General features: G+C 36.6%; 2 protein-coding genes and 1 non-coding gene across 4 annotated transcripts; 1 reads left to right on the plus strand and 2 right to left on the minus strand.

Moving 5' to 3' along the window:
* The first annotated feature begins 14,277 nt into the window (after positions 1-14,277).
* LOC101216684 (WD repeat-containing protein 11) lies at positions 14,278-31,510 on the plus strand. The gene is given in 21 exon segments (XM_011658055.2): positions 14,278-15,534; positions 16,183-16,693; positions 18,482-18,569; positions 18,751-18,932; positions 19,170-19,306; positions 19,636-19,663; positions 19,665-19,703; positions 20,411-20,543; positions 20,984-21,092; positions 22,772-22,847; positions 22,941-23,123; positions 23,931-24,091; positions 24,813-24,912; positions 25,303-25,486; positions 25,615-25,901; positions 26,109-26,230; positions 29,529-29,673; positions 29,749-29,841; positions 30,137-30,210; positions 30,471-30,524; positions 30,610-31,510. Coding segments are annotated over 21 exon segments (4,011 nt in total). The 5' UTR covers positions 14,278-14,533; the 3' UTR covers positions 30,914-31,510.
* A 7,669-nt stretch (positions 31,511-39,179) lies between these two features.
* On the minus strand, positions 39,180-39,253 carry TRNAN-GUU. Its single transcript has one exon. It is a non-coding gene; the product is annotated as a tRNA-Asn (tRNA).
* Positions 39,254-39,877: 624 nt separating this feature from the next.
* On the minus strand, positions 39,878-50,661 carry LOC116401630 (beta-1,4-mannosyl-glycoprotein 4-beta-N-acetylglucosaminyltransferase-like). 2 transcript variants are annotated; one of them, XM_031880125.1, is made up of 5 exons: positions 50,448-50,661; positions 43,400-43,507; positions 42,621-42,717; positions 41,950-42,110; positions 39,878-41,513 (listed from the first exon to the last, which is right to left on the minus strand). In XM_031880125.1, exon 5 carries the CDS (start codon positions 41,421-41,423, stop codon positions 40,302-40,304), a length of 1,122 nt encoding a protein of 373 aa, XP_031735985.1. In that variant the 5' UTR covers positions 41,424-41,513; positions 41,950-42,110; positions 42,621-42,717; positions 43,400-43,507; positions 50,448-50,661; the 3' UTR covers positions 39,878-40,301. The 2 variants fall into 2 exon arrangements, with proteins under 2 accessions (XP_031735985.1, XP_031735984.1); XM_031880124.1 differs by lacking the exon at positions 41,950-42,110 and having other exon boundaries at positions 50,448-50,649.
* Between the last annotated feature and the right edge of the window lie 21,428 nt (positions 50,662-72,089).

Genomic DNA, 72,089 nt, shown 5'->3' on the forward strand with positions numbered 1-72,089 from the left:
GGTGTGAAGAGTGTTTGTTGAAGGACACCATGCCTCACAGAAAGCCCAATCAATGTCACTGTTGCGATCATATGTATACAGGGAAGCCATCACAGCATTAAATAGGGAAGCTCGCTTGAGTACTACCGTATTTCTAGCAACAGCGAGCTCTAACCACTCCCAATAATGAGAAAGTAAAATTCTCCATGGACCTTAAGCACATTTCCCCAACGAATTTTTGGGTCGTTTATAATTCGACGACCCAACGTTGATTCTGGATTCTCATTTGAAGGCTTGTTGTGAATTGAAGACCTTAGAAACCAAAATTTTAAAGATGAATTTGGATTTACAAACCGTTCCTTAGACCATTTAGGCAAAAAGATAAAATTGTCCTTGGGTATTTGGGAGTCCATAATATTCTCAAATGTCCCTTCTGTCACGGGAAGATTGACCACATCCTCTAAAGATTGATCTACGTCCTTTAGGATAATTAAACACCTTTTGGTCGAGTTAGAATACTCAGTGAAGTGCACCATGATGAAAAGTAGAGTTCCTGCAAAATAAGAAGAAGAAGAAGAAGAAGAAGAAAAAGAAGAAAAAACAAAAAACAAAAGGAAAGAAAAAAAACAAACAAAAAAAAAGAAAGAAGAAAAAAAAAACCGGGAAAGAAGAAGCAAATGAAGATTGAAGCCCGACGATGACAGAGTTGATCTCTCCTACTAGGGCGATAGATCTAACGGCAAAAGCCCGATCGTTCCTAGAAGAAGCTCGACAAAGTCATTCTTGCAAATGAAGATTGAAGCCCGACGATGACAGAGTCCGATCTCTCCTACTAAGGCGGCTGATCTGACGACAAAAGTCCCTAGAAGAAGCTCGACAAAGTCATTCCTGCAAACGAAGATTGAAGCCCGACGATGATAGAGTCCGATCTCTCCTACTAGGGCGGTAGATCTGACAGCAAAAGCCCGATCGTCCCTAGAAGAAGCTCGACAAAGTCATTCCTGCAAATGAAGATTGAAGTCTGACGATGACAGAGTCCGATCTCTCCTACTAGGGCGGTAGATCTGACGGCAAAAGCCCAGTCGTCCCTAGAAGAAGCTCGACAAAGTCATTCCTGCAAAAAAAAAAAAACAAAACAAAACAAAAAAAAACACACACACACAAAAAAAACACACAAAAAAAAAAGGAGAAGAAAAGCTTTCTATACCTTTCTACTGATTGGATGAGAAATAAGTGAGGAAGGTATGAGTCTATTTATAAGGCCAACAAATCCAATTCCTAAAAGGATTATGAATGATATTTAATCATTTTTTAAAACAAATATATACATAAAGAAAAGATAATCCAATTATCTTATTTTATTTTAAATTATTTCATTTTTTTGGATAAATCTCAAGTTTAACTTTTACTGAGATATTTAAAATATTTAAAAATTTCAACATTTAAAAAAATATATAGATAAATATTCTCAATTTTAAAAATTAAATTTTGGATTCAAAATTCAAGTTAAATTAACTTGCATATATGACCTCCTTTTTATCATGAATTTAAATCAGAGCCATAAATCCAACTTTACGTAAGATTGAGGACCAAATTTTTTATCTCAAATTAAAATTGGTCATTCCAAATTCTTATGCATCCCAAGATAAATTAAGGTACGGTAGAAACCTTATCCTTATTTCAAAATTAAAATTTTGGTTATATTCCAAATTTTACTTAAAAAAAATATCATATTAAAAAAAATTTATCCTCAAATAAAATTAAGTTGCAGATAAAACTTTGAATTTTTTAAGGTTTGGCCATATTTCAACCCTTATTTTAAATTTAAATCAAACTCATGTACTAAATTCATAGTTTGATTAATTTGATATGTTGAATTGAACAAAAAAAAAAAAACTAGTACTTTGACTTCAAATTTATCTTTTTCGAGATTCATTCACCCGTATAAGTGCATAAATCTCGAAAAGGGGCATTTGTTGAATAAGAAATTTTGAAACCAATCACAAATTGCTACATCATTTATTAATTTAATGAGGAAAAGTACAAATAATTAAATTTGGGACTAATTAAAATTGACATGTGCCCCAAATTAAAGAATTGAAAAAGAAACATAAATTTGGTCATTCTAATAATGCCACATGTTTTCATCTTAATCGTTGGATTAAGTTAATCATTTTAGTTCAATTAAATATTATTTACTTGGACTAAGTTCAACTAAGCTAAAAAATAAGCTTAATTGAGCCCAAAGACTAAATATAACCTAAATCCATATGGTTATGCCCATAGGTCTGGTCCATGGATCAACCAGGTTTAAGCCCATAAAGCCCACCAATTAACTCTATAAATAGAAGAATTATTCTCATTTGTAGGGGTTGGAAAATTTTGACTCTAGAAGATCTAGAGAGAATTCTTCCAAGAGCTAGAAGACTGTCTAACTCCTGAAATCGATCATCCTCGAAGATTGAAGCTTCTTTGAAGATACAAGCTTTCTTCCAAGGCTCCAACTTGAAGAACATCATGTGCTTCGTTTTCTCCAAATCAAGCGCAAGCACTCAGTCGAGAGAGAATTAGATGATCAAATTCTAGAGATTGAACCGCATTGCATCAAATAAAAAAAAATACAACATCAACACCAAGTTCAAATCCACAAATCAAATTTCTCCGGATATCTCGTGCGAACAGTTTCTAACCTAAACTATAAAAGTGTTTGAATTTTTTTTCTAAAAAATAGTGTTAAAAATTTTAATTTTTCAATAATTTTTCTTATTTCGGTAGTAGAATTTGATAAAATTGTAGAAAGAATGTTAATTAGAATAATTTTTTAGAGGAAAGTTTTTACTTTTCAAGGTTACTTTAAATATTATCTTTTGGATAATTGTTTTAAATGGTGAAATAGTTGAAAAACTACGTTTTCAATTATAGCAAAATATCATTGATTATCATGAATAGACAATACAAACATTGCTAGACAACTATTATCCTATCATTAATAAACATTGATAGTTTGTTATAATCTATTGTTGATAAATACTAATAAACTACTATCTGAGTTAAATTTTAATTTCATGTTTATACAATAAAACCCTATTAGTGATTAAAACAATACAATAAATACCAAGATATTTGAAATAGATCATATTTTCACAATAAATTTTGGTTAGATCAATAACATGCTTTAATCGATGAATGGTCTTATAAGAAATTGTGTTTATCTCTTATAACCTTCCTTGAAGGTAATTGAGTTTCTTGATAAGGAAGAAAAGAACTATTTAAACGAGGAGAACCAATCTCGGGGTTCTTCTTATAGACATTGTGCTTAATTATGATATTATCTTTTTATTTAATGGACTTAACAAAATAATACCCCAAAAGATAAAACAACCCGCATTGGGCATGAGCTACATTAATATTACTATTATATCTAAATAAATCTAACATTTTTCCACTTGACCCATTCACATTATTTACCATAGATAACATAATTTCAAAAATTTAGGAGAAGATTATTAATACCCACTATTTATTTTCCATAAAGGTTATTTTAAAATTCATTTTAAACTTTGATTTGAAACCACAAAAATTCTAAAATTTTGATTTTAAATGTCAACGTCCCACAAAAACCGTGATAATAGTGTGATTTTTATCTTGAAGAATTATTTTATTGTAACAATATTTTGTTTATGGGATTTTTTTAATTACACTAATATTCGATATTATTCAAAATATTCTTCTCTTTCGAACCTTCTAAAATTTCATAGCCGACAACAATGAGGATTGATTACAAAGTCGACAACAATAGAGATTTTAAATTGTTCCAAAATACAGTCCAAAACATTCTGTGCATGGCGATATTCGAAGAAAAAATTGCGAAAAAAATCTGATTAAAACTAAAGAAGAACAAATAGAGCAATTAATCGACTATAATGGTGATATTCAAAGAAGAAGAACAAATAGTACAAACTAAAGCGCCCAAAGTCTAAATGTGCTTATGAAGTAGTGCAAGGTAAAGTGCCAAAGAAGAGGAAGAGGCTTGGACTAATCGTGTTTTGCCTAGAATGTGATTATGGAAAAATTTTGTAAGAAGGTGAACAAATGCTTTCAAATCGTTTTTAAACTATCTTTAGGGTTTCAAATGAAGAAGGAAGTAAGTGGCCGAATTCTAAGGGAAAAAATGATTACCTCCAGTGATTTTAAATTTTGCAGGTATGAGGTAGAACTTTCCAATAATGTCAACTTTTCTAATTTTGTGTTTTTGGGAGGAATTTTTATGTAGCATATGTTATTTCAATAACAGTGTAATTGAGGTTTATGTTTTTCGATAAAGAATTTGTATTTTTCAGTTTGGATAGAGGCATTTTAGGAATTGTTTCATTTATTTATTTTTCTATTTTTTACAATTTTCTATTCTAACAATTTAAAACTATTTTTGCTATTTTTCCAAAATAGAACCTATAATTTTCTATTCTTCTTGACATCTCATATGAGAATTGGTTGACCCATGGAATGAATTAGAAGGGATATTAAGGTTGCCAGATCTTCTTCCTCGTCCACGGCTGTCAGTATGCGAAGAAGGATGAAAAGTGTGCATGGCTGTCGTGACGGTGGGGATAGCTTCAATGGCGAACGATTTGGCGATGGTGGATTCTTCTGAGATGAGTAGGGTGTGAAGTTGAGATATGGTACCACTTCGAGTCCTGATTGATGTACGAAAAGCATTGAAGGATGCAAGAAGACCATTTAAGGTATGAATTAATATTTCTTCATCTTCTAGAGAGGCAGAGGCGATGGAGAGCTTATCAACGATGGCTTTTATTCAAAAAGTGTATTGCTCGATGGTTTTAGAAGGATTTTCTTTATGGTGTAAAGAGCATATCTGAGATTTAGAATATTGGATAAAGTATTATAAGATTATCGCTTTTCTAGGGAGAACCATAATGCTTTGGATGAGAGTGAGCCGACGACATGAGCAAGGGCATAAGATGATAAGGTTGCGTTTATAAGGATGATAAAGACTTGTTCACAGAAGAGCCAATGAAGATGATCATGATTAGTCTCAGAAGTGGTTCCAGTAATTGGTGAAGATAAAAATTTTGTAGGATAAGAGAGAGAATATGTCAATGTGGCCAAAAGAGGGAATGAGGTTTGATGATTGAAGAAACTTGGTATTTTCATAGAAGTTGATGGAGTCTAGACGAAAGGGCACAAGGTTGCAAATATTGGATAGCAAAAAGAGAGTGAAAGTAGGAACAAATTGATTTTGTGGTGATGAATGTGTGGGGATAAGATTAGGAGGGGTTTTAACGGACATGAGATGACATTAAGGGCTGGAGGTGACCATTGAAGAAGTATGTAGGAAAAAAAATTATTTTGAGGTATGCTCTAATACCATGAAAGAACTATAATTAATTGTATTGAACTTGCTTGTTTCTTTTCATTGATAAACATAAATATTTATACATAATACAATGAGATACTTATGGTAAAGTATAATAAAAGATAATTTACAATTAAGAGCTTAGTTACATGAGAAGATATGAGAACTTGATTTGTTTCCTAATAAATATGTCATTAGGGAACATATTCTTAAAGAACGTCATTTGAATCAAAGTATAAAAATCAAAATAAATATTCTAAATATACAATCATCAAAATAATTCAAACTAAAAATACAATAACTAAAAGAATATTTAAATTTTAGATGACTGTGAACAGCAATACCAACTTATTCTTCAAAAGGGAAAAAAAAAAAAACAAATATATGCAATATTAGACCATGATTTTTCGTATTTCAAAACGTAAAAGAAAGAACAATTAATTTCTATGTTTTAATTGTAGATAACTATTTGTTTTGCTTTTTTATTTTGTTTGTTTGTTCAATAAATGAAGTATGAGATTTGTACTTGGCTTCTTAACTGAGAGTGTGTACAATCTACCCTTAGGTTCTAATTTGTCACACCATAAAAGCTTATTCCATAATCATAAAGTTACGGATTTTCATCTTTGATTCTGTTTGATTTTTTCAGGTGTCTTTGTTCTTTTTTTTTTTTTTTTTTTCAATGTTTTGGTACAAATATTTTAGAAAGAAAGTCCATATCTTTGTTCGACTTGAAACAAATATGAAGAGGGAAGAATACCATTTGGTCTAAAATAAATGCCACATGCTAGTCGAACCATTTAATTTTTTGTCGGATATAATGACAATTTTTAAACAATTTATGAGGTGGAAGATTCAACTAGACTTTAATTATTTTAGTACAATAATCGTTGGTAAAAAATTTGAATCACATATTTCGTGATTATTAGTACACTAGAATGTCAACTGAACTAATAAAAAAATTGGTAATCCGACCAACTCAGGTTACCCAACCTAAATCATAAGGGTTGGTTTGGATTAAAAAATTGGAGAAAAAGAAATACTTGAGTAGGATGTTGGGTTCAAATCTAAACGATCGTGACTATGCTAAACGATTGTATTGACTAGGTAAGCGATCATTTAGGTCATGTCAAAGTAAAAATTTGAAAAAAAAACAATATAATTATAAAAAAGTCCAATATGCACAATCCAAATTTTTTGGATTGGATTGGATTTAACTTTGAATCGCTTCTATTTTTACCAAGCGGATTATTTTGGGTTGATCCATATTTATCCTTCAATCTGACACTATAGTCAATATTTTATGTTGATCTTAACATACAGTTTTCAGGTTTGCTTTTACTATGAAAATGAGTAAATATATTTTAGAAGAATTGTTAAGAAATGGGATATGTAATAAAGTATGTTATACATATTTTGTGAACAAGGCTCTACATTGACGAATAGAAATGTATCTGTTGACACATCTTGTTTAATACAGAAGGGAATGATCTTTGACTCTAAGGAAGATCTTCTGTTGGCTGTTAAGAGGTATTGTGTGACACAACACTATGAAATTGTTGTAGTCGAATCAAACCAACATTTGTGATATTCGATGCAAACAGTGGAGTAATGGCTGCAACTGGAGGTTACGTGCTACGAAGCGTAAGAGCCACGAATTGTTTGAAATAACTAAGCTCCAAGGAGAGCACTCGTGTCTGTACTCAAATTTAACACAAGATCACTCACAGCTAGATTCAAATTTCATGAGTGTTCAAATTCAAAACATGGTGAAAGCTGATCCTACTATTACTGTGCCTGTGCTTGTGGAAATCATAAAACAACAATACGGTTACAGTGTTAAGTATGGACGAGTTTGGCAAGCGAAGAAAAAAGCTTTGATAGCAGTTTTTGGTGATTGGGAAAAATCATATAATGAGCTTCCATACTGGTTGAGTGTCGTTGTACATTATAATCCGGGAACTCGAGTTGATTGATTTTTTCTTCCATCCGATGTACCAGGTACAACCATTTTTGGAAGGGTTTTCTAGTCATTTGGTCCTGCAATAGAAGGGTTCAAACATTGTAGACCATTAATTCAGATCGACGGAACCCATTTGTATGGAAAGTATAAGGGAAAAATGTTAACTGCCTTATCGATTGATGCAAATGGTCATATATTTCCTCTTGCATTTGCTATAGTGGAAGGGGAAAACATGTCTAGTTGGTAATGGTTTCTTCATGCACTTCGCGAATACGTTACTGATCGATGTGGTATTTGCTTGATCTCTGACAGACATAGGGGCATTCTTCTGCCATTAACAATGAAGAGGTAGGTTGAAGTGAACCTCGAGCTCTCCATCGATATTGTCTTCGTCATGTTGCTAGCAACTTCAATCAGAAATATAAATCAAAGCAACTGAATAATTTGGTGTTTAGGGTAGGTAATCAACACCAAAGGTGCAATTTTATAAAAATAATGAAAGAACTACAACGATTGTGTTGGAATTTTTTGTCCTAAAACTCGTAGTTTGTAATCATATTTTGTTTCAATAAAGTTGTTATTGAGAAATTAAATACTCTTAAATCCAATAAATCAAGTTCCAAGGCTATTTTTGAATAAACTTGAACTTTATGTGTAAACATAAACGTGGATCAAGTTCGAGTATATATAGCCTAAATAGTCTATAGTATATGAAATAAAGGTTGGGCGCCTTATTTAGAGAAACTATGGATGCGGCCCACTTTGTAGTACAAACGAGGTGATCCTAAATCGTTCATGTAGAGACATGAAAGTGGGGGCATCCTATGTAAAGTGTTTACATAAGACTGAACCATGAATTAGTCTTTTTTACGTTATAACAGCGTTTACTGTTTAAAACTGACTATCTCGATTATTGATGACCTAGGTAACTTAATCTTAATCATGAGTTAACTATGAACTCGTGTTCACACGAGATTATCCTTAGATCTGCATAGGTGAGGGCAGCTCATCAGCGTTGGCCCAATAAGCCTCCCATTTCAGGGGTAAGATCGGGTGGATAGCTGGGAACATAGGGTACAAGATGGAATCCACTCCTACCCGCTTTAGGGTTAGTAGATAGGTTGTTCTCTTAAGCACTGAATCCAACCCTCTCATTGGCCCGAGAGGGATTAAGTTTATAGGTTGAACCTTAAACCAATTGTTCAATAGTGGATTAGTGGAACTTAAGGAGCAAGATGTAATCTTGAGGGTAAAACGGTATTTTGACCCAACCAAGGTTACGAGCAACCTGTGAAGGATTAACTTACTGATTATGGTTTTATCAAATGGACACAAATATATCTATAGTGAGGGGAGTGCAACTACGAGACTTTAGTGGAATGACCTGTTAGTTAACGAATGTTGATTAACTCGGTCTAAAAGAGTTTAGCTAGTTAATCTTGAATCGTTTGAGCTCATGATCTATAGGTCAATTAGGTTCCCCTGCTAGCTCATATGGATTAAACTTAGAACAGTGTGATGAAATAAGTCGAATTGTTCGAATTGGGAGAAGAAAGAGAAACCGACAAATATAGTGATATAGTCGTCGGTCTTCTAATTAGAAACAGAGCTTTATGTTATACATACTATAAGTATGAATGCGGATTCATACTAAGAAGCTCGGAATTGATGGAATTGGTCAAAAATAGTAAAAAGTCAAAATGTTGACTTTTGACTTTGAAAAGTCAAACTTTGACCGGCCTTATATTCAAATGTGATTTGAATTTTGGAAAAATGAATGCAGATTCATGCTCGGGAGGTTGGGATTAGTCAAGACGGACAAAATGGTAACAAGTCAAAATATTGACTTTTGACTAAGAAAAGTCAAAGTTTGACTTTTGACTAGAAATATCTAATGACCATTTTACCCTTGGACTAAGTTAGTGGGAAAATCCAACATTTTGTTGGATAATCCCACTAACTCTTAGTGGGATATGTGGCTATATGAGATATAGACACCTAGCCCATAAGTTCCACTAATTGTTAGTGAAACATTAGGTGTTGAGATTTGGCAAATTAATTACATGCTTTTTTGCATGTAATTAGGTTATAAATAGGGGAGTTTTCAAATGGTTGAAGATATTTGCCTTTTTTTTATCCTCCAACATCTCAATAAAAAAAAAAATTTCTACCTTCCAATCCCATTTTATCTCCATTTCTTTCTACACCAAATTGGGTCCCACAACCCGGTTCTTTGTCCAAGAGGATAGTAGTTGAGTACTAGTGGTGGTCTCAGTTTGAATTGACAAGAATGTATCAAAGTTTTTTGAAAGCTTTAAAGGTACTATTTTCTAAAACCCTAACTTGATTAGTTTAGGGTTACATGTTAATTGTGGCAATTAGGGTAGAAATTCGATTCCTTTTTCCGCTGTGCATGTCTTAGTTCTATCAGATTGAACCCAGAGTGTCTTGAGTTTTTTGAAGATATTGACGTGGAAAAATGGACTCAGTCCCATAACAATAGGTCTCGATATGGGTGGATGACAAGCAATGCAGCTGAATGTATGAACGGTGTATTTAAAGGAGCTCGAATGTTACCCATCATTTCTTTGGTTAGACTAACATTTTATCGCACAATCCTTTATTTGGAACGTCGGCGAGCTGAGATAAGTGAAGCACTCGATCTTGGTGATATTTATACGGAATATGTGATAAGAAAGCTTAAGAAGTGGGAAAAACGAGCTTCTGCACATTAAGTGACATCCATTGATAGAGAAACCTAGACGTTTGAGGTTCACACGGGTATGAGTATGATTTCTCCATACAAAGGCCAACACACACAGGTAGTAAGTTTGATGGAAGGGACATGTTCTTGCAATAAGTGGCAGTCGTTTAAGATTCCGTGTTCGCATGTAATTGCAGTTTGTAATTACATGCACTTGACATACGTACCATACATTGATGAATGCTACTTGTTGTTCCGACATTCAAACGTTGTTATGACGGTCACTTCCATCCAATCCAACACTCAGATTATTGGCCAGAGATATCATTCACTGAAGTTCGCCCCAATGCAGACTTACTTAAAGGACCCGGTCGACCAAGAACTACAAGGATCCAAAATGAAATGGATTGGAAAGAGTCTAGTCAATCAATCAGATGCACGGTCTGTAAAGTAGAAGGACATAACAGATGTACTTGTCCTCAACGTGCTTCTTCTTCAAGACACTGATATGTAATTATTTTAGGGTTTGATGTAATTATTAATGCATGACTTCTATGTAATTGTTTGATGTATATCTTAGTCTTTGATGAATAATTTAATTATAATTTATTGATATGTAAAATTAATAACTTAAATTTATAATATTATAATCATGTAATGGAATTTGGGTCAATTGATCCTCATAGTATTTCGATATTTTTTAGGTTATTTGCATAATGGAACCTGGGTCGAGTGATCCTACACAGCTATATCTACAACCATCCCATCGTTCACAGTCTATATGGGAGGCCTCCTCCACAGTTGTTTTGAGTTGTCGACGAAGAGAGGCAGCATCTCAACGCACGATCCCATTCGATCAGCGTATTGTACCATATTTAGAGGCTGCTGGATTTCTAGGGGCTTCCCAGATAGGATTTATGCAGTTGGACTGGCATTTGATTACTGCTCTAGTCGAGCGTTGGAGACCAGAGACCCACACATTTCATATGCCTTGTGGGGAATGCACGATCACCCTACAGGATATTGCAGTTCAGTTAGGGTTACCTGTGGATGGTGAGCCTGTGGTAGGATCGTTATTATATGACTGAAAGGTACTTTGTGAGGATTACTTGGGAGTTCGTCCACCTGAAATGAAAGGTCAACGGTTAAGCCTTCCTTGGTTGGCAAAACAGTTCACAGAATTGCCACCAGATGCTGATGTAGTGAGCGTTCAAAGATACGTTCGTGCATACATTATGCAGTTAATTGGAGGCTTTCTATTTGCAGACAAATCAAACACCCTGGTCCACTGTATGTTCCTCCCGCTTTTAATTAATTTTGACCAGGCTGATACGTATGCTTGGGGTGCTGCATGCCTCGCATGGTTGTATAGGGAATTGTGTCGAGTGAGTAATGCACGATCTTTAGAGACTGCTGGCCCATTAATATTGTTGCAAGTATGGGCGTATGACAGATTTCCTATTCTGGCACCACAAGTACCAGTTGAGGCGTCAGTTGGTCGACCTTTGAGTTTCAGGTATTTTATTTTTTTTTTTATATATATATATGTATATATTATTATTATCTTAGTAAAATTTGTAGGGTTTATAACTTATTAATGATTCATTTCTCACATTGGATGGAGCGGCGTTATACCATTGTCAGAACTGTCAGCAAATATGTTGAACACCTATCGAATGTTTTTTGATCGACTGATCAACTCTCAGGTAGTAAAATATTATACCGAGTAGGAATGTTTTTTGTTGTTTCCTTATGCTCGTTTTTTTTAACAGATTAATTGGACACCGACGTCCCACATTATGACATTGCTTCCACATCAATGTCATAACATTGATGTGGAAGCAATGTCATAACGGTCAAGCGATGTGGACATATGTGGGTCCTATGATTTGCTTTCATCTCGTTGAGAAGCATCAAGCAGATCGTGTATTGCGACAGTTCCATATGCTACAAATGCCACCGGAGTTTTGCTCAACAGATCAGAGCCTACACCAAATTGATTTAAGAGGAAAGCACGATCAAGATTGGAGTAGGATTCATGCAGAGCATATAGCAATGTGGCATTCACGAAATAATTTTTGTGCCGAAGCAGAAGCAACACAGAAGCCGACAGTATCAGATAACTACTTTTCCTGGTACACGTCGATTACCCGTTGCTTCATGACACCTGATGTCGCTTACTGTTATCGCATGGCAATAGTTTTAATATGATTTATAAATTTAATACAAGCATGAACATTTTTTAATTATATTATTTACAATCGTTTAGAATAATTTTGTTGAAGACGTACGTCGAGTCTCCATGGAAAACAATTTTAAAAATTTTTAGACCAATGTGTGACGAAGTCATGGGAGATATAGAGTGCCTTGTTCAGCGGACTCGACGTTTAAATGTTGCCGACACAGATCGTAGACGCATTCGACGGCGACGACAACGACAAGGCGATGATGTCGTAGAGGGAGATGGAGAAGATTCTTAAGTTGTATAATTTAAGTGTTTTTAAATTTTGCTAGAACTTATTCAAGTTGTATAAATAAAAAATTAGACTTTCTAAAATTAATTATAAATTAGAAGTTGTTAATACGTGATTTAGATGTAGAAGTATTCTTAATAATATCAATATATAATATACTTTTTTTAAAAGTAGAGAACCAAGTATTAAAAAAAACTTTCAAAATATTTTTTTCTCAATCTATCTTAAGCCACAAGATTTCTGTAATAAATTAACAAAAATTCTTATAAGATATCACTAATGATGTGTTTTACCTTTGGTTTTTTGTTTTACCACTTACCATAATCAAAATTTTATTTATTTATTTTTTTAATTTGTTCATAATAAACATAAATTACCAAAAATTTGGCCATTTAAACAAAAACTAAAATTTTCACATATTTAAAGTTGGACATTTAAACAAAAATATAAATTTCCAACTACCCTAATTTTGAAAATACTTTTTAAAAACACATTATTTTAAAACAAAATTCGTCTTTCACAAATGTTTTTACTCTAAAAATAGTTAATTTTTTAAAATATAATAATTTTTAAAAAAATTATTTAGGAAGTCGTGTACCCCGTACACGACTTCCGTCGTTCAATTTCAAAGAATGTGCTGACTTGGAAGTCGTGTACCCCGTACACGACTTCCTCCAATTTAAAAAAACACCTATTTTTTAAAATAATTTTGGAAACAACCTTATTCCTATAATTTCTTTTCCAACAACCCTATTTTTCAAAATATTTACACAAAACACATTATTTTTTAAAAAAAATCCGAAAAAAACACCCTTAACTTTATTTTGTATTTTTAAAAATTCACCATCTTCCTCTATTTTCTTTTTAAAATATAGACTTTCTACGAAGAACTTTTAAAATATAGACTTTCTGTAAAGAACTTTTAAAATATAGACTTTCTATATAAAATATAATTATTATCACTTGAAATTTACATCTTTTTCGGTTAAAATTAAGAGTTTGTTTTTGTTAAAAATAAACTATTTATATTCCATACAAAAAAAAATCACAAAATTTATTATTCATATTTTTGTTAAATGGTAAAAATTTGATTAACTTTTTAAAATAGAATAAAGAGGCAAAATATTTACGATTGGTGTAACAAATTGAAAAAGTCCTTAAATTTTTTTTTTTTTTTTAAAACTGTAGGTTTGCCCTTCCATATGTTTGCCTTTCCATAATCTTTTTTTTTTCTTTTTTTTTGCAATTTAAAAAATATTTTCATAATTTTTTTCCTTCGACAATTACTTGTTCCGTGTGTCAAATATAAAAGATCCTAAAAAAAATCATTGAAATATTGAATTGACAAATGTAAAGATCATGTACCAAAAATTTTTGAAAAAAATAATTGAGATTTGACTAATCTAATGTAAACAATCAAAGAGACCGATAATCAAATTGGGATACTTTTGAAACTTTTTATTGCGGATACGTGAGTTTATTTTGTTTTCAAAAGTATTTTATAGGGTGTAAATATTCCGTGGTTTTGTTATATTTTGGTTGTGAGAGACTGTTATTTTTAACGGCAATTTCACTAAAAATTGAAGAAGTTTTCTTTTTCTTTTCATTTTTTATATTTTTGAAGTACAAAAATGAATGAGTGAGTTAATGGAATTAAAGGAAGGAGTATAATTAATTAATTTTTTTTTGCGTAGACTATATTAAATGCATTAAAGTTGAATAACTCAATAAAATCCATTATTCATAATTTGGAATATTTCCAAGAATTTTAGACGAACAAAAATTGCATTGCTGTGTATAATTACAACAATAATAAGATCTCAACGGTGAGGACGTTGCGTTCGCGCCGCTGTCCGAGTTGATGCTCTAAAGTCAGCTCCGGCGATCTTCACTCATTTCTCTAATTCATCAAAGATCCATTTCCAAGATTCCCACCCCCCCCAATGCTCCTCCTTTCTCATCCCTTCTCTCCCGGTTGGTAGTTTCTCTCCGGCCACAATCACCCTCCAATTCTCTTCTCTGATCCTACTTTGACCGGAATGACTAGCCCCCGGTTGTCGGGGCCGCCGCCTCTTCCGATTCACTCCTCCACACAACACCATGACTCCTGGGACTGCATGCTTCCGGGCCCTCCCAGTCGCAACAACTTCGGATCCGCCGACATCAGCCCCTCCGGTCTCCTCGCTTTCCCCTCCGGCAGCTCCGTCTCCATCGTTGATTCTCGTTCTATGCAGCTCATCACCGCCATCCCCATGCCTCCGCCGTCGACTACTGCTACTTCTCTCTCCCCTTTCGTCACCTCTGTTCGGTGGACTCCTCTCCCTCTCCACCGTGACCTCCTTTCTACAGAGCCCTCCACCTCACACCTTCATCTCGCTGCTGCTGATCGCCAAGGTCGCATTGCTCTTCTTGATTTCCGTTTGAAGTCCCCTACCATCTGGTTCGATACTAGCGACTACAAGTACGGTGTTCAGGATCTGTGTTGGGTGCGGTCTGGACCCGATTCGTACCTTCTTGCTGCAATTCACGGCGCCTCGGCTCTCTCCCTCTATAGTGTTACCACTGCTCGATGTGTCTGGAAATATGATGCTTCCCCTGAATATCTGTCTTGCATTCGTTACGATCCCTTCGATTCGCGCCATTTTTGCGTAATTGGTCTCAAAGGGTTTCTTCTCTCGGTTCAGGTTCTTGGGGAGAAGGAAAGTGATGTTGTCATTAAGGAGCTGCGGATTGGAACCGACTGCACCGAATTGCTGAAGCTAGAAAGGGATGCAGCTTCCGGATCATCGTCGCCGGCCTCTGCCATGTTTCCCCTTTACAATGCGAAATTTGCATTTTCGCCGAAATGGAGGCATATTCTGTTTGTAACGTTTCCCAGGGAGTTGGTGGTGTTTGACTTGCAGTATGAGACGGCGCTTTTTTTAGTACCTCATTGCCTCGTGGGTGTGGTAAATTCCTTGATGTGCTACCGGATCCGGACAGTGAGTTGCTCTACTGTCCTCACCTGGATGGAAGGCTCAGTACCTGGCGCCCGAAAAGAGTAAGTTCTCCTGTAAATGTTATTAATACTGTTCAGGTTGAATTGCCTAGGCATCCTTTTACAAAAGTTTCATGGGAACCTTAGCTTGAATCATTGCTTGTGAATTTGCTTAATGTATAAACGAGTTTTGAAGAATCTAACTGCTATCCCGGATGGCTCTCAAAGATGCTTAGATTGTGAGCGTTTATAAGATTAGCTGCAAAGTTTTGATTGTATGGAAAATTGTACTTCCGTGGGAGGTCATATTGTGGTTGGGATGGGTTTGGGGAGGGAACTACGGACGGTTGCGTGAATGGACTTGTTAAATCTTGGATGTTCTCAAGGATAGAGAGTTTTAGGTAAATCCAGACCATTTTTTTTCTATTTAACTTCATAAATTTATTCAGGTTTAATTTTGAATTCTGAGTTGCAGAGTAGGGGAAAGGTTTTCAGTTACACTAAAATTTAAGTGCTTATGTCTAATGTTCTTTCTATCATAGGTATTAATAATTTCTTTGTGCATGCGAAGGTAGGAACTAGACTTACAAGTTTGCATAAACGAATGTTGTTGATGTATATAATTCTTTACTTCCAACAACGGTAATACACACAAATATCTTGCTTATTTTTTAACTTCTAGGAGACGAACTTATATATTTATACTTACAGAGGTGAACAAGTCCACGTAATGTCTGCAATGGAAGAGTTGCTGCCGTCAATTGGCACATCTGTTCCATCTCCTTCAGTTCTTGCTGTTGTCATCTGCCAGTCCGATTCCATCCTCCAAAATGTTGCCAAGCTTTGTTCTGATGTACGTCATTCTCATTCTCCTTCTCCTGATGCAGATGCAGAAGCAGAAGCAGAAGCAGAAGCAGATATTGTTTCTCCATTTGATTCATATGACGAATGCCATCCCATCTCTTCAACACACTTGATATCCATCTCTGATGATGGAAAAGTATGGAACTGGCTTGTAACTGCCGAAGACACGCAGACGGATGATGCATGCGTGAGTATGAGCACTGATGTCGGTGGCGTGCCAACTTCAGACAGCAACACTGACCAAATAGTTTCTTCTACCAATTCACTTGCTTCAGAAGCAGGCAAGCAACTAGATCACGCCAATACCAGTTGTGGCCGTCCACCCTCTGGCCTCAGTGAATTGGACTTGTCATTTAAGGTTTGTCTACGTTTGTACAATTCCTCCTCATTCTTAGCTTGTCTTTGTCATTTAGTTTTTATTTTGGTTACCGGTTCAAATATTGGTTTCTACATAACTTGTACAATATCTTATGTGTTCTTCATTCCGCAACCCTGAGCTATTTGCTTCATGTGCACAAGGTAATAACAAAACTCTTAACTAGCAAGAAGAAAAAAAGAATCCTTTTAAGAATAATAAAACGTTCATGAACATTGCACGTGGAGGAGTATCAAACCAAAAGGAGCCTAGAGGATGGCTTTAATTCCAAAAGCAAAACAAGGAGAAAGGAGGAAAAAGGATCTGCTGGCTAAGATAAAACTCTTGGTTGTAAGATTATCCCTCTTGGTTTTCCCCTTGTGAATACCAAAAATGAAAAATCTAATGATCCAATGTTAAAGAGAGTAAGAGACACTCATACATCTGTTCCTCAAAGTATTACTAAAACCTTTTTTCACCATAACCAGAGGAATGATATCCCATTCAACTATAGATAATTTGTCCTTTCAAGATTTGACTTTTAGGTTTCAAGCCTTAATTCTGAAAGGTCAAAACTCGTCCACAATCTCATTCAAGCAGGAACAAAAAAATAAAGCTAGGAAGAAACCTTTTTGATCAATCAGCCAACAATACCAATTTCCTTAACATTAGAAATTGCAACATTTTTCCAGATTAGGTATATGAATGTCTTTTAAAGGTGAATTCAAATGCATTTCCTTCCAAAAACAAACTTGGAACATTACAAGGTGATCAAATTTGATGCTGCATCACATCTTTCGAAGAATCCCCAAGGAAAGGCCATCCAAAATTCAAAGCTGTTGCCTGTTGGAACTTTCAAACCACCATCCCCCCCCCCCCCCCCAGATTTTTTCACCTGTCTGGAAATTTGTTTCTCATCATGAGGGGAATTGTCTTCTTAGTTGTCTGGTCTCACTAAAACTTTCACTGGTCTGCCTTGTTCTTGATCTTCTTCTTCTTCTTCTTTTCTCAAATTTTCTTTCTTAAGAAATCGAGCTTTCGTTGTGCTTTTTATGTAAAGCATCTGGAAAAAATTGACTTCTACAGTACCTAGCTTGCCTTGTTAAAAGAATAATTCCTTATTAGGCTTTAGGAAATGCAAAGAGCGTTGCTAGCAGGAAACTTGTTAACATGAATGGAGATTATGTTTAATTGAATGAACTTTAGTTTTTCAGATGTTTCATGTGGCTTATTGGACTTTTAGTTATGCTGAATTAGGCTAGAAGTTGTAGATCTGTCTAGAATTTTATTATTTTTATGTTTTCTGCTCTCATAGTGTTATTAATGGTAAATGGTAAACTATTATTTGGTCTTGAGGAGGGGCTTAGCTGTTTTGGGAGAAAGGAAGTTTGTCACGTACCCTAGACTATTTTTTTGTTAATTTGTTGGGAGTTTGGCTGGAGAGAAACTCTGATTTTTAGAGAGGTGGGAAAGGTTAGGGAGGTGGTGAGGTTTTAGTATCTCCCTGTGAGCTTTGGTAACTAGATGTTTTGTAATTGTGATCTTAGTTTTGTTTTTGTTGGATTCATGTCCTTTTGAATAGTTTCATAGTTTATGGTCCCCTAATATTATTCTTTACTTTTTGTTCTTCTGTCAGAACTACACTCATGCACCAAATTGAAGTGTAACGTGCAGCATTTTTGTTTCATTCATTGAAAATTTGGTTTCTCATAAAAAAATGGTTTATCTGTTGCCTCTTTCTACATTCAATCAGGAAATTTATGCCTGATAACTGTGAAATCATTGATGCAGATCAGTTTAGTTGGTCAGCTTCAGCTTCTTTCTTCTGCAGTAACGATGCTGGCAGTGCCATCTCCATCCTTGATAGCTACATTAGCTCGTAAGTTTCATGACTAAGCTTTATGCATGAGGGTACTAAAAAAAAGAAATCTTTGTACACGAGAAATACATGTTATGCAGTTGTAATACCATCTTTTATGGATTTGAGGTGGTTCAATTCAATTGAATGAGCTGGATGTTTTTAGTTTGAAATACTAAATTATCCTGTTTTCTTATTTAAGGTGGAGGAAACTATCCTGCTGTTGCTGTACCATTGGTTGCTTTAGGGACTCAAAGTGGAACCATTGATGTCATTGACATTTCTGCCAATTCTGTGTCATCTTCCTTTTCTGTACATAATAGTGTTGTTAGAGGTTTACGGTGGCTAGGGAATTCCAGATTGGTGTCGTTTTCTTACAGTCAGGTATATAATTTAGCATTTTGTTAATATTGTATGCTTTAATATGTTCTTTTCCAGATTTATGATACAATACGTTCAATGTTTTTCTGCTTGTATGTTTGCGTTATGTACCTAAGCACACTGGATTCTAGTTTTAAAAATAATTCACTGGATTAGTTGTAGCCTTTCTATTTTCTTATACCTGTTTACGTTTTCAATTTTATTATACCATTCAAAGATGCACTACTCTTGTGAACTCAGGTGAATGAAAAATCTGGAGGTTACCTTAATCGTCTTGTTGTGACCTGTCTTAGAAGTGGCTTTAATAGAACCTTCCGTGTTATGCAAAAGCCTGAACGTGCTCCCATCAGAGCTTTAAGAGCTTCTTCATCTGGAAGGTTGTCCTTGGTCTCAGATTTTGTGTCTATTATTTTTAATATAATGTCTTTTCTCTCTGGTACTTCGAGTTCTTATTAATAAAGAAGTTTTATCTCCATTCAAAAAAAAAAAAATATATATATATATATAATGTCTTTTCTTCTAATTCTTTTCCCTGAATTTTGGGGCAAGAAACTCTTGCTTCTGTCCGTCATACATTCTTCAATGCTATTTTAGATAGTGTTATGTAGGAGTAGGGGTATATAATAAATTAAACTCACCACACACATGCTCTATTCTAGACTGTAGTAATGAATCTCCTTTCTTTTCTTCTGCTATTTAATTCTAGGTATCTTCTTATCCTGTTTCGTGATGCTGCCTGTTGAAGTTTGGGCAATGACAAAGACTCCTATCATGGTAAATCTACATTTACAAATACAGCCCATTTTCATTTATGTATAATAATTTTTACTATTAGCAAATAGTAGCAATCTCACATTTTGATGTTGAGGGAACAATAGTTTCTTATTCAGTTGCTTATCTATCTTATTATCCTAATATTTTGATTTAAGCTATTTTTTTGTAATCTTGTTTTGCATTAGCGTGGGGAGACTACTTATCTCGATTTGTAACTAATTTTATTTGAACAATTTCTATCTTATCAGAAAAGAAAAAAAAGAAGAAGAAGAAGAAGAAGAAGAAAAGAAAACCATTAGTATCAATTGTGGATTTTTTTTTTTTACAAAAACTAATATTCAGAATTATTATAGACTTCCTTTCTTAATGACCAGCTTCATCTTTCAGGCACCTCTCTAGCAGTTGACAGAATTTCTTGTTTTTCATTCTATAGTCTTTTTTTCCGTGCTTGGTTTTGATTTGCATGGACTATCAAGATGAAATTTTACGACTTTTCACTGCTTACATTTTGAAAAGAACTAGTTGAAATTGCCCGAGGACGTAATGTTTTTCCATCACTATATTGTGTTGCACAAAGTGTAAGAATTATTATTCTAAAAAAAGGCATATAAGTTATTTTGGTCAATTTGTGTAATTATAATTAGCATTTTGCTTATATCTTTAGATCCATGATGCACCTACTCATGATATTTTCTATCTCCATGTAGCTTAGATCATTAGCTCTTCCATTTACCGTTCTGGAATGGACACTTCCAACAGTTCCACGGCCTGCTAAAGAGCGTACAACCATGACATCGGATACCGTATCTTCACCAACTAAGGCATCATTATCTGATACTAGTAAGCTTGTCATCTACCTTGTAATTTGCATCTCCTCATTGCTTTATCATCAAAAGAACGAGTTGCTTTATCCCCATTTATTTATTTATTTTTGGATGAAAGTGGACCACTTTCATTGAGAAAGAATGAAAGAATACAAAGGCATACAAAAAACAAGCCTACCAAAAAACAAGCCTAGTACAAGAAAGGCTTCCAACTTAGCAAAATGTTGCCAAAGGAATAATTTCAAAAAGGAGAAACTTCGAAATCGAAGCCCAAAAAGAAACATGGAATCTTACTAAGGACCAAATCTCCAACTGGTCCTTCTCAAAACCTCTAAAAGCTCTCTTGTTTCTTGCACCCCAACTGATACACTTGCTTATGCTTTTGGATGAAATCTACATTAGCTATTCTATAATTTGCCTTATGCATGCTTTAAGTAAAACTATGTTCTGTATCAGAGGCACAAGAAGGAAATCAGGAGGAGACTTCTGAAAGTTTTGCATTTGCACTGGTAAATGGTGCGCTTGGAGTGTTTGAAGTTCATGGTCGAAGAATTCGGGATTTCAGGTACTGTTCTTTTCATTACATGGAGTTTACCAGAAAATGAATCTGGGTTGAGAAAAATAGTTAGGGGGCATTTAAGGCAAGAAATAAGTCATTATAGTTTTAGGCCATTATAGTTGGATTGTAATAGTTGTGTTTGGGATGTAGATTATTTTTGTTTGGGTTATGATAGTACGTGTTTGGTGGGTAAACTATTTTAGTTTGATAAGGAATAGTAAACATTGCAGTAAAGAATTGAAAAAATGATGAATTTAAAATAATAAAAATTGTAGCAAATAGTAAATACGGTAACAAATGGGGGATTTTGAAATAGCATTTATTATAGCTAATTAGAGACTTTTAAATAGTATTTACTTATAATAAAAGTTCTTATCCAAACACTAAATTTGTATCAGGTGGGACTTTATTATTTATGTAGTATATAGTTTCTTTTATAAGAAACAATTTCATTGTTGTATGAAATTTACGAACGAGATAGTTAATCCATGATGATTACAAAAGCCTTTCCCAATTAGAAGAAAGGAAGCATAACTGTGAAGCAAAGAGATTAGACCATTTACACCATCAAGAACTAGCATAGATATGATGTGGTCAAAGAAAAGTTCAAAGGTGTGCTTTTTGTACAAAAGTCCGTCTTTGATTTTGCTCTTTCAAAATGACCCAAAAGAAGGCCCTGTTCATGTAAGCTGAAAAAAACCGGTGGATCTAACATAGACACAATGTCAAGCACAATGTCCCTGACAATATATCCAACAGTAGGATTGTTATGAAAGCAAGCAGAAAAATAATAACATAGAAATTGATAACCCAGTTCGGTGCAAAATCACCTACGTCTTAGGTAGTGTGTATGTGGAATGAAACTTTACTATGTAAAGAGTTTAACAATTACAATGGGAGTACTTATCTGACAAACTCCCTCTACAGTGACTCATATATCTTGCTCTTCAACGTTTCAACTTAGGCTTCCCCACAGCAAAGCTTTGGCATCCTTGGAAGGGAAGCCCGAAAAGATGAGTTAGGATATCCATCACATCCTTGGGTATCGCCAAAAACCAGAGAAAAAATGTTGAGAATTCTGTTCCAATAGTTGCAAGCAAAAGTACAATTAATTAATTTATTGAGTTTCATCCTCAGCCTTGCACAATGAACACCACCTTGATGAAATGGCCAAATAAGTTGATGATATTGATGGATGCAACATAGAATGTGCCATACTAGGATTTCATTTCGTAATAGTATGACCATAAACCAAAATAAACTAATACCCAACGTTGCTATTCGTCCTCTCATACATTTTCATACGAATTAGACTTCTGCTAATTAAATTAAATTGTACTGATTTCTTGCTTGGTTTTTAACAATAGAGATTGCGGTACGCTGTTATGTCATGTAAACATCTACATCAGCAGATAAATTAGAAATAGGTTTATTTTTTACTTATTTTTAAATCAAAGGCTTGGATGAAAATTTTTAGAACATTTATTCAACTTGACCTATAGCTCGTTCACAATGTTAATAACTGGTATGGAGTTTTCTGAAAAGTTCTATTGTTGTTTTTATGATGTATATTTGAACTGGGAGGTCTGAATCGTAAAAGTTATCTTCTTGATTCTTGTTGAATGAAATTGTTTACCATCAAAATGACAATAATCTCATAAATATTTCTCTTGACATGCCTGTAGACCCAAATGGCCTTCATCTTCTTTTGTTTCATCTGATGGATTAATTACAGCCATGGCCTACCGCTTGCCACACGTGGTATGTTTCTCTTAGAATTTAGTAAAATAAAATTATGATATTTGGTCCCTTTGAGCTCAATGGGCTGATTACGCTTACTTTGACAATTTTCAGGTCATGGGTGATAGATCAGGCAACATTCGTTGGTGGGATGTAACAACCGGGCATTCTTCATCTTTTAACACTCACAGAGAGGGAATCAGGCGAATCAAATTTTCCCCTGTAGTTCCTGGAGACCACAGTAGAGGACGTATAGCTGTTCTATTTTATGATAATACATTTTCCATATTTGATCTTGTAAGTTTAATTTATATGTTGTGAATGTAGATCTAAACTAAGCAGTTTCCATTTTCCGTATATTTCTGATTCTATTGCACTTCATAGTTGTTCATGCTAAATATTATTTCTTTCCGTACCAAAGAAGAAACTTATGAGGTTTTTAATATTAGGCCCTTGAACACATGGATAAAGTATTTTTTTTTTAATATAGATACAATATATGTGTATGTGTGTGTTTGTTTTGTGACCGAATACGCGTTTGGGCTTACTAGGATCTGATACCATGTTATCTAGAATTCAGAGAAGTATCTTTCTTATTCATCTTGAGTCAAAGGAACGTTACATATTTATATAGAGAATAAACTAAACCCTAGAGACTATGTAAAATTACAATAAAGGACATATGAGATATATATAAATATATATATATCATAACAGTGTATATTCATTTTAATCTTTGCTCTGTAGATTATAAATTTTTGGAATTTTCAAATTAGTAAAATTTTTGCCCCCTTTGCTGCAGTTGGTAAAACTGTAGATTAGTATTAGGCCCTTTATCATCTAAAGAGTGCTGGTTAGAGCCCCTTCCGGTAGGGGGCGAGGTTTCTTGTAGCCCCGTGCATTCTTTCATTTTTTCTCAATAAAAGCTGTTATTCTTTACAAAAAAGTTTAAAAGAAAATAAGACATCCAAAGAGTGCTGATTCTTTGAATATTAGGTTTGTGGGATTGCATGCCTGTCTTCTCTCAGATTACGTAATACCATGGATAATTTGGAGGGGTTCTTTGTTGTTGATTATAAATCCATGTATACTTTTTGCTGGCAGGATTCACAGGATCCCTTGGCTAATTCCATTTTACAACATCAATTTCCAGGGACCCTTGTATTGGAACTTGATTGGTTGCCTTTACGAACAGATAGAAAAGATCCTCTAGTATTATGTATTGCAGGAGCTGATAGTAGCTTTCGCCTTGTTGAGATCATAATGTAAGTACTGGAATTCCTTTTCAATCTTGAAATTTAGTTTTTAAATTATTTGGTTTATTGTTGTTGGTATTTTCTGTACATGATTTTATTTAAAAATGTTATTGCTACTTGCATCAATGCCTAATGAAATATTCAGATTAAAAGTTAAAATGATATATATCATATATATTTGAAATGGTACACATTTGTAAGATTTTTTTTCCTCTTTCTCCATCAGATGTCTTATGAATTCATTCATGTGCTTGATCAGAGTGTTATTATTTATAGTTAACAAGGAAACCAGATGAAGACATGTAGACTACTAAAGTAGGTTGAATGTTGACTGTCAACTGAAAAGAAGTACATTAGTCCCTAGTCGCATTGTTATCGTCCTGTCATGCTATTTGGGTTCTTATTCCATATGCACTCAGTGGACTTCTTTTTTCCGGGCAGGACAATAGTTACTGTATTCTTCTGATGTACGGTATATAGGACACTGCAAATAGAAAAACTCAGCCAATCCTTGATTCTTCAGGGCATAAACCATAGACTTAAGTACTAAACAATACGGTATCTGGTATATGCAGCTGTTTAGAAAGTTGCTCGGCCTCTTGGGTGTTGCAAGCATGCTGCTCTGTTTTCTATCTTTCAAATGTCTATGGTTTCAATGCTATTTGTGTTTGTGCTTCTGTAACCCTTATTTTGTGCAGTAATGAAAAAAAGCATGGCTCACTTTATGCAGTAATGAAAAGAAGCATGGCTATGGACGCAAGACGGCCAAGGAAAGATTTCGGCCAATGCCTATATGTTCGCCTTTGTTACTTCCTACTCCACATGCATTGGTAAATATTTTTCATATGTTTTCATCACATGCATCTAATTCCTCTTCATAATCTATTGTTAGATTAAAACTGAAACTTATTTCTTTTTTTTGTTCAGTCACTTTTTTTCGTTACATTTTGGTTGGGTTCTAGTTTTTGCAATGTAGGAAGCATTTGTTGGGAGTAGAGATGTAGATGGAAGTGTCAATTCTTATTTACATTTTTTCTTCAGTCAATTCTTATCCATTGCATTTAAACAGATTCTAGTTTTTTCCATGTGAGAAACTTTTGTAGAGAACAGAGGTGGAGATTTGAAGTAGACAAATCAAAGATCCATATCAAATGCTAATTTTGGAACACACCCACACACACATATTCGACCGAAACTCACGTTAATTTTGTTCTCCACAGGCATTACGGATGATCTTGCAGTTAGGTGTAAAGCCCTCCTGGTTAAAGAAGAAGCCTCAACTCGTATCTGGAGTTTCAGGAGGTGGCCATGACCTTCGGAGTCACATGATTGACTTACCACCTGTTGGTGACTCGGTGGTGCCAGAAATGCTTCTCAAGGTGCTTGAACCTTATCGTATAGAAGGTTGTATTCTGTCTCACATGTTTTCATGACCAATGGCCGTGAAAACTATCTAGTCTTTTCTTTCTAAACATATGATGATACATTGAAATTCATTCTTCTCACCTACACTCAATGTTCCAACGTTAAAGGTTGCATACTTGATGATGCGAGGGCAAAATTATATTCCAAGTTAGTACATAAAGGCTCTGCTTTGAGGTTTGCCTTTGCTGCTGCAATTTTTGGTGAATCCTCTGAAGCCCTCTTTTGGCTACAGTTGCCTAGTGCTCTCAGTCATCTCATGAATAAGTTAGCAAATAAGTCTCCCCAGAGAGGTCAATCCTCAATGTCTAATGTGGATCTTGATGAAGCTTCGATGCTGAATAGGATAACCTCAAAGGGAAAATCAATGCCAAGAACTGGGAAGAAAGAAACACTCGTAAATATCTTTTTCATTTGGTTCCTTATTCTAAGAAAAAGTCAAGTTTCATTGCTTGACTTTTTAAAGAGCAAATACGTTTTGCAAATTAAGAACCATCTATCATTCTTACTCCTCTCTTTTGAAGCTTGTAGAAGTTTTACGTCAGCTTTCTCAATATTTTCTATTATTTCATTATTGCCGACGATGTGACTCTCCTTGTTGCAGGGTCAAGGCCAACTTATGGCAATGGCTTTCAAACAAGAGGAGTTGTGGGAAAGTGCAAATGAACGCATTCCTTGGCATGAAAGATTGGACGGGGAAGAGGTTATTCAAAACCGTGTACATGAGTAAGCTTGGCTCAACTCTGTTCTGTTTATTTGTACTTAATAGTACTTCATGGGCGTGAAACTTACTTGACTGCACAATTGGTAAAGAATTTGGTCACTGTTTTTACTTTACATGGGCACCCAATATTTTGCCAATAGCTTGGTTGTAAAGGAAATTATATCATCTGAATTTTGATAGTTCATTACACAGGTAAATGTAGGATTCTGGGTTTGTGTGTATCTCTTGGGAGGAAGTATTGAGGGTGTATTAGGGATCAATAGCATTGTGCATTTCAACGTCTCCCTTGGAGTTGTGTATGTACACACATGCACACACACATGCATAAGGTGCTTTACTATAGAGTAAATAACTACGGTTTCAAATTCTAGAAAATACGTTTAGGAAAAATAAATATCTTTATAATGGACACACAAGTACATTGCAAACTTATTTTAACACGTCCTTTACTCTTTTCAGGAGGAAAAAACATATCCCTTACTAGTAAGCTTTGGTTATAAATGGAGAATATGGATGTGTGGGGGTGTTAGTGTTAGAAATGTTAAGTATTCCACTCTCATCAATGGAATCTCAACAGGGTCGATTCAAGCTTCTAGGGGTCTAAGACAAGGGGATCCACCATCCCTGTTTCTGTTCTTGTGGTGGATGTTTTAAGCTGGAAGATAAGCAAAGAGGTTGAGGGAAACATTATTGAACCTTTTAAGATTGGTAGAGATGGAGTGGTCTTATCACACCTTCAATTTGCTGATAATACAATGTTATTTTTTTTCGGTAAAGAGGAGTCTTTCCACAATCTCAATCATATGGTTGAATTATTTGAAGAGATGTTGGGGCTATAAATCAATAGAAGCGAGTGCACTATTTTTTGTATTCATTTTGATCAGGCTAGGATTTAGAGGTGGGATGAGGTTATTGATTGTGAGGTGGGTTCTTTCCCATCTTCTTACCGTGGGTTTTCCTTTAGGGATAATTTGAGATATGTGTCCTTTTGGAACCCAGAGAAATTCCGCAAGAGATTGGTGGAGTGTAAGAAAGGTTTCCAAGAATAAGCAAGGAAAGTACTTCGAATTTTTGATTCATCGCCAGAGATGGCTTAGAACTAGAACGAGTAGTTCATTATCTAATGGATTTTTCTGTTCTAATACTTTATCCGAGAGTTATCAGTATTTATCAAATCTCAAAAGCTGGCAGGTTAACTCTGATTAAATCCATGTTTAGTGGTACTTCGATGTATTATCTTTCGCTGTTTAGGGCCCCTAGCTTTGTGTGTAAGAGTATTGAAAAGTACATGAGAGATTTCTTGTGGAAGGGAGTGGGGGAGGATCATGGCTCCCATCTGGTTAATTGGGAGTTGGTGGGGCAACCCTTGAGTTAGGGGAGGGATTAGGGATTGGTAATTTTGGAATCCGTAACAGAGCTTTTGTTGGCAAAGTGGCTTTGGTGCTTCTATCTTGAATCTGATTCTCTTTGGCATAGGATTATTGTAAGCAAACATGGTCCCCATCCTTTTGAGTGGACAACATTAGGGGTTAATAGCACTTTCCGAAATCCTTGGAAGGATATTTCTTTCGAACTCCCTTCTTTTTCTCAGTTTTCTTGTTGTTTTGTGGGGATGGTAAGGACAATTACTTTTGGGAGGATCAGTGGGTGGGGGAGAATTCCCTCTGGTAGATTTTTCCACATCTGTATCATTTATCCGCTTCCAAAAATTGTACTATCTCAGGATCTTTTGGTGAGATGTGAGAATTTCATGACTCTCTTTCGGGTTCCGTCGAAATTTGACCTATAGGGAAACGACGGAGGTGGCTTCTCTTCTTTTCTTGCTTGAGAGGTGCTCTTTTAGAGAGTGGAGAAGGGATCTTCGTGTTCGGCATCCTAATCCTAGCCGAGTTTTCTTCTGTAAGTCTCTGTTTGTCTTTTGTTAGGTCCCAATTCCCTTAAAAACTTGGTTTTGATATGGTGTGGAGGACGAAGGTTCCTAAGAAAGTTAAGTTCATTATCTGACAAGTCTTGCTTGGTCTGGTTAATACTATCGATAGGCTTGTTGGGAAGAGAACTTCGCTTGTTGAGCCTTTTTGTTGCATGATGCGTCAGAAGGTGTAAGAAGATCTTTATCATCTTTTTTTGGGATTGTCAGTTTGCGAGGGCCGTGTGATGCTCCTTCTTTCAGGAGTTTGGTGTTAGCTTTGTTGGTTTGCGGGTGCGTCAGAGCAATGGTCAAGGAGTTCCTCCTCCATGTGCCTTTAAGAGATTAGGGGGTTTTTTTGTGGCTTGCCACGGTATGTGCATTTGAGACATGGGGTGAGAGGAATGATAGGATATTCCAGGGTAGAGAGGGGCCCTAGCGAGATTTGGACCTTGGTTTTCATGTCTCTTTGGGTTTTGATTTCAAAGAACTTTTGTAACTATTCTATAGGCAATATTTTACTTTTGTAACTAAGTAAAATATTAAGTTGGGTGGCTTTGGTGGGCTGGTTTTTTTGTATGCCCTTGTATTCTTTCATTTTTCTCTCAATAAAAGTTGTTTTTATAAGAAAAAAACGTATCCCTCGCTAATAGAACTCCCATCTTTCTAGGTGACCCTCAAATCTAGATAAATTAAATGTCGGACGTTGAATTGAAAGAGCCAAAAACTAAGAATACTTAGCTAGAGTCTTATCTTTACAACTATTCAAAAGTAGGCTAATACTTGAGATTATCCCCCACGATTCAACCCTCTAATCCAAATACTCACACACATAAACTAACAAACTACTTAACAACTCTACTACCAATCAATTAACAACTAAGAAACTAGAATGACCTCAAACTAAATGTTGCAAAATATATACCAATTATTACGTTACGTCATATGTCATCTGTACATATTGATTAACCCTTCAATCTGGCTTGCATTTAGGTTTAATGCAGTGATTACTGTTTTGTTGTCCCATATACCTTTTTACTTTCTTCCTGAGTTGATTTTCATTATATTATTTTCTTTGTTTTGTTTATCAAGAAGTTGCTCTTTCTATGTTGATCTTCAAACGGTGCTTTATTACTTGGCTATATATTTTTTTAGCTCAAAACAAGCTTTCTTTTTCTCCCTCTTCTCGCTTGAACAATTTCTTGACCAAACTGTCTTCTTCATCAGTCTTGTCAACTAGGACTATCGGGAATAACCACTTATTGTTGGTTTCAGCCTTTGGAGCTCTTTCGTTGCATTTGAGTTGTATTGTTCAATGTCCTCACGCAATTTACTTATTCTTTTTGACGAATTCAATCTGTTACCCTTGTTTATCTAACTATCTTCGTCGTTAGGCTTGTATCTGTTGGAAACTTAGAAGCCGCTGTTAGCTTACTGCTTTCCACTTCTCCAGAGAGTTCTTACTTCTATGCAAATGCTCTACGTGCTGTTGCACTTTCTTCAGCAGTGTCAAGATCACTTCTAGAACTGGCTGTCAAGGTATGTTTGGTAAAAAAAGATGTATTTTGGATGTTTAAGAACTCGACATAATCAGAAATACCCTTCTCCTGTTAGGTTGTTGCAGCCAACATGGTGAGAACTGATCGGTCGTTGTCTGGAACTCATCTTCTCTGCGCTGTAGGAAGATATCAAGAAGCTTGTTCTCAGGTGTGGATATATCAAGATGCTTTTCATAATTGATCTTGATCCCGTTCTCTTCCAATTCAGATGTATATTACGTCTGGACCGTGATTGAATTTTTTTTATAGGATATTATGGTATATTCTTCATCGTATGACTGCCTGGTCCATGATTGAATCTCTCTTAATGTCATTTTTTTTGGGTGAACTTAATAGATGCCCGGACATTGTTGCTTTAAATAGATGTTTCTATCATGGTTATATTGTTACTTGGGTTTTTTTGGCGGGCTGAATACAATTGCTATAATGACGTGCTCATACAGCTTCAAGATGCTGGATGCTGGACGGATGCTGCAACTTTAGCTGCCACACATTTAAAAGGATCTGATTATGCTAGGTACTTAATGCTAAAAGATTTTCATACTTAGCTTTTTCACTTGTACGTTGCACAACTGTTTCTATAACATTTTCTGTTGTCTTGATGTGTATGATCTCGCCTGCACCACATTATTATCGAAGGCTCATTGCTTGAGATGCCTTAAATGATAATTAACACAATTTTAGTGAAATGTTGTTGCTTTTAATAGGATATCTCAAACCTTATTATTCTATTATTCTTGTGAGTATCTCTGATTGGTTATTTTATATGTTCTTAAGGGTGCTGCTAAGGTGGGCCAATCATGTATTCCATAGCGAACATAACATCTGGAGGTATCACCACTTTTTTTTTTTATTTCTTTTTACTTGTATAGAGGTTTTCCTTTAGCATGGTGGTTCTGAAATGGCATCTTTACAGGGCGCTGATATTGTACGTCGCAGCTGGTGCACTACAAGAGGCACTGGCAGCACTTCGTGAGTCGCAACAACCCGACACTGCAGCTATGTTCATCCTGGCATGTCGAGAAATACATGCAGAATTTATCTCCAATTTAGAAAATTCAGATGACGAGTCAGACTCAAATGCTTTGAAAAACAAACTCCTTAAGTTGCCCGGGTTGGACCCTGAAAATGATGACGTTGTCGCAGTCGGTGAATATTATGGACAATACCAGAGAAAACTTGTGCACCTCTGCATGGACTCCCTGCCGTATTCTGATTGAAGAGTGGAATAACTTCTCTCCGTGTCGTGATGTGATTAACCAATTCTCCAGGGATTTACCTTTTATTGAGTTGCATCCCTGAAATGAAACCACAAAGTCATACGCTGAAATGAACAGAAATAGCCTCCTTGGATAGGAGGTTTTTTGCAATGTGCAAATCACGGGAGTGATCTTTTTTCTGGCAAGCTTAAAGCTAAATCTTCAGAGAAGAAGGGTTCCAGTGTGGCTGTATCATCTAGAAATCTTTATAGAGGAGTTGTCAATAACATTGTTACTTTATTCAATAGAGGAGGTTTTGCTTATATTTCCTCACTTAGAAAAAGAAAAAAGAAAAAAGAAAAAAGAATATATTTTATCACTTTTGTTGTATATAGCATCTTTTCTGATAACAGTAACAATTCATGGAGAGGATTGAATGGCTTGGAATCAGTTTGATACGAATCTTGTATTTCCATGAATTGGACATACCAAACAGATTTTTGTGTTGGTTTTGCAGAAATGTAGGATTGTAAAAGAAATGTTCTTTGATGATTGGACATCCTAGAATGTCCCATGCAAATTATTTCAATTGATTATTCCTTTTTCTTTTCTTCCCAATTTATGGATTTCAAAGTTCTCGTTTTCCATCCATTATGATGTTTTTGCTTCACAACTTTTCTTCTATGGTTGATGTTAAAAACGATATTTTTATTGCATAGATCTAAATTTTGATTAATGGCTTGTGTGGTTTTCAAAAGGAAGAGAACCCTGTTTTAATTTGTGTGATTAATGCTCTCTAAGTTAAAATATGGAAGATACAATAATGTGTGTGCGTATTAGCCTATTGGATATGTAATTATTGTTCACTTCAACAATATGAAAAATTATGTAATTAAAAAAGGTTACTGTGAATTGGAAAATATACTACTACAAAGTAGAGTACATATGGAAAATATACTATAAAATTTAATTACTGAAAAAAAAAACATAGTATACACGAAAAATCACATTACATATCATGTCATGATATATTACTAAACAAGTAAAATAATACGTGTATTAGAAAACAGTATTATAAAATATTCTATCCGCCAATTGAATATTAATGTGGTATTTTACTTGTGTTTATGTAAATAGTCAATCAAATAAAATTTATATTATACAAATCAACACTACCTACCTATACTACTAAGTAGTACAAGTGGCAAGAACACACAATGATTAGTTTTTCAAAGTTAATTATTTAGTTAAAGTGATAAATATGAAAGTTTGATGTGTTTGAGATTCAAAATGAATAAAGTGGACGAAAAATAATGATAGAAATGCAATCAATTAAAACATTCTAGCTTACGAGAATGGAATAACCCATTTTAATTATGATATTTTAACTTCTTACCTATGCCTAGTCCAATTGATAAGAAAAAGCTAACCAACTTTTCTTAAATATCAAATTAGCCAATTTAATAAGATGAGAAGTTAACTAACACTAGAATAAATTTCTAATACGTAAAGCCTAATTAGATAATTTCCTATTTTTTGTTGACAACAAATCACACATTTATAAGAAAATGTGTATGGTAAGAATATCCATAGACATTGAAATATCAATCATACTATCAAAATACTCCAAAAAACACAATAGAAGGTAGAAAAGATAGAGAGCCGCATTGTACAAGAGAAAAGATGAAAGAAAACCTTAGAGGAAAATAAGTGGTCATACGCTCAAAATGGATAGAGGAAAATAAGTGGTCATACGCTCAAAATGGCCACCTGGATCAAAAACCTATAAAACGAAGCTATGAATTTAGGACCGTGTTGTGATGCTGTCACAAAAAAAAAAAAAAAGGATTTTACGCTCCTTTCAAAGGTATTTCCATTTTTTCATAATGCTCAATTTACCTCGCTTGAAACTTATTAAAATAATCAAATAAATACATAAAATATAGAAACAACTTTAACACATTTTGTGTGCTATCAAATACAATAAAAAATATATGACAGTTTGTATGAAATATATGATTGAAATGGAGTCAACAATCATCCAAACCACACTTACGTGAAGGAAGAAATGCAAAAGAAGCTTACCATTGAAAAAGTAAAAGAAAAAAATGTTAAGGCAGCCCATTAACAAGTTCATTTTTGCTCTCTTATTCTTTATTCCTTATATGTATAAAGCCCAAATTATAAGGGTTATTTTATGATATTTTTTAGGTATACTTTGTTGTAGGTGAGGATAGGGTAAAAGTTTTTCCTCTGGAGCTTTCTATATATACTTACAATAATGTACTCCAAAAATGATGGAATCATATATATATAAAATGGTAGGGTTTTCTCTTGTCAATTCTTTCTCTTCTACAATGCTTTTTTATTCTTAAGTTGATATCAGAGCCTTGTCAAACGACAAGGATAATTTTTTTTCCTTCTCTCCACATTTCGGCTTCTCCGTTTTTGTCTCTTCATTTTTTTGCTCAAGCAAGCACTCAATTGTCGACAGTGGGAACAAGGAACGTCGACGATGCTTACTCCCCTATCTCTGAAATGTTTAACTCCGAGACCAAGATCTCCATCGTTAAACTAAATGGTGACAACTTTCTTCCGTGGAAATTTCAAGTTGTTACAGAATTGGAAGGTTATGGTTTAGAAAAATACCTTAATCCTCACTTAGAACCCCCATGTAAAACCCCCATGTAAAACCCGTAGTTAAGACTTGTAGATAAGACCATAGCTAAGACCAGTGGTTAAGACAAGAAGTAAAATTCGACTAAGTGTCCTGAATAGTCGTTTAGGGTGGATTACGTGAGAAGAGTTGGGTTACTCTGTGAGAAAACTTTTGAAATGTTAGGCGATTAGAGTTCTTCGTGAAATGAAACTTGGTGAGAAGAAACAAGGAAACTTCTTAGAAATTTCCTAAATTTACTTAATGGGCCACATGTAAAGTTTAAGCTAAGCATGGAATGTGTACCACTAATAAGTAGGAGCTGACAACTTATTATGGAAGGGCAACTAAGTTATTTTAAGACTAGTATAAATAAAGGATGAGATTAGAAAGTTGAATGTTGTTATTATGGAAGTTTGAAGAGGAAAAGGCAAAGTATCGAAGTTTTGTCGCCAGACTACGCGAGAAGAGGAAGAAGAAAAGCATTTCGGCTTTAGTTCATAAAGTGTTGTGTTTTCTTCAAAGTATTTAAATGATTTCAAGCCTTCTTTATTAAAGTGTTTGCTGATTTGAAAAGATGATTTCAATACGAATATTTTTAAAGAGTTTTCTAAGTAAAGTATATTCTATGTTTAAAGCATGTTTATTATGTTTTAAAGCATGTTTTGTGTTCAATGATTATGAAATGGTGTTTAAACCATTAGTCTACTTACTATAAATGAGCAGATTGTTTTGTGCACATAAGAAGTAAAGGCATCCATGTAAAAAATGACTACATGGTGGAGTAAAGCTGGTCAATGTAGAAAATGATTGCATTGTGTTTAGCAACCTAAGCAACAAGAACGAATCAGGTTATTATCTGATGTTAATGATGAAAATGTTATTTCAGTAGTCTAAACGTGGGATGATGAGCCTTGCGTAGAGAATGATTCAGGATTCTTGGTGAAATGAATGACTTGACTAATGTGTGTTATGTGAAATGTGTATTGAGGTGACCTGCGATATGATATGTTTATATAAAAAGATGTATTTTATGTGTTTGATATATTTGGCGAAATGATGTTTATAAAAGTTATTTCGAGAAAATGTTTTCATAAAACCTCATTGAGTCTTTTAGACTTATGTTTTAAAGTTTTACCTTACAGGTTCCAGGCATTAAGGCCAAGTAGAGGAAAGGTCAAATGGCTTACTAGGTGAGAAGAGGTTGCCAGGGCATTTTACCTCTTTAAGTTTAAGAGTTGTGTATTTGTATTGTCGTAAAGTTTTTGTAAAAACGCGTAGCCAAAAGTTTAACAAGTTTTAGTTTGGTTTACTTCTCTGCGTTAAAGTGTTTTTATTGACTAAAAGTACCTGTAAAGGTATAAGTTAAGTTGAAGGAAAGTCATTGGGCAATTAAGCAAAGCTTAAGTACCTCAAGGCTGAGAGTTTTGACGTTTAAACGCGTTAGAACACTCAAGTCATGCTATATCTTGCATGGTGAGTAAGGTTTTGTGCGGGGCGAGGTGTGACACCCAATCTCAGTTTCTCAATGTCACCGCCGAAACTCCCCCAACCACCCTTGGTGTGTCTTCATCACAAACTGCTCAAACTCCAAAACCTAGAATTTAAGAAGTGGAAACACCAAGATCGATTAATTTCTTCTTGGTTACTCGGTTCGATGAGTGAGGATATTCTCAACCAAATGCTCATTGCAAATTCACAAAGAATATATGGGCCAATCTTCATGAAATTTATTTTGCACGATGTCTTGGGCGATGTAATTCAAGAGTAAGCTTCAAAACATAAAGAAAGAAGTCATGCCTTTGAAAGAATATTTCTTGAAAATCCAACAATGTGTCAATGCTCTGGCTTTAGTTAGTAAACTCCCTAATGATTATATTTTACATATTCTTGCTGGATTAGGACCAGCATATGAATCTATGATATCCATTATTTCTACCCGTACTAATTCTCTCTTTATACAAGACATTACTTCACTATTACTTACTAAGAAATTGTGTATTAAGTGTACCATCAGTGTAGAATGTTCTCTGCCATCGACTAACTTAGTTGCTCAAGGATTGGAAAAGAACACTAATCAACCGATTAAACAATAGAACACTTATTAGTCAAATACCAATAACCAACGAGGATGTGGTAGGGGTCGATCTAATCATGGTGACTGATTCAATAGAAACAAACCTTAATGCGAAAATTGCACCAAATTTGGGCATACTGCTGATTGTTGTTTCAATCATTACCCTACCTCCTCGAACAGAATCCGCTCAACCAGGTTGTTCCCCTAGTTTTTCTTCAATACCTACTAATCATCCTGGTTTTTCTCCTATGACAACTATGGTTGCATCCCTTAATTTGAATATAGACAGCAACTGGTATCCTGACTCTGACGCTAGAAATTACCTCACAAATAATTTCAACAATCTTTTCACTAGGTTTGAGTATTAAGGCGTAAGTCAAATTTATGCCACAAATGGTTTAGGTTTGCAAATTCTTCACTATAGTTCTTCATCTTTTCCATCTTCCACTGACTCCAATCCAAATCTAAGGTCTCTTCGACTTTTCTTAAATTTAAAAATTTGGTTGAAAATTTGTTGGGAACTCATATTTTACGACTACAAACTGATGGTGATGGTGAGTTTAAAACTCTTATACCTATCTTATATGACATGACATTGAATATCGTTTAACTTGTCCTTGTACTTCCCAAAAAAATGGCTTAATTGAAAGAAAACATAGACACATATTTAACATGGGTCTCACTCTACTATCTCAAACTTCTTTACCTCTTACCTTTTGGAATTAAGCTTTTTCCACCATTGTCTACCTGATAAACAAACTTCCTACTCTAGTTCTTGATCATGTCAACCTTTGGAAAAGTTGTTTGACCTCAAACCCAACTATTTTTCATTATGTGTTTTTGGTTACAAGTATTTTCCTAATTTACGTCCTTTTAATTCTCAAAAGCTAGATCCAATCCATGCACCTTTATTGGCTATAGTAACTCCCATAAGGGTTACAAATGCTTATCGCCTAATGGTCGTCTGTACATTTCTCTTCATGTTCTATTTGATTAATCATATTTTCCTTATGCCACTATGAACACGCCCCCATCCTCCTCCCTCACTCCAACTCCCTCACTCCAACTACTGTCTCCCTTCCACCTATTTCTTCTATCATTGCACCTACCCCTAAGGATCATAATGATGTTTTGCACAACTCTGTTCCAGTTGCTAATAATTTTGAGAACCTAAATTCTACTAATGTCTATCCTTTAGATACAGGTTCTAATGCAATTTTGCAGGACCATGATGATCCTCCTTCCATTATGGGGAATTTACGAAACTTCATCCTCTATGGCTCCTACACCTGTTGATGCTCCTTATGTTATCAATGCACTATGATGACTAGAGGTAAGTGTAACATTTTTAAACCTAAGGCATATTTAGTTGATTATACACAACATGAACCATGTGATGTTAAAGAAGTTCTTAAACATCCTCATTGGACGAAAACCATGGAAGATGAATATACTTCTCTGATGAATAACAACACTTGGACCTTAGTCCCTAGACCGGTTGACAAAAAAATCATTGGGTGCAAATGGGTTTTCAAAATTAAAAGAAACTTTGATGGTTTGATTGCTCGTTACAAGGCTCGCTTAGTAGCCAAAGTTTTCCACCAAACACCCGATATTGACTACACGAAAACCTTCAATTCGGTTGTCAAACCAGTTACTATTCGGGTTCTCCCGACTCTTGCTCTCATTAAAGGTTGGTTCATTCATCAGCTTGATGTAAACAATGCTTATATTCATGGTTACCTACATGAATATATTTTTATAGAACAACCGTCTAGATTTCATGTCTCTGCCGCTCCACCAATGGTATGTCACCTCAAGAAAGCCCTATATGGCCTAAAATTGGCCTCTCGTGCATGATATGAAGTGTTAAGTTCTTATTTGCATTCTCTTGGTTTTCGAACTTCTCAAGCTGACACATTTTTACTTGTGAAAACTACTTCTACTACATGTTATGTCTTGATATATGTTGATGACATCATTATTCTGGGTAGCTCATCTATCTTTTTGGATGAGTAAATTAAATCTTTGAACTCTAGCTTTGCTTTAAAGGATCTTGGTAAGTTCAACTACTTTCTAGGTATTGAAGTCTCTTATCCAGAAAAATGAGGGATCTTTCTTTCTCAATCTAAATACATTTTAGATTTGCTACATTGAACCAGGATGGTTGAAGCCAAGCCTAATATTGCTACTCCTATGATTAGTGGCTTAATACTATCTCCTCATCAAGGAGAACTTTTTTATGATTCTTACTTGTATAGAAGCGTTATGGGCGTGCCTTACAATATTCCACTCTTACTCATCCTAAAATCTCTTTTAGTGTTAACAAAGTTTGCCAGTTTATGCACTCTCCGACTATTTTACATTGGTAAATGGTGAAACGTATTCTCCGTTATCTAAAGGAAGTCTTATCTCATGGCTTATGGCTCCAAAAGTCGAGTCATCTCAATCTACATGGCTTTGCAGATGCTGACTGGGCTTTAGACCTCAATGACAGAAAATCCACTACTGGCTTCTGTGTCTATCTTGGTGGTAACTTAATCTCGTGGGGCTTCAATAAATAATCTATAATCTCTCGTTCAAGCACAGAAGCGGAGTATATCCATGTCTTGCTCTTGCGGCTACTGGAATTATATGGATTCGTTCTCTTTTAACTGATCTTAATATTATCTTACATCATCCCCCTATTTTGTGGTGTGACAACTCAAGTACAATTCATCTAAGCGTTAATTTTGTACTCCACTCCAAAACAAAGCATGTTGAGATTGATTTTTACTATGTTCGTGACTTGGTGTTTCAAAGAAAAATAGAAGTTTGTCATCTTCCAGTGAACAAATTGCAAATGTTCTCACCAAACCGTTGTTAGCCACAAATTTTCAAAAATTCAAACAGAAACTCATTGTGGTTGATGCTACTGCCCTCGGTTTGCAGGGGTGTTAAGGCAGCCCATTAACAAGCTCATTTCTACTCTCTTATTCTTTATTCCTTCTATGTATAAAACTCAAATTATAAGGGTTATTTTCTAATATTTTTGAGATATACTTTGTTGTGGGTGAGTGTAGGGTAAAAGTTTTTCTTCCCATGCTTTTAATAATACTTAGTACTCCAAAAATCGTGGAATCATATAAAAAGCTAGGGTTTCTCTTGCCAAGTCTTCCTCTTCTGCAGTGCTTTTTTATTCTTAAGTTAAAAACGCAATCTTAGCTCCAAACAAAGAAACGAGGAAAATTGATATTCTACAATACAGTAAATTGATAGTCCAAACCTAAGTTACCTAAATTATAGTGATTTGTTCCTCAGAGAATACAAAAATTTTAAAAAAATAATTAAAAACCCGATTATTAATTACAATTTACAATTGATGTATTTAATGGTACAAAAATAACAAGTTTTGGTGAAATTGGTGGCATCATTTTAAGATTAAAACAACTGTAAAAAGGACTACCAATTAATTAACAAGACAGAGAATGTAATAGAGTTAAATTCGTCTAATTTATCTTCCTTCATCAGTAGTTATGCTCATGCTCACAAAACACAACAAAATAGAAATATAACGCTAGAAGGAGGGCTTGAACCTCCGACCTTGTGATTAACAGCCACACGCTCTAACCAACTGAGCTATTCCAGCTTTTGCATCTTACAGATTCTAACAATTAAAATTAATTGTTTACTCGCTGATTTGCTCCATCAAATTTGAGATACTACAATTTTGATCAATCAAACTTAGAATTTAGGCACTGATATTTTCACAAATGTTTTCATTACTTCCTGTGTTGGTGACCATTTTATCACATTGCTATAATTAAATATCAATATGACTTTTCCCCCATTTTATTAAAAATATTTAACTTGTAAATTATTAACGGTTTCTTTCTCTATTTCTAATTTTTTTTAAAATGGTAACATTCTAAAGAATTTTGTACAGTTAGACTTATCTTATAATAGACCCAATATTAAAAATCAAACAGAACTTTCTCCTTACACCACAGAGCACTCTACTGCCTACAAGGCTAGAACTTACTCTCAAGTTAAGGATGTCTAACCCATCGCAATATTTAAGAATGACGCATCAAAATAAATCTTTGAGCATATTAATATATAAATTCATTCATTGAATTGCCATCTTGTATATATACATATATATTAAGTTTTAAAACGCATGTCCTCTTCGTGTCTATGAGAATGGTCTAATACTTAGCCAGAAAAGAATATTATTCATCGTGAATATGATACGCGAAAGTTTGTCATAAAGTTGAACACAAATCTCTTCATCAACTTACACTAGGAAGATCTCATAACATTTCCTGTGAAAGTGGATTCAATACCATTACAATGAAATGAATATCAATTTTTAATAAACAATCAAGAGGTACAGGCCATTACAGCACAACAATCTATCGCTGTCTGGCATTCTAATGCAAAATTCAATACACTAAACAATTGATCATCCGCCATAACATCACTCGCTCTTGCTAACAATTTTCACTTTCCTATTAGCAAAAACAAATGTCTATATCCACCAACTATCAATCATCAGTCTACTCCTATCTAGTACTGATGCGAGTAAACTAAAAGTAGAGAGCCTGCAGTGCTATTCACATTCTCTGGCAGAACTAAACTTTACCCGAAAATGAGCTGGACAAGATTAGAAATGACCACATTACTGATCGAGGACCCTACGGTTGCCTATTCAACCCTGGGATGTTGTCTTCAGAGGTTCTTATACAGCCTCCAGGAAGTAGGAATCTAAACTTGTCTGCATTCTCTATTAAGTATGCAGGAAGATGAACAGCCGACGAAGAGCGCGGTATTGATCCCATCTTCTTAATCAACTCCTGGAAGGTGTACTCTTCAGGAAGCATATCGAAGAGATCATCTCCCTGACAAATGAGCTTTTGTATCCTGGAGTAGTTTAAGAAGTCTCGCCGCCTTACACGGTCTGCATGACTATAAGCTGTCATCTTGAATGCAAAATCTTGAATATTCCTAAAGCAAAAGCTACAATGCCATCCTGCATCGGAGAATATAAGTTCACTTTGGCGTGAATGTCTATAGTGAGTATGTGGACCATAAATGTGAATTGTGGCTCGCCAACTGCTGTAGTCCACGGGGAACTCAAAAGAGTACATGTAGTTCCTCATTTCAAGATGGACAATAGGAGGCACGTCATCACACCATTGCAGTAGTTTCACTGTATGTGGGCTCGGTATCTCATCAGTATCGGACATGATCAAAAGATCACCATTTGAAATCCCTGCACGCTGAAGTAATCCATTCATAGCTACACGTTGCTGGGATTCGAGGTCAAATGGGTTTCTATGCAACCCATGAGGTGCAATTTTTCCAGAAAACACATCATGAACAGTCTTATTCTCTGCAAACGCAAATCTAGCTCTATTTGCATTAAATAGTAATGGCTTCTGTATGCCTGTAAAAGTGGTATGTGACTCCAGGATTACAAACTTCCAAACATATGGATAAAGCTCCTGCCATCGAATTTCAAGCAAATCTAACTCATTGCTGAAGATGATGGCATCAAAAACACGACGAGGTTCAGATCGCAAAGACCAGCCGTGGAGGCGACAAAGATGTTCCATAGACACATTTTCTGCATAATAGTGTGGTAGGCGCACAAAAGGGCGGGGAGGATTGTCCCAAAGTGGGCGGAAGAAATAAGAAATTTTTTGCCCATAATTGAAAATGGTAATAACACTGATTGGGACAAGCATAAGAAGCATAAAAAGAAGATATTTAGGCCGTAATCGCCTAGAATTGACCCGAAGAGATCTTGTAGCCATCTCTTAAGGGAGAATACTATGGGAAGGATGCTAATGACATAGTGTTTTGGGTACAGATGATAGAGTCATGGTCTCACCACTGTTGGTTACCTGAGAAAATTTACCACCGTATTATACACCAGACGGAAAGAGATATAAAACAAAAATAGATGCGGTACAACATTTATAAATGGAGATGCCAAGTGGGAAAAATATTAATTTTCAATTTCCATTTCAGTAGTATTAGGGCATCAATTGACAGCATTGTAGCAAACAGTAGCAAACTTAGCTAGGGAACGGACAAGTCCAGGGTAAAAAATTAGTACCAAAAAGAAAAAAACTAATGGAAAATGACTAATGAAATAATGAGATAAGATGGAAAAGACCCGATAAGTACAGTATATTTATGTAAAAATCTTGTCAGATACCAGATGTGAAAAAAGTAGTAGAAACTAGGAGTGTTCACAATTCGATTTTGGACAGAACCATGAATCAAACTGAACTTGTCGGTTTTAAGGCATGATGAAACAACTAACACCAAATATACCTCGGTTTCAGATTTTTAACCTAACCACTCTTGGCCAGTTTTGGTCGGTTCAGTTCAGTTTAAACCCTTGGTCCCTTTTTCTTCATTTTTGAAGTATAGCTCAGCCTCAGTCCAATCTTTCCCCATGTAATTTATACAGATGAGAAAATGACTTCATCTGACTTTTATGTCAAATAATATTTTAGAGAAGAATGAAAATAGTGGGGAAAAAAAAAAAGAATATATATATATATATATATATATATAAAGAAGAATAAGAAGAACATTCTTAATAAGAATTAACAAGCACTTAAGACCAACATAATAATTCTACATCTCATAGACGACATCAGAAATCAAGTACAGGAAAACAAAAGCAAGAAAATAAATAAGATACATGTTGGATTGAGAATCCAATATGAGAAAATGGAAAAGCACATTAGGAAATAAATTTCATACCCTAAAAGCATATAGACTAGTGTACATATTCCAAACCTTGTGATGTAAAAGAATAATAAAACTTGATTTGCTGCAACCAATGTTATAGTTTATGACCATTCTTTCCTTTTCTACTCATAATATTCTGCTGCAACCAATAATATAGTTTATGGCCGTTCTTTCCTTTTCTACTCATAAGATAACATAAAACTCAAGTACATGAACAATCCAAAGAAGTAAAGAGGGGAGTATACCTTATCCATTAATGGAACTCTTCTGCATGAAGTTCTTGATCTCTCAAAATACTTCCCTCATAACTCAAAAATACCTCCGTGCTCCAACGTAAGACCCCTATTTATGGAAATAGCAGGTTTAGTAGTAGAATATTAATTAGAAGGGCCATATTAGTAATTAGTTAGTAAGTTGATTAGGGCTTTTAATTATAAATAGAGTGAATGGGTTAGAAGCAAGAGTGTGAAGAATATTATGTACTTTCCTTTGGAGAATTTGAGTAGCCCTCTCAAAAGGTTATTGGTTAGCTTGTTAAGTTTCTAATGATATTATAATATATTTCTATATATGTTCTTGAGTGTGTTCTTTAAGTTTCCAGTGTTCTTGAGTTTTATTTATGTTCTTGAGTGTGTTCTTATTAGGAGGTGTCCTAGCATCCAACCACAAAAGTAGATTAAGAATAGGGGATGAATTGAAAACCCATCGTTGTTATTGACCAAGTTTAAGTCTCTGCATCTTGTTATTAATCAAATGCATAGAAATTTACCTAACCATCAAATGAGTTCCAAGAGTTTTATCTAAAAGAAAATTTGCACGTAGAAAAGGTTCATCAACCCCATAACTTAGATCTAAACCTATTTCTCAAAAGATATATTTGTTTTTAAGATACCTGAACAAGGGGATGTAATGACTAACTTAATTCTCTAAAAGCCCACATAATAATACATGTTTCTGTAGATTGCCAACCCATTTCAATTCTCAGTAAAATAATAATAAGAAGAAGAAGAAAAAAAACTCTTACCTGTATCCATCCTAAATAGGTAAGTTAAGCATCAAAACAATCAAAAGATTGATATTCAGTTGCGTCCTTGTACCCTGCCACATTATAAAGTACCTGGGCATGCCTCACCTGTAAATTTAATTTTAATGTTCAAATGCTTGGCAAATACAGCCAATAGATTCAAACCAAACATAACAACAACATGGGTGCACTTTTAGGGGTGTTTGGCCCAAAGAATGGGGGAGGGTGCAGCTTTTAACTCCAGTAAAAAACATGGAATGAATTATGATCTTCCACGAAAAAAGTGCTAACATGTAGATCAATCAACTGACTTCTTCAATCATACTTTGTTGTGTAGTATTTTCTATATATAGACAATAATCAACTGGACATTATGTAGGCAATTTAATATTTCATTCCTATCATAGAATTAATAATAAACAACCAAATGCTTAAGCAGAAGGAAACTGTGAAACTAGCATGGAGAAGAAGGCATGAAAACATTGAATAGAATATAACATATGAAATATCAACTGCAACGATGAGAGACATCTATAGATTCCTTCCTCGTTAGATCAAGGTAACAATCTAATGATTGACTCTTTAACTCAGGATAAACATTCATGAAAATCGTTGACAAACAACAAGAGTAGTAAAAGCTATTGACTGTCTTAGAACTCTAACTTTTCCGCAAGCATTGAGAAGAACTTCCAAAATATTAGACAAGTAAATTTACTTCTAAGTTATTATATCGAAGAAACCAACAGATCTAAAAGGACATTCTAAGACTGGTTTCAAGGATTTCCAATCTCCTTCACGTAAACTACTCCAGAAGAAGGGTCAAGACTGCATGAGATCACAAAAACTACTTTACAATATGATGCAATTACAGTCATAATAAACAGCACAATTAGATATTAGCTGTTTTCCTGTTATTAGCTGTTTTCTGTTATTTTCTGTTATTAACTGTCCTTTCTGTTATTAGCTGTTTTTTTTCTGTTTTCTTCAAACTAATCAGTTACAATAACTGATTAGTTACACTCAAACAATTAGCTGTAACTATCATTCACATCTATAAATAACCATTCTCCTATTGAGAATGGTAGATTGAATTCTTGAATAAAAGAAAGGATCCAAATCCAACTTTGAATTACATCAAAGTGGTATCAGAGCAGCCCCGATTCTTGGACGGATGGCTGGCCGGAGAGGAAACAACCCAGCCACGGGGGACGACCGTGCGCAAGAAGAGACGGAGGACACCGCCGCCCTCTCACCAAGGACATCAACGGTTCGCTTGCTGGCCGTCGAAGACTCCTTGGGAGATTTACACCGGAAGATAGACAGAGTCATGGACAACTTTGAACTACTAGCAAGAAGGATGGACGAATTACCGGCACCGCCCCGGCTCGAAGCAGAAATAGCAGACGATGGCGAAATCAACAGCAGACGAAGACAGCGTGGACGGGGAAACTTCAGAAATCTCCACAACCCGCGATACGCTAACCGAGGAAGGGCTGATTTCAACCCACCACCACAATTCTACGCCGACGACCATGATGAACAAGAAGACGAATCTTCGAGCAGCGACGACCAGAACAACCCCTGGAACGTCTTAGACGAAACATAGAGAGGGCAGCACGGTAGGAGGTTCGGCACGCGGGGAGAGACTCATCATGACTTCAAGATGAAGGTTGACTTACCTTCATACAGTGGCAAGAGAGATATCGAATCTTTTTTGGATTGGCTAAAAAGTACTGAGAATTTTTTCAGTTACATGGACACCCCTGAACAGAAAAAGGTACGCCTCGTGGCCTTGAAACTCAAAGGGGGCGCATCAGCATGGTGGGAGCAACTGGAAGTCAACAGACAAAGATGCAACAAACGACCCGTACGCTCATGGGAAAAGATGAAGAAACTATTAAAAGGACGATTCCTGCCTCCGAATTATGAGCAGACCTTATACAACCAGTATCAGAATTGTCGTCAAGGCACCAGGACAGTCACCGAATACATAGAAGAGTTCCACCGATTAAGTGCCAGAACGAACCTAAGTGAGAATGAGCAGCACCAAATAGCCAGATTTGTGGGGGGTCTGCGCTTTGATATTAAAGAAAAAGTAAAGTTACAGCCTCTCCGTTTCTTATCTGAAGCAATTTCATTGGCAGAAACAGTAGAAGAAATGATAGCTCTCAAGGCCAAAACCATGAATCGAAGAACAACATGGGAGCCAACACCAACCAAGAAGACAAGCTATACGAGCAAGACAAATGACCAGCCGATGGCACCAATTCATGGAAAAGGAAAAGAGGCTGACTCCCAGACTGCAACGAACGAAAAGAAGGCAGAGATAATCAATAAAAGCAAGAACCAAAATAATTACACTCGCCCATCATTGGGTAAATGCTTTCGGTGTGGACAACCAGGCCACCTATCTAATTCTTGCCCTCAAAGAAAAACAATTGCCTTAGCTGAGGAAGAAGGCAACTTGCCTGGCGAAGATGAGTCAGAACCAAGAGAGGAAACGGAAGAAATTGAGGTAGATGAGGGAGACAAAATCTCCTGTGTTATCCATAAAGTACTCATTGCTCCCAAGGAAGAGAAGAATCCACAACGCCACAGTCTTTTCAAAACAAGGTGCACTATTAATGGGAAGGTATGCGACGTCATTATTGATGGAGGTAGCAATGAAAACTTCATAGCAAAGAAAATAGTCTCCAACCTGAACTTAAAGGTTGAGCCACATCCAAACCCCTACAAGATAGGATGGGTAAAGAAAGGGAATGAGTCCACAGTTAATGAGATATGTACGGTTCCCCTTTCTATCGGAAGTAGCTACAAGGACCAGATCATATGCGATGTAATCGACATGGATGTATGCCATGTCCTCCTAGGCAGACCTTGGCAGCACGACAATCAAACCTTGCATAAGGGGAGAGAAAACACATACGAATTTCACTGGATGGGTAAAAAGGTAGCCCTGCTGCCTTTGACCAAAAAAAATGAGGAGAACAGTAAGACAAGGGGTCAACTATTCACAACAGTCAGTGGCAAAACCCTACTGAAAGAAAGAAAGCAGGATATTTTAGCCCTTGTGGTGACAGGCAGCACTAATGGAGAACAGGCTGGGGAGTTGGAACCACAATTACAACAACTTTTTGAGGAATTCCCACACCTCAAGAAGGAACCTGACGGACTGCCACCGCTTCGTGACATCCAGCACCATATAGATCTAATTCCCGGGGCATCATTGCCAAACCTAGCTCATTACAGGATGACCCCTCAAGAGTATGCAGCACTCCATGAACATATTGAAGATCTACTTAAGAAAGGGCATATTAAGCCAAGCCTCAGCCCTTGTACTGTCCCAGCTCTCCTCACCCCAAAAAAGGATGGAAGTTGGAGGATGTGTGTAGATAGCAGAGCCATTAACCGAATCACAGTGAAGTACAGATTCCCTATCCCAAGAGTTGGAGACCTCTTGGATCAACTCGGCAAGGCCACCATCTTTTCGAAGATTGACCCAAGAAGCGGATATCATCAAATACGTATCCGACCAGGTGATGAATGGAAGACTGCCTTCAAGACAAATGAAGGGCTGTTCGAATGGATGGTCATGCCCTTCGGGCTATCCAATGCTCCCAGTACCTTCATGAGGTTAATGAATCAGGTACTGCACCCTTTCCTCAACAAGTTCATTGTGGTTTATTTTGATGATATATTGGTGTACAGTAGTGGGAACGACGAACACTTGCTCCACCTTAAAAAGTTGTTTCAAGTATTGACAGAAAAGGAGCTCTACATCAATCAAAAGAGGTGTGAATTTTTGAAGGCTGAAATTACATTTCTTGGTTTTATAATCAAGAAAGGAAAGATAAGCATGGAGCCAAGAAAGGTTGAAGCAATACAGAATTGGTTGGTTCCAACCACTGTCAAAGAAGTACATGCCTTCCTAGGGCTGGCTTCTTTCTACAGAAAATTTATAAGAAACTTCAGCTCCATCTGTGCACCACTGACCGACTGCTTGAAGAAGGGAAACTTTAAGTGGACCCCATCCCAACAGGAGAGCTTCGAAGAAATAAAAAAAAGGTTAGCTTCTAGCCCTGTTCTACAATTACCAGATTTCTCTTCCCCTTTTGAAGTAGCAGTCGACACCTGTGGCACGGGGATTAGGGCAGTCCTATCCCAACGAGGTCACCCAATTGAATACCTCAGTGAGAAGTTGAGCCCGACACGACAAACATGGAGCACGTACGAGCAAGAACTATATGCCTTAGTTCGAGCTCTCAAACAGTGGGAACATTACTTGCTCTCCAAAGAATTTGTTCTCTTAACCGATCATTTCTCCCTGAAATATCTCCAGTCTCAGAAAAATATCAGTCGAATGCACGTCCGTTGGATCTCCTACTTACAGAGGTTCAATTTTGTTATCAAACACCAAGCTGGAAAAGAGAATAAGGTGGCTGATGCACTGAGCAGAAAAGGCTCCCTGCTTACACTCCTCTCCTCAGAAATAATTGCTTTCAAACACCTGCCAGAACTATACGAAAGGGATACTGACTTCGCAGACATCTGGCATAAATGCTCCAATTACCTAAGAGCTGAAGGTTATCACATCCTAGAGGGGTTTCTCTTCAAGGGAGACCAGTTATGCATACCACACACTTCCCTACGGGAAGCCTTAATAAAAGAAGCTCACTCTAACGGGTTAGCTGGACATTTTGGGCAAGATAAGATCTTTGAAACAGTCTCTATACGGTACTACTGGCCACAGTTAAGGAAAGACTCCAATAACTTTGTGAAGAGGTGTTCCATTTGCCAACGGGCCAAGGGCTCTCGAACTAATGCAGGGTTATACACCCCACTACCGATTCCACAGTCAATCTGGGAAGATCTCTCAATTGACTTTGTACTCGGGCTTCCTAAGACTCAAAGAAACCATGATTCAGTCATGGTGGTTGTTGACCGATTTAGCAAGATGGCTCACTTCATTGCTTGCAAGAAAACGAATGATGCTATATATATAGCTAACCTGTTCTTCAAGGAAGTCATCCGATTACATGGAATACCTAAAACCATAGTCTCTGATAGGGATGTCAAATTCCTAAGCCATTTTTGGAAGACCCTGTGGAAAAAGTTTGATACAACACTGAAATATAGCACCACAGCTCACCCCCAGACCGACGGACAGACTGAAGTAACCAATAGAACACTAGGCAATTTGATACGCTGTCTCAGTGGCTCTAAACCTAAACAATGGGATTTGTCCCTCGCACAAGCAGAATTTGCCTTCAATAACATGAAGAACCGGTCGACTGACAAATGTCCCTTTCAAGTCGTATACACTAAACGACCTAGGTTAACATTTGACCTCGCATCACTCCCTATTACTGTAGAAAGTCATAAAGAAGCAGAAACCATGGCAGAGAATATTGAAAAACTACATAAGGAAGTTCATGACCACCTCATCCAATCCACTGATTCTTATAAGAAAGCAGCAGACAAAAAGAGGAGACAAGCTGTTTTCTCCAAAGGGGATTTAGTAATGGTACACCTAAGGAAGAACAGATTCCCCGCTGGAACGTATAACAAGTTGAAGGATAAACAAATCGGCCCATTTCGCATTATAGAAAAATATGGAGATAATGCTTTTAAGGTCGAACTTCCCCCGGATATGCATATCCATTCAGTATTCAACATCGCAGACTTGAAGCCCTATTATGCTCCAGACGACTTCCAGCTTGCCGACTAGTGTACTCGTGGTCGAGTACAATCTCAGGGAGGATGGAATGATGCAATTACACAGTCATAATAAACAGCACAATTAGATGTTAGCTGTTTTCCTGTTATTAGCTGTTTTCTGTTATTTTCTGTTATTAGCTGTTTTTTCTGTTATTAACTGTCCTTTCTGTTATTAGCTGTTTTTTCTGTTTTCTTCAAACTAATCCGTTGCAATAACTGATTAGTTACACTCAAACAATTAGCTGTAACTATCATTCACATCTATAAATAACCATTCTCCTATTGAGAATGGTAGATTGAATTCTTGAATAAAAGAAAGGATCCAAATCCAACTTTGAATTACATCACAATAGTAGTAACCTTAATAGGATTTACATTGGAGCCTAATATGTGTCCCCATGAACATTGTGTGGTGGCTCTACAATAGTGTCATTCCAAAGCCTTACAAAGCGTAGATATCACATTTGAGCTAGTTTCAAAAACCAACACCGAGATCTTCAGACTAGCTCCATCGCATCACATTCATCAATAAAAAACATCAAGAATGCGCCATTATCAAGAACAAAACCAATCACTAGAATAAGATCACTAAGATGAATTTCAACAAGCAACCTAATCGAACAAGTATAGAAATACCGACGGGAGATCAGAAAGAACAAGCAACTAAAAAATGGAGAACGGAAAACAAAAAGGAACAGTTGATGCTGCAAACAGACAGGTTCGCACAAGGGCCAAAAATCTCACTACTTCTCAGACAAACTTAAAGAGTTTGAGAAGAAACAAGAAAGAAGCTGACAAAATCAACTCATAATAATGAAGACATACCCAATACCTTCCAATTCCAATACATTAATCTTTAATTGAAAACAGAGCACAACCCAGATCAGGTCCAATGACATTCCATTTAAATGGTCAATCATCACAGCAACCAACGTTATAATGAAGGCAATATTTCCACTCAAACCAGCAAACATAAAGAAAAACATCGATGATTCACAAACCGAACAGGCAAAAAAGATACGAAAATCACAACCCCATTTCAGAGATTAAGCGAAATGATCCCTTCTTTCCTTGGCGAATAAAAAAGACGTAAAAGACAGACACAACTTAGAATCAAATTATCTGGGTTTGCGTTGGTGGGCAAGAAAATCGTCAAGCCTTGTCTTGAAATCAACGGGAAGGAAAGAAAAACAAAATAAAAGGAAGAAAAACAAAATAATTGAGAAAACAATTTCCTAATATCCAACAAAAAATTTATAATATCCAAAGACCGCAGAAAAAGGGTGCTGTGGAGAGAGAAAACGGGAAAAATATGGAGATGAAAAAGTACCAAGCAGCAGCCGACGGAAATCGATGGCCGGAAACTCTAGCGCTGGTCGGTGGGAGACGACGGGAGGCGAGGCTGTTTTTCTAGATCGTGGATTAAAGAGAGAGAGAGAGTACGTGTGTGATGAGGAAAAGAAGCTTAGGCTGATTAGAGACAAAAAGTCAAAAACGGAAAATATAAAATTAGTGTCTGTGATACACACGAAAATGTAGCGAAGTTTTAGAAATAAGGCCAGGTACAATGTCAGACGAAGTCGGACATTGTAGCCTCAACAAATGTGTAAGGCTAATATATGTATATCAATGTCTTCTATTTTAGTATAAAAAGGTCTAATATAATCATTAACTTATGGGTTACTAGGAGTGTTAAACAAAGTGGGTTGCTTTAAGTTTTCGTTTGTGTCGTTGTGTTTATATTTTTGTTTGTTGGCCTTTTCGCAAACGTTTGAAGGCATGTTTGAGAAAAGAGATGATGTTATAAGGCTATAAGCAATAAGAGACAACAACTTTAGATCTTATAACTTGTGGGTATGAAGGTGTGATGATAAACTTTACCCTCACATAGTACATTTTGAACAAAAAGGGAATTGGCATGCTCGCATATGCCAATGAGAGATGACATAATAAAAATATTCGAAAAAATAAAAAGCCAATGTGAGGTGTCGGAACGACCATGTGACCACGGACAACATTCCCTAGACAAGCATGACTGTGAAACCACATGTTGCTATAAACGCACAATTTTGGTTTTTAGGTTATAACTTTTTATCTAGGTGGCCATTTTGAGCATATGACCATTAGTTTTCTTCATTTTTCGCTCTTGATCCATATACAAAACATTAGATTTTAGAGTTATCTTCATCTTCTTTATGTAATCAAACAAGTGGTGTTGGATATGTTGATGATGGGCTAAGGTACTATCTCTAACTTCGATATTTAAGATTTTTCCCCTATTTCGATGTATTTGTGAGATTTCAAACTTAACTATCATGCCCCAACCTGGAACATGTCCCTCACTCGCATTATGAGTGCACGTTACTTAGACAGCTCCAACACCTCTAACGAGACACTAGAACACCCAGCCTTAAACTTATATTTAACCTTTTTAAAAGGGCGTGCTTTACATAATGTCTATCCCCTAAGACTTAAGTTCTCTCTTAAAAACTTTTCATACAATATAAGAATGCAATACTTAGAAAAATCGGAGGAAAATTAACAACTTTATTCATTCCTTAACAAACTTATTACATTTACAAAGCAATGCTTTTCAACTTAAGCCTTCTAAACTTTTTAGTCCAATGTCTTATACAACTCTTATCGCATGGTCCAAACGCAAATCCTCACCTTCTTACACCACTACAAGAAAACGTACTAAACGCGACGTCTGAAATAACGTCGCCAAAAGCAACATCGGCGTTAATCAACTTTTGGCGATGTGCACAACCACACGTCGTGGTAGGGAGCTTTCTGTGATGTACGAGAACATAACGTCGCAGAAAGTCTAATATTTAATTTGTTATTTCACCTTTCCACAACGTGCGTTCGAGAGACGTCGCGAAAAGGTGAAACCCTTTTCAAAGGGGACTTTCAACGATGTCATGTACTACAAGTCGCGAAAAGTTCAATATTAAATTTAATACGTTTTGACTTTCCGTGACGTCTCTCTGACATACGTCGCAGAAAAGGAAAATAATAAATTCAATATTGAACTTTCCGCGACGTGGTGGGGAACGACGTCACGGAAAGCAATGTTAAAATAATTATTATTTTGACTTTCCACGACGTGTAGCTGTAGGCGTCGCAGAAAGTTGAAATAATAAATTCAATATTCCACTTTTCGCGACGTCTGACGTGTAGGGGATAGATGTCACAGAAAATTGAAACAATAAATTCAATGTTCTACTTTTCGCGACGTGTAGCTGTGGACGTTGTAGAAAGTAAATTTAAAATAATCATTATTTTAACTTTCTCCGACGTAGTGGAGAACGATGTCGGGAAAAGTAACTTTAAAATAATCATTATTTAAACTTTCCATGACGTGGTTGGAAACGTCATTGCGGAAAGTAAATTTAAATAATCTTTATTTTAACTTTCTACGGCGTCCAACGTTGGAAAGGGACATTCCGCAACGTTTTCGATTACGTCAGGGAAAATGTTGCCTATTTTTACTCATAACCTATTCACAAACTCATGGAAGAAGAAGAACAATCGAGAGGAAAGAGAGAGAAGGTTGTCGTTACAGCCGCTTTTGTCGTCGTTGCCTTTACTGACTTGAAATCTATTTCTTTTGTAGCAATTTTTCGTGTTTGATCTAAATGATCCAACACTTAATCGGTTTGTTGAGCATCGTATGCTCACCGTGTGGAAGAAATTCATGGCAAGTAACCATCGACATTTTAATAAATTTAGTGACCCTAAATAAGTACGAGCAAACCCACCCCCGAGATTGGTCAATCAGGTGGAAGATTGGTACTTTCTATGTGACCACTATATCACTTGACAATTTCAGGTAATCTATATACTTTTATGTTGCAATCAATTAACATTATTTCATTCATTTGAAAGTATAACGTTTTGATCACCGTCATTTTTGGAATGTAGGATCAATCAAATATGTGTAAGGCTGTTAGGGCGCGATAGCCTTATAACCACAGAAACAACACAAAATCGTTTCTTCAAAGACAAACAGAGCTCATTGCACTACACGGTCGTCTGATGGATCATGTCAAGTTATTAAGAGAAACACACGCCAGTAGTAGTGGCAAGTTCATTTCACCAACAATAAAGAACGCTTTGTAAGTCTTACAAAATTTATGTTTAGTTATACTTTTAATTCTATATTTTTAAGTCTGATCATCTCTCAAACTTACAAGCTTCTATATTGTGTAGAATCAAATGGTGAAACTTTAGTCTCAGCCCGTCCTAGAGGGTTCTGAACCACTAACTCAGGACGAGATATGCGAGATAGTACTTTTGGGTAGACGATCAGGCTACTCAAAATATCTTGGTTGGGGCCCAAAACCCAAGTCTAGAACTTTCGCTTCATCTTCTTCCTCCAATATGTATGACTACCAGACACACATAGCGGAGGTTAGTGAACTAAGAGCGAGTCTTGAAAATGTCAACCGAATGCTCCAAGAACAATGTTTGAGGAAGGAGGAGCAAGATCGACAAATGGCGGAGTGAGATCAACAAATGACAGACCATGCACGATAAATGGAAGAGATGAAGAAGAGGCTCGAGGAGATGAGTCGTGTCACACCCCCTCCCGAACTACCTGCTAGCTTAGATCGAAAGACGGCCTGAAGCCGACAGACAATGCTTTTCTCAATTTGTATCTATCAACTCTGATCTGCTGAAATCTTTAATGTGATAAACTTGCCAATCTAGTATATAAACTATTGTACATATCAACATAACACAATAGATCCTAGACTAAACATATACATATATGAAGTGTAGCCCAAAATTAACTGATTTCACGAGTAAGCCTAGAGACACCTTAACCAAAACATAACCAACAAAGGTTTATACAACCACAGCTCCTAAAGCTCACACAAACTGTAGAGTATCTAAATCAAACTAAGATATATACATCATAACACAACATACTCTATACACAACTCTAACCACGTACTGGCAATCGATATCGGAGCTTTAACAGACTAAGGCAGTTTATCAGGCATCAGAAACTTGATCTCTACATGGAAAGTGGGTAAAACAATTTGGAAGGGTAAGCTATAAAGCTTAGTGAGTGACTCAGCTTAAAACTAGATATTTAAAGGTAAGAGCACGTGAAATCTTACACATATAAATCTATTTATACGAGTTGTAAACATAGACCTACAATAGTAAAAAATAGCTTCCTCAAATACTTAATATATACGTCATTGAAATCTAGCAAGGCATATCGAGTATATCAAATACTTTAACTAACATGACAAATCTACGTTGTGTAGGGCACACCCAGTACAACAACGTTACAAGCTCTACGATGTAGTGGGGCTCGCCTAGCACTCTCATCGTCTTTGTCGTAGTTGGGGTCCGTCCAACACTCACGACAGCATCGTTGTTACAGAGTACACTCAACGTCAACAACATAATCTAACCTGTGTGCACACAGTACCATATAGCCTCGAGCTCAACACCTCAGTCATGTAGTTAATAGAAACATCAGAAAAATCATACGAAAACATTAAAACATGTCTGCTATCTTTATCTTTGATAAAACTAAAGCTTACTTAGATTGTTCGTGAAAAGCTATAGTTCTTAAAACAAAACTTGGTAACTCATGCTTTGTTTGAAACACAATGGTTCAAATACTTTTCAGACCTTCGTTAATCACGTGCTAGCATAAATCTTCATTAAGAAATCTAGTCTCGAAACTCATACTTGAAAATAATCATGGAATTCAAATGATTTTCAAAGCTTACAAATAAATGTGTAGATCAGTCAATCATACTTAATAATTAGGAGAAATTTAAAAAAAAATATTTTCAAAACTGGTTTTGGTCACTCACAGTCTAAGACTAGTTTTTCAATGTGTAAATCCGACCTATTTCCTCTTGGCCTGTCAAACAACCAGAACTGAGTATTAGAAACCTAAATATTATTATCTTCAAATATTATGCTTGACATAGATCACTAAGGATATTGCTAAAGAAGTCTATCCTTAAAAATAATAACCCTTACTCTACACATTTCTCAGAATTTTCAACCATGATCATAACTCTTCCACTACTTAACCAAAATGATCATAACTCTTCCACTACTTAACCAAAATGAGATTTCTTTACGTCCAAATATTCACTTTGAGGTCTTATAAAATTTACCTCAAGACATGTAAATCTTATTCCCTATTTATAATCTCAGGTTTCCCTCGAAACTGAACCACTCTAACAATCGCGCATACAATGACCCCTTTAACTTCTCCCTGCAATTTAACTTATTTTTAGTCATTTTTGGTTCACGATTTCTTCAGAAAAATTGTAGTAAATTGAAAAATATTTTCAACCATGCCAAATAGAGATCATAACTCCACCGGTACATCCTGAAATACCAAACAAACCAAAGACTTCCTGATTTCACGTGAAAATCACCTGCCTTGTTTTCTTTGTCAAAATTTCACCCAATGAACATCAGAATTTGCTCAAGCTTTCTTCATAAAGTTTGTTTGAAAATGGAGTAGCTTTTAGTAAATTTAAATCTCACCTCTTAATTCTATTTGTGTAGTTCAGATTCAATAAAAAACCATATATGTGCTTAGTGAACTATAAAGAAGTTGATCTTGCAAACTACTTGGGTTCTTCAACCAATACTTCTTGAGCTTCTTCTTCTTCCTCTCTTAGCCTTCTTCCCTTTGAAGTCTCTCTAAAGTTTGGTGTAGAAATGGTGAAGAAAGGAATTGAAACAAGTTTGGCGGTGGATGAGTTTATAACATAAAAAAAAATGCACCGATTGAATTTCCTCTTCCTTCTTTCTTTTCTGTTGTCTTTACTTTACGTAATGAAAACCAATAAAATATTATATTATATATATACTTAATTTCCATTTTTCTTTCATTCCTTTCACATATATTAAATAAAATAAAATTGACCAAAAAAATATCGGATTTACAAGTTGAGCACAGAGAGGCCCGTGATTACTTGGATGCACACTTTTCAATATTTAATTTGTTTAACTTTCCATATGTGATATTCTAACTATAATTTTATGTCATTTGTAGGTTTGACGTCCGTACCTACAAAGCACTACAACATTAGATTTCATGTTTTTTTTTAATGTAATGTTTTGATTTACGTAATTATTTTTTTGTATTAAACATATATCATGTATCATTTTGTAATAAACAATATTTTTATTTTAATCAATTTACTACAAATTTTATTACGTCGGGCTTTAGTAAAATAAATAATAGAAAATAATAAAAATATAATAATAATACAAGAAAAAGACGAAATATAATAAAAAAATAATAAAAAAACCTTCCCCAACGCAAACATACCGGAAACCTTTTGCAACGTCTGCGTCGGGGAAGTCTTCGGAGATGCCATGCCACGGAAGTCGTATGCGACGTACTGAATTGTGTGTCGCAGAAAGTTTCGCCATCATTGGCACGAGGTTTGTCACAGAAAGAATCCCCGACGAGCTTTCTGTGACGTGCATGCCGACGTCGTGTAGTGCGCGGCCTCCTTACTTCGCTTACCTAGAGAAGGAAAAAACTTAAAACGTAAGTCTAACACTTATTGAATGACATTTTAGGAAAGCCTTTAGGGAATACAAGTACATGCATAAATTCATTTTGCAAGATTAATTTCACAATGCCTCATCATGCACTAAAAACATAAACACCTCATTAACTTCTTCCTTTTATTAGGACATTGAACCATTCTCATGCATAGACTACTGTGATGACACGTATCATCATCAACATCATTTAGAGATTTATAGGTTTGATTCCAATTGTTCAGGCAATCAACTCAAATGCAGACATCTCAACTCATCCAGCCATCTTCTCATCGCCATTCGAACGTCTCAACGCATGGTTGCCTTGATTTTTATGTGCACATAATAGGTAGCTCATGTTAGAAATAAAGCTAATGGTTTACTCACATACAAGCTTTTCATACAAACATGATAAAAGGAAACACTTTACTTGGAAGCATTACAACTTGGAAACATTCTTTTAAGAAGTCATACTTTCTTTATAAACATAAAAAAGTTTATACATGCATTTGAACATATATAACATAACATGACTTCAAAAGAAAGCTTTAGAAATCTTTGTTCTTTCTCTTTTGAAAGGATCACTCACAAAAACTATATGTTTTCTCCTAACCCCTTCTTTAACACCCTTTTTTCTCGTCTGATGTTTTTTTGGCAGAACTTCAACACGTAAAATGTTTCCTTATTCTTTCCTTTGAACTCTTAGGGCCTAATTATACTAATCCTAAACTGGATTAGTTTTCCTTAAACTCATTATTAGCTTGTCAGCTCCTACTTAGTGCTTACACATGTAGGTTCAATATTTTCTCTAAACATGCTTAACTTTAACCCAACACGTATGAAGTTGACTAATTTTAATTTATTGAATCATCTTCCTTTCCATGTTTGACTTTGGCTTGCCTAGCTTAAAATACTTAAACTCTTCTCGTGTTATCATGACTTAGCATAATGCTAGCTTCACCTCGCGTACTTCCTTTCCTCATGTCACCTTGCCAGAATACATGTTCCTTCACAACGCGTCATTTTTAACACAATCATTTAAACTCCTCTCATCTAGAATGTGTAGTACTTATACTTAGTAATTTTACAGCTTTTGTCTATTCCAAAACGTAGGCTTCATATCAACTTTATGTTCTGTTGTTGATTAAATTTTTTCTATAATAGATTTTGATTATATTATTAGACGTTTGGGGATTTTATGATCATCGTTTTGATTAACTTATTGTATGTTAATTACATGAAGTGATTAATTAGGTTGACTTGTAAATAAAATTAGATAAGTATTGATCTAAACAACTTAGGATTAAATCGATCGAATAATTTGTTAGACGCTTATTAGTTAATTATTTCACTTAACATGTCCTAGATCTTAATGAGATTAGAATAATTCGATTACACATGTTTCATCTCGTCAAATTAGTTTATTTTGTTACTTAGGACAATTTAATTAGCTTTTCTAATTAAATTGGTTGTTTTTTTTAGCTCTTAATTGTCTCACTGTTTTACGTTTTACATTTGCAACTATCTCTTTTGTTTCTTTGGTACGCACACAAGAACCGGTGGGGTAACCTTTCTATGGTTCTAGACTTAGTTTCTAAGTTTGACTGCTCCCTTCGGAGTGACAACAAGCCTCGTTTTCCCCCTACTATGGAACGGGGAGGATTCCTCCTCTTTTCAAAGCCCTCGTCAAACTCAATGCTAAGTTTGACTGCTCCCTTCGGAGTGACAACAAGCCTCGTTTTCCCCCTAGTGTGGAACGGGGAGGATTCCTCCTCTTTTCAAAGCCCTCATCAAACTCGATGCTATGTCTAGAACGCTAAGAGTAGGTGGTCTGGTTTTGGTTAGGCCATAAGTGAAGTTTCCCCTCATTTTTTATGGGATTTTTCTGATGTATATTCCAAACTTGAATCTTAAACTAAAGCTGTCACTACACCACCGAAATTAAGACAAATAATCCAAAACCCCCATAATCATACCACAACACGTAAAATACCTTCATACCCGAATCAGACAATCCAGAGATGGAATTCTCAGGAACGGTCTTCATACCTTCCGCTTAAGTGGGTTAGAAGAGGGAGACCTAGGTGGAAGCGGGCTCTTCAACTTAGCCGGCGAGGGTTTGGAATCAAGAACCATGGAGTCGGGATCTGACGGTGACGGTGGAACAAAAGGACTTTGGAAGACGAATTGGGTTTCCGAGGGGTCTGCCGCTCTTGATTCTGGCGCCGTTAGGGCTAGGAGAAGATGATGGTGTGGATCGGCAAGATGGGTTACTCACAGAGAGCGAAAGAGAAGGGGAGAGGGGAGAGGAAGTAGAGAGAGTTACCGTTGTGGACGAAAATAATATTCTTTTTAATATTACTTATGAACGAAAATAATTAAAAGTTTAAATAATCCATAACACATATACTTCTTATCAGTTATTAGAATTTTAAAAAAAAAATCAACAAATAAAATTTATAAAATTATCATACATCAATAACAAAAAAAATACATTTGTGAAATAAAAAAAAGTGTATAAAAGATAAAAAAATGAATCACCTTAATTTTAATAATATTTTATATCTTATCTCGAAAGATATAAAAAATATTAAAATGTATCTATCTCGAAATAGGTTTTCAACTACGTCCCAAGTGGAATAAAAAATTGTTACCAAACTCTTAAATATAGAATTTCATAATCTCTCCATAATTTGTATGTTAGTATGAGTTTGTAGGGTGTGTTTGACCCATGAAGTTAGAAGTAGTGTATAAAAGTTGAAGTTGTAAAATCCAGTTCTTGTTTGACTTAAATAGTTGGCGGATCATTGTTAGAAATTTAATTCTAAGCACTCTACTTGTCCAACATTACAATTGATTCAATTAGATAGTTTTAAAAAAATGACGTCACAAGGTTCTTTATTAATGTCCCTACAATTCCTTCTTCCATCTAATGCTACAAATATGAACAATCAGCATTCACGAAAGGACAAAAATTGAACTACATACAGTACAACAAGAAAACAGATAAAGTCAAAGCCAAAGTACATTGTATTGATGCCAAACTTGTTTACGAAGCTCATGAAATAGAAGTTGATGCAGACCATTGGTTGTTTCACACCAACTACTTTTCTATAGAAAAATAGCTTACCCATAAATTAAGAGACAATAACCGAGGAGAGCATAGAAGTTGGAAGGTATTTACATTGTTGTTGATGCAAAGAGATAGTAAGCAGAGGTTGTTAGAGGATGTGGAACTTAAGATCTACAGTATGGTGGATAAATTATTTGGGTCAACAGTAATATTTCAGAGTTTGGAATGGTGAAAAGAGTTTATATACTGTGATATTCCATTCAATGCACTTACCATAAAAACGAGGTAGAAGAAAGGAAGAAGAAAGACTAACCTTGAATCATTAGCTTCAAGTGTCTAACAGTAGCAGAGGATGGGCTGGTAGACGACGAACCCTAAGCAAAACCAATGTGGACGACGGTGAGAGATCAGCATGTTGTTGTGAAACAATCGTGAGAGGCAGGGTATCGCAGTCGTCGTGTTGGGTTTCAACGTGGCTTTCGTAGTCGTGCTAGAGCGCACTAGAGAGCAAAATGAATTAGATTGAAAGAGGCCGAAAATGGGGGAAAATATTTAGAGGGAACTTAAATATTTATTTCCCGCTTTTTCTTTGTTGTTCTTTTCCACATCCCATTTAAAATAATGGGCTATTAAAAGTTCATTTTGGTGTAGTGCTATTTGTGTCTCGGATCGTCCATTTTCGTTCAAACTACTTTAAAGATACAAGTATGATAACCAACAACACGATCGAAAGAATTGGTCTATGCAACTTCAACCTACGTGGCTTTATCAGGTTCACACACACAATGAGTGACTTTCCTTCGTTTGGATCCATTTCGAAAATTGTACTCTATGGCCCAAAATGAAAGGCCCATCGTCTATTTACTCAAATCCTAGCAATAATTTATTCTCACTTAAAATTTTAAACGTATATGGAAAGTCCACAATGCTCGACCCAAAATTAACTTATAAAAATACCAAACCATAGTCTTGCCTATTTGGTAGTTAATTTGAGTCTCAAAGCCCGACCCCAATTACAAGAACACTCTCTCATGAGAGACCCCATTATAAGAACACATTCTCAAAGTTTTTAACCACTCACATTTTTTATCCACTCTCCAACTAGATAATACAGAAGGAATTTAATTAGAGTAATCACACTAAAACTTAAAATGTTTATAAGTGAGAATTTCTAAATAAATGAAATAGGTTTCTTTTATAGTCTTTGAGTCAAACTTTTCTATAAAAAAAATGGATGTGAGATAACCACATCTTGCCAAACCCAATACTTAAAAACAAACAAATCAAATCATTATTTTTACAAAAAAAAAAACTAAAAAAATGCAAGTCGATTCCTATTTATTAAAATAATAAAGAAAACCAGTTACAAAAATATGAAAATTTTTTTAAGAAAATCTACATCTAAAGATCTACCATATTCATAAATTAATAATTCTTTTGTGATTTCACATTGAGATCATAAATAACTTAAAATTACCATGTCGAAGGAAATTTTTTTCGACAAGAGCCTAACTTATAAAGGAATGATGGAAAATAATATGGTGCAACCTTCAAAACAACATAAATAAGAAAATATTGCAACATAGTTAGCAAATAAGAGAGAAAGAGAATGTAACCTGAAAAGGAAGTTTATGAGTAATTTCATAATTGTTGTGGTTTTGTCCATGATCTCTTTAATATTTTCTATTATCTTCATTGCACTCCTAGTAATTGATACCCTTAGGCAACCACTGCTCAACATCCTTCTTACAAAAAAAATAGGCAAAAGACTGCTGAACATCCTTCTTACAAAAAAAATAGGCAAAAGACGAGGGGGCTTGTAGAGGTTATAGTTAACTCAGTAGCTAGATGTGGACTTTCGAGGCCTCGGACCCCGTTCCAAGTCCAGTCGTCCCTTTCTAGGCCATTGTGCCTTTCTTCGTCATTTTGGGACGGAACTAAGAAATCGAGTCTGGGCGTCACCGTTCGGCTTTTGTGGGCAAGAAACTTCGAGATCGGACCGCCCAGTAGCTAGATGTGGACTTTCGAGGCCTCGGACCCCGTTCCAAGTCCGGTCGTCCCTTTCTAGGCCATTGTGCCTTTCTTCGGCGTTTTGGGACGAAACCAAGGAATCGAGTCTAGGGCGTCACTGTTCGGCTTTTGTGGGCAAGAAACTTCGAGATCGGACCACCCAGTAGCTAGATGTGGACTTTTGACGCCTTGGACCCCGTTCCAAGTCCGGTCGTCCCTTTCTAGGCCACTGTGCCTTTCTTCAGCGTTCTGGCACGGAACTAAGAAACCGAGTCTGGGGCATCACCGTTCGGCTTTTGTTGCAAGAAACTTCGAGACCGGACCACCCAGTAGCTAGATGTGGACTTTCGAGGACTCGGACCCCGTTCCAAGTCCAGTCGTCCCTTTCTAGGCCATTGTGCCTTTCTTCGGCGTTTTGGGACGGAACCAAGAAACCGAGTCTGGGGCGTCACCGTTCGGCTTTTGTGGGCAAGAAACTTCGAGATCGGACCAACCAGTAGCTAGATGTGGACTTTTGAGGCCTCGGACCCCGTTCCAAGTCCGGTCGTCCCTTTCTAGGCCATTGTGCCTTTCTTCGGCGTTTTGGGACGGAACCAAGAAACCGAGTCTGGGCGTTACCGTTCGGCTTTTGTGGGCAAGAAACTTCGAGATCGGACCACCCAGTAGCTAGATGTGGACTTTCGAGGCCTCGGACCTCGTTCCAAGTCCAATCGTCCCTTTCTAGGCCATTGTGCATTTCTTCGGCGTTTTGGGACGGAACCAAGTAACCGAGTCTGGGGCGTCACCGTTCGGCTTTTGTGGGCAAGAAACTTCGAGATCGGACCACCTAGTAGCTAGATGGGGACTTTCAAGGCCTCGGACCCCGTTCCAAGTCCGGTCGTCCCTTTCTTGGCCATTGTGCCTTTCTTCGGCGTTCTGGGACGGAACCAAGAAACCGAGTCTGGAGCGTCACCGTTCGGATTTTGTGGGCAAGAAACTTCGACATCGGACCACCCAGTAGCTAGATGTGGACTTTCGAGGCCTCGGACCCCGTTCCAAGTCCGGTCGTCCCTTTCTAGGCAATTATGCCTTTCTTCGGCGTTTTGGGACGGAACCAAGAAACCGAGTCTGGGCGTTACCGTTCGGCTTTTGTGGGCAAGAAACTTCGAGATCGGACCACCCAGAAGCTAGATGTGGACTTTTGACGCCTCGGACCCCGTTCCAAGTCCGGTCGTCCCTTTCTAGGCCACTGTGCCTTTCTTCAGCGTTCTGGCACGAAACGAAGAAACCCAGTCTGGGGCGTCACCGTTCGGCTTTTGTGGGCAAGAAACTTCGAGATCGGACCACCCAGTAGCTAGATGTGGACTTTCGAGGCCTCGGACCCCGTTCCAAGTCCGGTCGTCCCTTTCTAGGCCATTGTGCCTTTCTTCTGCGTTTTGGGACGGAACCAAGAAACCGAGTCTGGGGCGTCACCGTTCGGGTTTTGTGGGCAAGAAACTTCGACATCGGACCACCCAGTAGCTAGATGTGGACTTTCGAGGCCTCGGACCCCGTTCCAAGTCCGATCGTCCCTTTCTAGGCCATTGTGCCTTTCTTCGGCGTTTTGGGACGGAACCAAGGAACCGAGTCTAGGGCGTCACCGTTCGGCTTTTGTGGGCAAGAAACTTCGAGATCGGACCACCCAGTAGCTAGATGTGGACTTTTGACGCCTTGGACCCCGTTCCAAGTTCGGTCGTCCCTTTCTAGGCCACTGTGTCTTTCTTCAGCGTTCTGGCACGGAACGAAGGAACCGAGTCTGGGACGTCACCGTTCGGCTTTTGTGGGCAAGAAACTTCGAGACCGGACCACCCAGTAGCTAGATGTGGACTTTCGAGGCCTCGGACCCGTTCCAAGTCCGGTCGTCCCTTCCTAGGCCATTGTGCATTTCTTCGGCGTTTTGGGACGGAACCAAGAAACCGAGTCTAGGCGTTACCGTTCGGTTTTTGTGGGCAAGAAACTTCGAGATCGGACCACCCAGTAGCTAGATGTCGACTTTCGAGGCCTCGAACCTCGTTCCAAGTCAGTTCGTCCCTTTCTAGGCCATTGTGCCTTTCTTCGGCGTTTTTGGATGGAACCAAGAAACCGAGTCTGGGGCGTCACCGTTCGGATTTTGTGGGCAAGAAACTTCGACATCGGACCACCCAGTAGCTAGATGTGGACTTTCGAGGCCTCGGACCCCGTTCCAAGTCCGATCGTCCCTTTCTAGGCCATTGTGCCTTTCTTTGGCGTTTTGGGACGGAACCAAGAAACCGAGTCTGGGGCGTCACCGTTCGGCTTTTGTGGGCAAGAAACTTCGAGATCGGACCACCCAGTAGATGTTGTTGGTTCTACTCCCAAGGTATAAACCTTAGCTACAAGCTATTTCAAGGATCACATGTGCCATATCTCCATGCAAGATTTTGGCCTCCACGTTCTTTGTCCTCAATTATCTTTTGTTAATATGCAGGTTCCATCTGAAGGTCTCATTTCTCTTATAATTTAGCCTCTAGAATTTTTCAGCTTCTATTTGAGGAATCTCGATCTCTGAGTGTATCCATCAATGATCTCCAAGGTGTTATCTCTGTTGGTTTTACAACAAATGATCTGTAAAATCTCACGCACTCTTCTTGAAGCAAACAAAAGATAAATATTTTGTAAGATATATTGCCAAGATGAAGAGAAAATTAAATGGAACTTCTTACATTTATTCAATTTAATGGACTAATATTTATAATCTAAAAAGGAAGCAAAAATTAGTAACCCACTAACTTAGTGCTTGCTAAAACTTTGGAGATAAATAAAAAAATAAATAACCAAAACAATAAATAGAAAAATAACTTAATTCTTCCACCTATTTAGGAAGATCATGGCAGATTAATAGCCCACACTACCCGCCTAATCCTGACATGATTCTAAGTTACGAACACCAAGTAGCTGACACATAACAACTAACTTTACTCCCGTCAATGCTTTAGTCAGAACATCGGCTCGTTGTGCTCCAGTGTTGACAAATTCAACGATAATTTGTCCATTCTCGACACACTCTCGAATGAAATGAAAATGTGTATCTATGTGCTTGCTGCGACCATGAAATACGGGATTCTTCATGAGAGCTATCGCGGATTTGTTGTCCACAAATAATGTTACCGGCCTTGGCTCCATTCCGACTATCTCGCTAACAAGGCATCTTAACCACAATGCTTGGCAAGCTGCGGTAGTGGCTGCAATGAACTCGGCTTCGCAAGATGAGAGTGCCACCGTCTTTTGCTTTTGCGAATTCCATGAAACCAAGCTTTCGTTTAAGTAGAATGTCATTCCACTTGTGCTTTTCCTCCCGTCGAGATCACCGGCTAAATCACTGTCAGAGTAACCGAATATATTGAATTCTCTGGGACCTTTCGTATAAGTGAGCCCAAAATGAATTGTCCCTCTCAAATACCTAAGTATTTGCTTGACCACCTTGTAATGCATGGTTGTAGGCCTTTCCATATACCTACTCGCCATCCCAACAACATATGAAAGATCTGGCCTTGTCTTCAGTAAGTATCTAAGACAACCAACGATGCTTCTGTACTCCGTAGCATCAATTGGTGCTCCTTCCATGTCTTTGTGAAGTTGTGCCTTGGGTTCCATCGGGTACTTTGTGGCATTGCAATCAGCCATTCCAAACTGGGACAAAATTCTTTTGGCATAAGTTGGTTGTTTGAGCAGGATTCGACCCTTCTGTTGTTCAACTTCAATTCCTAAGTAGTAAGAGAGAAGGCCTAAGTCGCTCATTTCAAATTTTGCCATCATTTGTTGCTTGAACTTATTGACCTTTTCAGTGCTACTTCCTGTTACAATGAGATCGTCAACATACACTCCAACAAGAACACATTCTTCTCCTTCTCTTCTTGTGTAGACTGCTTGCTCTTGAGCACATTTTCCAAACCCAAGATCTTTGAGACTCCTATCAAGTCGAATGTTCCAAGCTCGTGGAGCTTGCCTCAATTCGTAGAGAGCCTTTGACAATCTATACACCTTGTGTTTTTCATTTGGAACCTCAAAACCCTCCGGTTGAGTAACATATACTTCCTCTTCCAATTCTCCATTGAGAAATGCCGACTTCACATCTAGATGGTGTACCTCCCAACTTTGGTTTGCAGCGAGTGCAAGAATGACTCGAATGGTGTCAAGTCTTGCAACCGGTGCAAAAACTTCTTCAAAGTCAATGCCTTGTCTTTGTACATAGCCTTTAGCAACCAATCTTGCTTTGTGCTTGACAACTTCTCCATTAGGGTCTTTCTTCAATTTGAACACCCATTTTAGACCAATGGGTTTGTGTCCTAGTGGAAGCTCGGTCAGACTCCATGTGTTGTTTTTCTCAATGGATTTTAATTCGTTCTCCATTGCTTCGTACCAGCGGGCCTCTGTAACAGCTTCTTGGTAACAAGTCGGTTCTTCAGACACTACCATCATCACCTCATTCTCTTGTTCATCACCACCTACAACTTCCTCTATGTTGGCGTATATGTCACTGAGAGATCTTAGACGGACCGGTGTGTTCATCGATGGAGGAGATGGACTGGTCTCTCCAATCGCAGGTATCTCAGTTGCATGTGGTAAGGCATTTTCAACCCCAGTTTCTGCATCCTCCAAATTTTCGAACTCGTCAGAATAAAATTGGTCCATCACCTGAAACTCTGTAATCTCCTTACCATCACTAACAACTTCGTTCCAAGCCCATTCAAGATTCTCTTGAAAAACAACATCTCTACTAATTTGTAGTTTTCCACGGCCTGGGTCATATAAGCGATGAGCTTTGCATCCTTCTTCGACACCAAAATATACCACTGGTGAGCTTCGATCGTCGAGTTTCTTGAGGTGAGGGGTTGTGTTCTTTACATATGCCACACAACCAAAGACTCTCAAGTTTGCAAGATGTGACTTTCTCCCCATCCAAGCTTCAAATGATGTGCATTCTCCAAGGGCCTTTGTTGGAAGACGGTTTAACAAATAAATCATGTGTCTCACTGCCTCTCCCCAAAATTTTGCAGGCACATGAATGCTTTTGAGGAATGATCTCGTCATCGCCATTACGGTGCGGTTACGACGCTCTACAATGTCATTTTGTTGTGGTGAATATGGAGCGGTGAGGTGTCGTTCAATTCCTTCTTTTTTGCAAAATTGAGTGAACTCTGCAGATAAGAACTCACCACCTCGATCCGTCCGGAGCGTTCTGATCTTGTACTCCGTCGTGTTCTCCATAAGAGTTTGAATTTCTTGAATGCTTCAAATGCGTCACTTTTTGCCTCCAACAAATACAGCCACATCCATCTCGTGGAATCGTCAACAATCAACAGAAAATACTTGTTTCGAGCAAAAGTACATGGTGAAATTGGTCCGCATATATCAACATGGAGGAGTTCTGATGGCTTCTCTACTCTATATGTTGATTGACGGGGGAAGGGCAATCTGACTTATTTGGTAATCACGCACGCTTCACATAACTTGTCCGGTTGAGTCACTAGTGGTACTCCAACTACCAATTTCTTCTCCCCCATGAGCTTAAAGTCATGAAAATTTACATGGCCAAGTCTCACGTGCCATAACCATGTTGGATCTTCTAGGCTTGTCAAAAGGCAGAATTGCTTGAGTGTCTTCAAAGTTATCTTGTACAAACGATTTTGAGTTCACTTCACCGACATCAAAAGCTTCCCACTCGTGTCAGACACTTTCATGATATCTTCTGTCATTTGTACCTTGTTTCTGTTTTCTGTCATTTGTCCGAGACTTATGATGTTACTACATAATTTTGGAATGTAACACCTCTTGGAGAGCCTTTTGATCACCGTTCTTGCACTCGAACATGACTGTTCCTTTTCCCATGATCTGAATGGTTGATCCATCGCCAAACTTCACCCTCCTAGTAAAGCTTTCATCTAATTCTTGGAACTTCTCACGATGGCCAGTTATGTGGTTACTAGCGCCGTTGTCAAGATACCAAACATCATTATTTTATCCATTCTTATCGTTGCAATACATCTCTGGCAACAACCGCTCTTTGCTGAGTAATATGGCATCCTCTTGATCACATCTAGTGCGTGTCCCCTCCTGGGTCATGACCATCATCAAAGTCGGTTCTTCTTCGGCGGCACAAGTTAGATGAGCTTCGTTGTCACGACCTTTTCCACGACATTCCGACGCATAATGTCCAATCTTGTTGCAAGTGAAACACTTAATGTGACTTTTATCACGAGTGCCATTTCCAGTGTTGCTAGTGCCTCTCGCACTATTTTGACACTCAGTGCCACGACCACTGCCACGACCACGTCCTCACCATCTTCCTCGATCGGTACCACCAAATCTGCGCCCTTTGTTCATCGAAGAGTTGTCACCGATATGTCCTTTTTGTCTAGTTTTTCATTCGGCATGGGTAACTAGGAGCTGCCATCGGTGTTATTATTGTTTTCTCGGAGTCGTGTTGTTTGTTCCTCGTACGCCTTCATCCGTCCAATTTCTTCTTCAAACGGCATGGTTTGGAGATCTTGGAATTGCTCGATTCTGGTGACAAGAGAAGATATTTGTCGGGGACGGAATCGATGAGCTTCTTGACCAATGATGAATCCTCAAGTGCAACTCCGAGGGTGGTGAACTTGCTTGCTAATCCACTGATTTTTCCTGCGAACTCATCGATCGTCTCGGTTTCCTTCATCTGACGAACATTAAACTCACTCTTCAGGATTTTAACTCTCGCTATCTTCACTCGCTCACTGCCCAAGTACCTTGTCTTGAGACTATCCCATATTTCCTTTGCTGTCTTCTTCTTTGCGATTTGTAGAAGCACGTCTTCCGGGATGCATTGAAGAATGTATGCACCCGCCTTCTTGTCTTTTTTCACATCCACTTTGGCTCCTCTCGCTTGCTCTATTGCTTTCCAAAATCCTTGGACATCGAGGATTGCTTCTACCTTTATCATCCACACCATGTAGTTAACATCGGGTAGAGAATCGACATTCCACCATTCTCCTTTGTTTGCTGCGAGATGCTTGTCATCTTCGTTGGAATATGCGATGAGAAGACAACCTGCTCTGATACCAAATGTTGGTTTTACAACAAATGATCTGTAAAATCTCACGCACTCTTCTTGAAGAAAACAAAAGATAAATACTTTGTAAGATATATTGCCAAAACAATAAATAGAAAAATAACTTAATTCTTCCACCTATTTAGGAAGATCATGGCACATTAATAGCCCACAATCTCCAGACTGACTTGCAGAAGGGCTGCTGCCGTTTGTTCATTGATTGATGACACTCAGAAGTGCTCTTTTAGTTATACTCCACCTACTTCTTAATTATTTGTCAGCATGTAAGGGTGAGTGATATTTTGATAATTTTTTACTGACGGTGTGAAAGATAAGGGAAGATAATTGTTTGATGAATGATAAAGCAAGATAACTGTTTGATGTTTTTTTTTGAAATTTTTTAGCTACTTGAGTGGTTTGCTCTGTAATGCTCGATGTTATTTAATGATCACACTTTAATATGAAATCTTATGATATCGTTGTTGCATCGTGTTGGCTGTTTTTTCTCTCTTTACTGTGTTTTTTGGTCTATGATCTGCATGTTTGAACAAATAAAGGAAGCTGGTTCAAAGGGGAGTTTTTTAGAATGTGTATGAGCTCATTTGAAATATTTGTTCAGAATTTCCTTCGTGGAAGTTTTTGCGGCAAATATACTATTCTTGAAGATTTGAAGCTATTATTTTATTAGAAGATATTCTTTTATTCAAAGTAAACTTAAGATATTATTTTCAAGGAAAGATTTTTTTTTCAAGATCATGATACTCCTCTTTCCCTAGGTTTTGGCCAAATTTTGGTTGCTTATTTATTACCTTGGTATTTCGTATCTTTGTGTGCATGGTTGGATCGAAATACAGTCGAAGAAGAAAGTAAGTTGTTATGCCAATTGCCTGAAATTAATCTTTGTTGGTTTCCTATATGAAGAAAAGTCATTCGGCTTAAACAAGATGATCACACTTCACGATGATGAAGATAATTATAATTAGAATCTTAATCTGTTGATTGATGAGATACATGATTAAGCGAGAGATTTTTATGTATGTTATGTTGGAAATTTACTAGTGATTGATTAACTGTTAGTAAGATAGAATCACTTAAGTACGAGATGATGAATTTGCGTTATAACTTTTGTACTTATGACCATAAGGATGTAATTATGATTCATATCTCAACATAATAAAAATCTTTGATCTCGGGTCAAGGACCTGCCAGAGGACGTAGATGTCCTTAAACTGGGTTAACAATGTTTTGTGTTCTTGTTGTTTTTACTTATTGTTTCTTTTCCTGCATCTTCATATATGAACTAAAGGATCAACTCAAAGTACACAATTGTTGACATATATATCCATTGTTTTGTCACTATTGAAACCTCCAACCGTCAATGAAAAGAAACAATAGTTGGACCATCAAATTGAAATATACAAAATAGAAATTGGTTAACGGTTGAGTCACGGAGCTCGCTCTTTTAAGACGTTTTGCAACTTTGTGCTCGTTTTTGTATAAGTAGTTCTAGAAAATTACCACGTCGTTTCAAGATAAAACAATCACAAAAATATATACGATCGGTTCTGCACTGAAAACGATCATCCAAACAAAACACCATTTTGAAAAAAGTATGATATTGCTATGCATAAGAAAAGGAGAGAAGGGAGGAGTGAAAAAGAGAGAAGGTTTGTAAGGAAGAAGTGGTTAGTTGTTGTGTTGAAAGGGTAAGAGGGTGGCTTTTATAGCAATTTTTGGACTCGTGGAAGATCGAGTGGCATGTGAAAATACTGCTATTCCCCGTCTATGTTCTCACCCCTAACCCTTGGGTCTAAGCTCATTTAAAGGATGAGAGCATTTAAATGGATTTTTCTTCATCAAACTAACCGAGGTGGAGAAATAAAAAAAAAAGCAATTTTAATAATTTTCATCCACAAATTTCATGGAATCTATGATTGTTGGCTATGCACAAAATGGACATGATAAGGACGCCATTGCACTCTTTGAAAATATGTTACAACAGAAATTTAAATCTGATAATGTAACTCATATTGGCGTTTATCTGCTTGTATCCATTCTAATGGGATTGAGCAAGGATGGGTACTTTAAGCAATCAACATGGACTGACATCTACTTTGGGTCATTATGCATGTATGATCAATCACTTAGGACGTTTGGGCTACATCAATAAAGCAGTTAATCAATAAAAAATATGCCCCATGAACCAGATTTCCAGATTTGGTCTACACTTGCTGTTACCGCAACAAAGGGTGATGTTGCAAATGCAGAAATGGCAGCTGGGCATCTCATTGAATTGGATCATAGATATGTTGTACCATATATTATGCTATCAAATATGTATGCCTCTATGGATAGATGGAAGGATGTAGCATCAATTAGGACTCTCGTGAAGGGCAAGAATATCAAGAAGTTTGCTGGGTACAGTTGGGTTGAGATTGGTAATGAGGTGCACAAATTTACAACCTTGTTCAGATGTCTTGCCTCGATTCCTATTGACAAGTGAATTGTTTTAAAAAAAAGGAGGTTGACACAAATTCACATTTGAAGACCGGACTCATCCAACAATATACAAGGAATTGAACATATGTTGATAAGGGAACTTCGAGAAGAAGGATTTACTTCTAATAAAAATCTAGTTTTGCATGACGTTGGAGAGGACGAAAAGTTCAAATCCATATGTTTCTACATTGAGAAATTTCCCCTTTGGTTTGTTTAAAAAACCTAATGGAATAGTCCAAAAAGAATATTCACATTTCCAGTGATTGCCATGAATTTATGAGGTTTGCATCTAGGATTATTAGAAGGCAAGTAATCTTGAGCGATTCAAATAGTTTTCATCATTTTTTAACTGGGAAGTGCTCCTGCACGGACAATTGGTAAGGAATATGCTAGGTAGTTTGCCAGTCATTGAGCTACAATATGAGAAAACGATGGTTTGAGGATAATAAACTATAACAAATCAGAGAAGCAGAGGGTTCAAGGTAAAGGCTTCTGTTGCTGAAATTTTCCAAATGGAGAAGACTTCTGGCATTTAATTCTTCAAGTTACTTGAAATTTCAGAATAGGAAATTGACGATCGTCATTGGACAATACTTCATCTTATGAAAGAAAATGAGGAACATCAATTTCAGACTTGTTAATTCCAAGGTTGGGAGCGCTGCTGAATGATTCTATAAGCGTCCTAAATGTTTGTCAATGAAATTGTATGCAACATTCATCAAACAAGTCTTTAAATACTGGTTAAATCCCCACAGGTGTGTGAGAGCTTGTAATTA

Source organism: Cucumis sativus, chromosome 1 (assembly GCF_000004075.3).
Source record: "Cucumis sativus cultivar 9930 chromosome 1, Cucumber_9930_V3, whole genome shotgun sequence".
Lineage (NCBI taxonomy): Eukaryota > Viridiplantae > Streptophyta > Magnoliopsida > Cucurbitales > Cucurbitaceae > Cucumis > Cucumis sativus.

What these genes read in the sequence shown, in the direction of transcription:
- LOC116401630 (XM_031880125.1), bottom strand. Translation starts at nt 41,423, where the DNA reads ATGGCTACAAGATCTCTTCGGGTCAATTCTAGGCGATTACGGCCTAAA.